Genomic DNA, 72,089 nt, shown 5'->3' with positions numbered 1-72,089 from the left:
GGACGGAGCACTAATTTCTTGCCAGTCCAGTATTAGGGCAATCCAACAAGGCCATGCCCACCACCTAGCCGACGCGTTGGAATGCCCTCTTCTGCTACCCAAGGATATGGAAACCTTGAAAAAAATGAGCCAACCTCAGCTATTCCTTTCTTTAAAAAGGGAATTAGCCCTTGTAAGTTTAACTTTTTATGAATATTTCATTTTTCATAATATCGGATTATTAATGAGTGTTCTGCTATATCTAATTCTCTAACACTTTGTCGTAGGCTGTTCAAGAAGTCTTTTTAGCCGAGAAGTTTGTAGAGGACTCTCGGAAGAAGGCCAGAATGGAGGCTGACATTCGGATGGAGACTAAGAAGTCCCTAGGCGAGGCCCTCGCAGAAAATGAGAAACTCACCTCTCAGCTGGCTGATCTGAAAAGAGAAAGAGACGGTGCCGAGGCCAGCCTGAGGACTATGAGGACCTAAGTAGAAGGGCAGCGCAAGCTTCTCCACCAAAAGAATGATGAGCTCTCCCAAGCCTAGAAGGAACGCTCGGACTTAGAGAAAGAGCTCACGCGAATGAAGGAGGAAGCCGGCACATTCAAGTGCTCCCTGGAGGCCGCCAAGCAGGCAAGTTATGAGGAAGGGGTAGCTGCAACAGAAGACCAGCTGACAGAGGCTTTCGTGGCCTTGTTAGCAGGTCTAGGGGGAAGCTCTAAACGTAGCAGGGGTTCCTTCAGCCTCCGAGCTGAGGAAGTCCGAGAACGTTTGGCTTCCTCTTGACATACAGGAGATAGAAGAGGCTCCTGCTGTTGCTCCTGCCCCTGAGGCAGTTCCTCCTACTCTTCCTCCTATGGTCCCAGAGCTCGTTCCAGATCCTACAGAACCTTCAGGTTCCAATAAAGAGAAGGAAGGGGGTGGGGATGCCAAGAAGGGCCTAAGCCAACGTATGGAGCCTATCGTCACTCCAATCACTGCAACAGACAAAGGGAAAAAAGTCTTGTCTGCCTTTGAATTGGAACTGAAAAGCACCGAGGCTAGCAGTACTTCTCAGCAAGACCCCCCTCCACGAGCTTAGGGCTGAGCTTAGGGCTTCTTTTTCTCTATACTTGAAATTTTCCATGTAATGATATATATATTGACATGATTAATGGAAGACAATTTCATTTAATTTTCATTTGAGTTATGTTTATTTCATCTTTTCATCTTTATGTTTACCATAAAGTTCTTATTAGCACACAACGAACAGAAAGAACGAGATAAATAGGTCCATTTTCAGCAATTTGGAACAATTAAAACTTGTGAAATAAATAAGTTCACTTTCAGCAATTTGGGAACAATTAAAACTTGTGAAATAAATAAGTTCACTTTCAGCAGTTTGGGAACAATTAAAACTTGTGAAATAAATAAGTTCACTTTCAGCAGTCCGAGGACTCTGCCTTATCAAATTTCTGCCCAACACTTAAAGATATATAACTTAAGTCTCAATTTAACCAAAGTTCTGTTCGACAAAAAATCAAAAATCAAAAATCAAACTTAACAAGGCATGTGGTCAGAGGACCTTATAAAACCAAGTTTCTATTTGATACTTAGTAATAGTACCTTAAGATATTAATTTCCCCAAAATAGAAGACCCGAGGATCCGGCATAACTAAGGTTCCATTTAACAAATAATAAGACATCAATTTCCACAAGGTACGTAGCCCGAGAACCATGCATAACCAAGCTTCTGTTTGATACTTAGTAATAATAACTTAAGATGTTAATTTTCCCAAAGTAGAAGGCCCGAGGACCCGACATAACTAAGGTTCTGTTTAACAAATAATAAGATATCAATTTCCACAAGGTATGCAGTCTGAGGACCATGCATAACCAAGTTTTTGTTTGATACTTAGTAATAATAACTTAAGATGTTAATTTCCCCAAAGTAGAAGGCCCGAGGACCCGGCATAACTAAGGTTCTGTTTAACAAATAATAAGATATCAATTTCCACAAGGTATGCAGTCCGAGGACCATGCATAACCAAGTTTCTGTTTGATACTTAGTAATAATAACTTAAGATATTAATTTTTCCAAAGTAGAAGGCTCAAGGACCTGGTATAACTAAGGTTTTGTTTAACAAATAATAAGATATCAATTTCCATAAGGTATGCAGTCTGAGGACCATGCATAACCAAGTTTCTGTTTGATACTTAGTGAATTGTAATTGATAAGTTCATATACCTTTATAACTTAAACGACAGATGACAAAAGTACCTTTTATTAATAATAATACCTTCGAAGGTTATTTACATTCCATGGACGTTGTACAACTTTTTCATCTAAATCAGCTAGTCGATATGACCCTATGCCTGCTACAAAAATAATCCGATATGGTCTTTCCCAGTTCGGTCCTAATTTTCCCCAAGCTGGGTTTCTTGCAGTACCCACCACTTTTCTCAGAACCAGATCCCCCGGCGCTAGGGGCCTGAGCTTCACACGGGCATCATACCCCGTTTAAACTTCAGCTGACAATAAGCCATTTGGACCATAGCTGCCTCTCGCCGTTCCTCCACTAGATCTAATCCCTTCTCCAAGAGGCTGTTGTTATTTTCTGGGCTAAAAGTACTCATCCTTAATGTGGGAAAACCAGACTCTAAAGGGATCACTGCCTCGGCCCCATAAGTCATAGAGAATGGTGTTTCTCCTGTGGATCTACGCGGCGTAGTTCGATACGTCCATAAGACATACGGCAATTCCTCCACCCATCTGCCCTTCGCATTGTCCAGTCTTTTCTTGAGTCCATTAACTATAACCTTGTTGATGGCCTCGGCCTGCCCATTTCTCTGAGGATAAGCTGGAGTGGAGTACCTATTTGTGATGCCCATGTCACTACAATATTTCCTAAAAGCTCTACTGTCAAATTGAACCCCATTGTCGGAAATAAATGTATGTGGTACACCAAATCTAGTGACGATATTTTTCCAGATGAACCTCTTGGAATCGATGTCCCTAATATTTGCCAAGGGCTCAGCCTCTACCCATTTAGTGAAGTAGTCGGTCCCTACAAGCAACCACCTTTTGTTTCCTACAGCCCTCGGAAATGGTCCTACTATGTCCAATCCCTATTGAGCGAAAGGCCACGGACTGGAGAGAGGGTTAAGGGTTCCTCCAGGCTGATGAATGTTGGGAGCGAACCTTTGGCATTGATCACACTTCCTTGCATAATCCTGAGCTTCCTTCTGCATATTGGGCCACCAATACCCTTGAGTCAGGGCCCTATGGGCTAGGGACCTCCCACCAATGTGGCTTCCACAAATCCCCTCGTGTAGTTCTTCCAAAAGCGCCTCCGTTGACTCAAGATGCACGCATAACAGATATGGTCCGGAGAACGATCATTTATATAGCTTCTGATCCTCAGACAACCAGAAACGCGTTGCCTTTCGACGGATTTTGTCTGCTTCAGACTTGTCGTTGGGCAGAACGTCATTTTTCAAAAAAGATACCATAGGGTCAATCCAACTAGGTTCGGGCCTTATTAAGTGGATCCAAACTGTAGAAACAGTAGTAAGAGCTGGCTCCAGCAAATCCTCAACAAGGATAGTCCTAGGTAAATTTTGAACCGAGGATGTCGCTAAGGTAGCCAAGGAATTTGCATGTGTATTTCCATTTCTAGAAACGTGTGATAGGATAAAGGAATCGAAGTTAGATTGTAAACGTTTGACCTGGGCCAAGTATTCTTGCATTCTTGGGTCCCTAGCCTCCATGGTCCCAGTTACTTGACCGACCACTAACTGAGAATTCGAGCGCATATGAACTCCCTTTCCACCCATTTTATACACCATGTTCATACCGACCAGGACTGCTTCGTACTCGGCCTCATTATTGGTAGCCGAGAACGCCAACCTCAGAGATTTTTCAAAGATAATTCACTCGGGGGATACCAGGACAAGTCCGATACCGGACCCTTTCTGGTTAACAGCCCCATCAACATACACCTCCCAAGTCGGGGTTCCTATACCCTTGATCACACCTACTGATTTTTCATCCATCTGTAATTCTTTTACAGCTTCTTCCAACAACGGTTCAGCGAACTCCGCCGTCAAATCCGCAAGAACTTGGCCCTTTATTGAGGTGCGCGGCATGTATTTGATGTCAAAAGCTCCTAAGATAGTTCCCCATTTAGCCACCCTTCCAGAGTAGTTAACGCTACGCAAAACTGACTTGAGAGGCAGTTGGGTCAGAATTACAACGGTGTGGGACTGGAAATAATGAGGAAGCCTCCGTGTAGCATGAACTACGGCTAAAAGTGCTTTCTCCAAAAGTAGGTAACGCACCTCGGTCTCATTCAGAGTTTTACTGACGTAGTAGACCGGTCTTTGCACCCCACCGTCGTCCCTTATAAGGACTAGGCTGACCGCATGAACGGCTACTGCCAGATATGCAAACAGGACCTCATCTACTTTAGGCCGAGACATAATAGGTGGCCGGGAAAGATATTCCTTAAGTTGTTGGAAGGCTATAACGCACTCCTCAGACCATTGGAACCCCCTCCACTTATTCAGAAGTTGGAAGAAAGGCTTGCATCGGTCAGCTGACCGAGAGATGAACCTGCTGAGAGCAGCGATCATTCCGGTTAATTTCTGAACTTCTTTAGGATTTCGAGGTGGCTGTAAGGTCTGAATAGCTCTGACTTGTACTGGATTCACCTCTATACCTCTATGAGTAACCATATAACCCAAGAACTTCCCTGAACTCACGCCAAAAGAACACTTCGAAGCGTTAGATGCAACTTGTACTTTCTAAGTACTTGGAAGGTGTCATCTAAATCCTTCACGTGTGCAGATATCGTCTTACTCTTCACTACCATGTCATCCACGTATATCTCAATGGTCTTTCCAAGCTGCGACTCAAACATTCTAGTCATCATCCTTTGGTAAGTAGCCCCAGCATTCTTCAACCCGAACGGCATCACTTTATAGTGATAATTCCCTGTTGGAGTAATAAAGGCAGTTTTCTCTTGATCTTCTGCTGCCAGTGGAATTTGGTGATAACCCTAGAAGGCATCCAAAAAACTCATCCGAGGATGTCCGACGGTTGCATCCACTAGCTAATCAATGCGCGACATTGGGAATGAGTCCTTCGGGCAGGCTTTGTTTAAATCTGTGAAGTCTACACATACTCGTCATTTCCCACTTTTCTTCTTGACCACGACCGTGTGTGACAACCACTCCGAATAGAAAACTTCCTTAATAGCCCCAGCCCTCTTGAGCTTGAGCACCTCTTCCTTAACGGCTTCAGAATGTTCTCTGGAGGAACACCGAGGGGGCTGCCTTCTAGGAGGAATAGCAGGATTGACATTCAAATGATGACAAATGAAGCTTGGGTCAACCCCCGGAGCCTCATAAGGGTCCCAGGAAAAAATATCGACATTATTCTTTAGAAACTCCACCAATTCCATCTTCTCCTGGTGTGGTAAACATACCCCAACGTGGAAGAACCTTTCGAGATCATCCGATATCAAAAAATTCTCAAGGTCTTCGCATATGGCCTCCTCTGCTGTCACCACGTCGGGTGCATCCAGAGTCGTTAATTGCTATAAGTCTTTCACAGCTAAGGTCGAGGACTGCGTTTCGGTCTGATGCAGCACTGCGGCCGATATGCATTGCCGGGCCATCAACTGGCTGCCGAGAATCTCTTCGATGCACTCCCCCGAAGGGAACTTAACCTTAACATGCAAGGAGGAGGAAGCGGCTCCCAAAGCGTGCAGCCAGGGCCGGGCAAGGATGGCTGTGTATGGGGAATATGCATCAACCATGATAAAATCCACCTCGACCGTCTCGGAACCAGATTGCACGGGCAACCGAATCTGTCCCTTTGGTATAACGGTTTTCCCTTCAAAACTTATTAACGGCGAGTCATAAGGGGCGAGGTCCTCCAATTTCAACTTTAGCCCCTTAAATAAGTCAGGATACATGATATCCGCACCGTTGCCTTGATCAATCATTACCCTTCTCACATCATAATTTCCTATCCTGAGAGTAACCACTATGGCGTCGTCATGGGGTTGGATGGTCCCAACCTTATCCTCCTCTGAAAATCCCAAGACGGGCGCACTTAACTTCAGTCTCTTGGGCTTGGAGCCCCCCTCCTCGGCTTGGGAGTCCGAAACAGCCATCACCCTAGTAGGACATGAGCTAGTCCTGCCCGGCGCAGCAAAGATAACGTTGATCGTTCCCAAAGGAAGCTGAGATGAGTTATTCCTCTGATTATTCGAGCTAGACTGACTACCTTGCCTGCTAGGTTGGGACAGGTGCTGCTTTAACTTTCCTTCGCTAACGAGCTGCTCCAAGTGATTCCAGAGAGTCCGACAGTTCTCGGTAGTATGACCCACGTCTTGATGGTACTGACAAAAGAGATTTTGATTCCTCTTGGCAGGATCCCCCGCCATCTTATTGGGCCATCTGAAGTAGGGTTCCTTACGGACCTTCTCCAGTAGCTGGTGCACCGGCTCTCAAAATACAGTATTAACTGTCTGAGGTGCCACCGAGCCAGACTGCCCAGAGTAATCTCTTCTCGGCTTGTTGTTGTGATACTTGTCCGACCTGAAATCCCTTCTCTCCTGCGGGATAACCTTTGCCTTACCCTTCCCCTGCTGTTGGTCTTCCTCGACCCTTTAATATTCGTCAATACGGTCCATAAGGAGATGTACACTCCGTACGGGTTTTTGGGTCAAGGACTTTCTCAAGTCATGATCAGTTGGAAGGCCCATCTTAAAAGTATTGATCGCCACCTCATCAAAATCACCATCTATCTCGTTAAACATCTCCCAATACCTGTCGGAGTATGCTTTCAACGTCTCACCCTCCTTCATAGCCATAGACAACAGTGAGCCCAACGGTCGAGGAACTCTGCTGCATGTAATAAATCTTGACGCAAATGCTCTGGTCAGTTCCCTGAACGAACTTATAGATCCTGATTTAAGACTGTTGAACCACCTCATAGCGACAGGTCCCAAGCTAAAAGGGAAGACTTTGCACATCAAGGTCTCATTGTGAGAATGCACAGCCATTCTCTGGTTAAAGTGGCTCACGTGTTCCACCAGGTCAGTCTGGCCGTTATAAATGGTGAAGGTGGGCTGGGTGAACCTCCTGGGAGCTTCCCATTCTCAATCCTGCGTGAGAATGGCGATTTGGAGAGCTGGTGCAACGCCCGGCTCATGGCATCGTTCCCTAAGCCCCTGAAGGGGAGCTTCCTGCTCCTATGACCTGATAGGCTATCCTCTTCGCAAGAAAATGTTCTGCTGGGGGGCGACCATGACCTCGAACTGTAACTACTTCCCTCGGATTTCCCGGAAGAGGTACTGGATGAGGGTGAGGCACGCCTCCGCCTAACGCGACGTAGCTTCTTCTTAAGGTGATCAATCTCCTTCTGCATGGCTTTAGTACCATCTTCATGGGCGGTACTGGCCCCTCCACTGTGAGTATGACTTGCTCTAGGATACTCGGTATGAACGCTCCCCTCTCAATCCCTCTGACGCTCAAGACGCTCGAAAAGATTCTCAGGTTGCGATCCCTGAGATTTTGCATGGTGCGAGCCTAAGCCTGCCATGGTGTTCGAGTTCTTCCACCCTTCGATCCCCACAGACGGCGCCAATTGTAAGTGCACAATTGCACCCAGACCCAAAAATATACATGGGCTCAGGCCCAATGAGCCTTAAACGATTCAACTTGTAGAGTGTGGGTTCGCAATCTAATTCAATGGTGCTCGAAACTTGATGAACAGGCCAAAATATTACAATATTTATAAACAATGGACAAATAGAGAAAAATGAACCTCCTCGGACGTAGGCCGATGACCCTTTGTATATTATTTCTCTTTTTTGTTATAAATGTTACAGCTTCTCCTCCCTCTTAAGTTCCTCCTTCTTCCCCTTATATACTTCCTTTCCTTCTTTCTTTATCCACGTGTCACCCCAAAATTTTTCTTCTACCACCTTCTTGAAATCTTTAAATACTAGCCAGAAGGCTGAACTCCACTGTTCAGGGGTCACTTCCCCATTAATGCGGCCAGGGAGGCAGGTGCAGGGTCTTTAATGTGGAGGCAGCAGCCTTTTCCTGAGATATTTCTCTTACAACGAAATGTCTAGAGGGTATTTGGACTCCCTCCGTAACCTACAATCTTTCCAGAACTCTGCCCTGATCTTTCTAGTGAGCCTCCAAGCAGTCACTGATCTGTCCGAGGAGTGACTCTTCCTCAGATGAATTCTCGGACCCTTGGCTCATGAGCAAACTCATGGCCCTAAAGCCCTTTAGTCAAGAACGAACTAGCGCCCACTGATAAAGCCCAAGGTCCAAATACCCACTTAGGTTCTTTCACTCCCCACAGATAAAATACTTATTTAGTCTCTAAATTTTATCAAAAATTTGTTTTTTCATTTTTAGAAAGTTATTTTTTCATCCCTAGACTTTGTAAATAGGATTTTCAATAATTTAGAACAAAAATATGAATAAAGAAAATTTTTTAATAGTTTATTGATTTTTTTTAAAAAATTTTTAAGGATAAAAATAAGACATTTTTAATAGTTTAAGGAAAAAAAAAAAGTAACTTCCCAAAGTAATGAACTTCCTAGAGTTTACCGATAAAAAAACAAGTTTTTTTGTATCTGAAATACTATAGTAATGTTTGTACTTGGCAGTGAATTTCGACCATGATTACTTAAAAAACAAAAAAACAAAACAAAACGCTGTCAAAGTTGAAACGCGCGTATAGGTTCTATTTGGAATCAGCTTATTTTGTTGAAATTGAAAACTTTTTGCTGAAAGTACTATAAATAATAATAAAATTTAACTGAAATAATATGAGAACTATAAATAATACAAAAAAGTAAAGTGAAATTATAAACAGTAAAAAAATAAGTTAGATGGTAAAATAATTTATAATTTTTATCAAAATCCATCACTTTGTCAGTCCAAATGTGTAGACTCGGTCACAGACACAGAGAGAGATATGTTGGCCCGTTTGGTCATAGAGTTGAAAATTTGTTATTTAAAAAGATGTAAAAATTGTAGTTTAAAAAGTATTGTTGAAAAATATGTTTTTAGTGTTTATAAAATAAAAAAATGTGTTTGGTATCATAGTTTAAATAACATATTTTATTGTTAAAAAACATAAATATGTGTTTAGTATGTATGTTTAATTTTGTGAAAAAAGCTGAACGAAATAAATATTTTTTAATCAGAGGGAGTATACAGCAAGATGGATTTTTTAATCAGAGGGAGTATACAGCAAGATGGAGTTGGCGTGAATCTTCAGAAGAGAGGAGACAAAGATGGGAAAAAAGCTTACCAGGTGGACCCATTTTATTGTTCAAATAATTACTCAAATGCCACTCAAAGCTAGTATTTATTTTTTTAAAAGTGGCTGGAGGTGATTTCAAAACAGGCTTCTCAAAACATGGTTTTTGAACAACGAATTTTCAAACATATTTGACTTAGATGGTCCACCAAACAGAGTTTTCAATTTTTGGACACTAGTGTTCAGTGTTTAAACACTGAACACTAGTATTTAAACTCTATGACCAAACGTCCTCGTTATCGCTTAGACTTTGTTGTTCACATTCGCTTGTAATTTCGAAACCCCTTATCGGTTTCGTGAAGAAACTCTCGCTTTCTTCTCGAAGAAACGTTTCGCAGAGTAGCACCAGAAACCTTTGCCTCTGTGCGAAACGGCCCATTAAGCCGAATGGACTCACTTCTTCTCAAAATCATACTCCACATGATTCTCCTCTTTCTGGTACCCCTTTTCCCTCTTTCACTTCCTTCTGTGTTTTGTGATACTGTCTCTAATGGAGAAAAAATTTTCAAATATGACAAAAATGTTCATTTATTTATTATTATTATTTTTTTTTGTGTTTCAATTTTGTGCTAAAATTGGGTTGGCCATTTGGGTTTTGTGCTAAAATTCAATATTTGCTTCTATTTTGATGGATTTTTTCTTAAAACTGTAGTTATAAAATCTGGGTTTTGTAGTAAGTTTGGTAATTTTTTTGTAGAATAATGAGTAATTGTTATAAAACTGTAGGCATATAGTAATTATAATGTGAATGCTGTGATGTAGGAATGGAGGAAGTTCTTGGGAGCTATGTGTTTGGGAAGAAGGAGGCAACAGAAGTTGCTCACTTGTAAGTACTTATACACTGGATTCCTTGAAATATTGATTTTTACTTAGTTGTATATTTGGTTTTCTATTTTGATTCTTTACTCAAAATAAAAGCCCTTTTTAATTTGGATTAATTTGTACTTGATTTGATACTCATATGACATTTTTTTTTTCGGAAAATTGAAAATGGGTTCTTTCACTTCTTCTGTTTTTGTTCTCAATTGGCCGTGGTTTCGCTACTGCTTCATTGTAATGACTTTGACCACAACAATCAATGGTTAAAAGACTTTCTTTTGTGATGCTTAGACTGCAATTGTTCTGTTGGATATAAATAGTTGTGACATTCTTAATGGATGAGCTTATGTTAATATATTATCACTTCATGGGATATTATATGTCATAGTAATAGAATTACATTAACCAATGTGGTAAAGTTATATTTTTGATGTTCGAAATACCAAACCTTTATTGACTAAGTGCAGAATTGCGAATTGATTAATTATTAGCGTTATAGTGGAAACCCTATAGAAGACAACAAACTGAAATAAATATATAAGTGCACTATAAATACTGGAGAAAATAAAATTTTTACAATGTTAATTACCAACCTTCTGTAAGAATCTCTTTTCTGTACCAAATTGATTGCAAAGCACCTGATGTGAGTTTTAGCTTTTGGGGTTGTGTGTGCTTGCATGCGCATGTGTGTAAAAAGTTTTTAATGAATTTTTGTTTCATGTAAGCATAAATAGGAACATTAGGTTTGTTGGATTACTCTGTACAAGTTTCTTATCTTTCTGATAATCAACAATTCGTGGAAGCCATTTTTTAAGGTCCCAATATATCTTTTATTAAATAATTAATGGCATACTCAATGATGAGATGCTTGCCATGCTTAATTCACTTCCTATCTTGCAAGCGATTTGCTCATCCTTTACAAGGAGATTGAGTTGCACCTGATCATGCTGTCATTAATGACTAACTGCTCCTTTCTAGGAAATAATACCACATTCTAGATTTAGTGGTGAACTTTAAATGTCTTTTTGTACACTGGCACAGATAATTGCAGATCTCTTTTGCAATTTAAATATCTTTATACCTAAGTAGCAGGTTATTACTGGTTGTTATTATTGGGGCAAAATAGTAATCTTAGTGTTAAGTTTAAATTTGAACCAATAACAACTAACCACCTGTGATTTATTGTAAAAATATTGTAAAAATGTTGTGGACGTAGTATCTCTCAAATTTATTATTAATTTTACTACAAAGGTTTAATAATTGACATGGTAATGAATGTCATTGGTATTACTTCAATAACATAATAAACACACTAGTTTAAAAGCTCATGTAATAAAATTTGTAGTATTCTTAATATCACTTCTTCTTTTTTTAATAAGCTTACAAACAGTGTATCATAAATCACAAAAACTAATTTTGGCATTTAATTTTGTGCAATGCTAGCAATGCTACAACTATAGAAGTTTTACAAATTGATAATTTTGTAAGGCATATGTAGTAAAATTTATAGTAATTCCAACATTTTTTTTTTATTAACATGGCTAATCACATTTATTATTACATCAATTTGCGCGTTTTTTTTGTTATAATTTTTTTTTTTTGAAAAACACACACACACACACACACATATATATATATATATATATATATATAAGAAAATGTGATAAAATAAGGGAATATACTCAATTATAAAATTGATGGTAACTATGCTTCTTTTTTTTTTTAAATATTTTCTCTAATCAATTTACAAGGCCTACAGGGGACAGGGACCCAAGCAGCGTGGAAGCCTTTTTTTTATTATTATTTTATAAATTTGCTTTTTTATTGTTGGGTGCCAAATGCTTTATGTTTTTACCACATATCCGTGCAAAACGAATCCCATTCCATGATAGGAATTTTTCTCTAGAACTACCAAAACTTTCTTATCTACAGTTCGCCTCATGCCTTACAGAACAAACAAGATCTTTTGTGATATTACAAATAAAGACAGTATTTAAGCTTGCCTTTTTTTTCTTTTTTTTTTTGCTGAATAGTATTAGCTTGCCTTAAGCATAGAATATAAATCCTGCTAGTCTTTCTTTAAAAATAGGCAAAAAAAAAAAAATGCAGCAAGTGAAAAGGAAAAGGCAGTGCTTCAAGGGCCACAACATTCTGCAGGAAAATCAAAATATACCGCCAGCAAATTCCTTAAAACCTACGGGTGATTCATAGTTGTGGTGATTTAACAACATAAAACTGCATAAGCAATAAACTATACCCTTTTCATTTCTTTGAAAGTTTTACCAACTCTTGGTTTGAAATCTGAACATTCTATTAACAAATAGAAAGCACTCCAATAAAACTTTCATCAATAGATTCAAAACCAAACAGTAATCATTTATATTGACTTCTAAAAGTTCGACAACATGATGACGTTACAATAGTATCTAGTCTGTTCCTGAAAACATTGATATAAGAAATGCTAAGTACACTTCCAAAGAATAATCAAATATGAAGGTAATAGAAATACCTTGTGTTGATGTCCATTTTCGCAACACATTTTCTACAAGCCTAATTCAACCAAGCTCGACTTCCTTGTAGGCTCAATTCATGTATTATGTTATATTATTCTTTTAAGCATGGCTCATTCCATGCGACTTATTGAGGAAATTGAGGAAGTGTGGTTTAGAGGGTATGAGTCGGTTCCTTTTAGATCTTTTGCATGAGCCCAACACATGCATGCTACCAACTGGGTAAGGGACACTAGTAACATCTCAGGCTCATGGAGAAGTTTTTGTACCGAAATTTCCACCACAAAAGTGCTTTTATGCTCTAGCTGACTGTGGCCCAAAGTTTCTGCCTTAACCTAATTTTGCTACCATATTTTCTTTTCCACCAAAAAAAAATACAGTTGACCCTAAACTAATCAACTAGTCTATTGTAGCCACCAAATGTAGCTGTCAGAAGTCCACAATGACAAGGAAACAATAGCTAATGGAATCAGACACTTTTTTTTCAAAATCATGCTAAAAGCATGCCAAACTCTTCCCTAAACAAAAGCAACCCAAGCCAATACACAAAATTAGTATCATAGGGGATAAAAGTCTCTTCTACTATTCAAAAACTAGTCATTAGCAACATTCCAAACTCTATATAAAACTCTCTCTTCAGCTTAAAAATGAACCAACCACATTTTCCCCATAGAGCAGAAACTTGAGAGCAAAAACCCATTGAGCCAGGAAACATTCTCACAGTTCTGAACCTTAGAGGTGGAAATATGGGTACAGGGGAACTTTCCCTCTTTTCCTTACAATTTCTCTCAATTTCTTTTTCTCACTAACTGTGGGTCGAAATTTCGGACTTATATACTTTTTTAGCATTTTCTTGTATTTCAATTATGGCATTTTGATTTCTCTCTTGTTAAAGCACCATTAGCCTTATGTGCATTATACATTTGGAATTTTGGACTTGATTCTCCACAAATAAACATTTCTAAATAACCCATTGGGAAATTTGGGCTAATATCACATTTTTTTCCCTTGTCACAAAAAAGTCCCCGACATTTTGATGACTTCACTAGGGAGTCAAGCAGCTGAAACAAGAAAAATGGTGCCTCTAAAGATGGAACCAGCAAAGAGATGGTGTTTCTCACACCAACTTTCATTCCAAGAGAAACCATATGATGCTTTGCCATGCAAGAAGAGCATTGCGAAGTTGAGTTGAAAAAAGGTTCATCCTTAGCTCATTGAGCTGGTGGAGATGCTCCAAAATGTGCAGCAAAATCATTACAACCTCCGGAATCCATCCAAGAAGTGAAGGATTTTGAGGATGAAGGGAGAATCAACTATCTTATTTAAGGGAAAATTTTTCTTCCACATATTTATATTATTTTTTAGCTATTATTCTTATGGATGAATTATTCTACATTTCTTGCTTTATATAATATTTGTGAACATTTTTGTTATAGCTTGAAAATGCAAAAATGGTGAGCTGCAAGTCTGACCAAAAAGGGAAGGAAGGTAGCAACCAATAATTAACGAAGCGAAGTTTTAAACATCAATTTCAACCCAAGAACCCCCAACGACAATGCTAAGAGCTCATTGTCAACATCTCCTCAGCATATGTCTCATTTATTTTTGAGTTTGTATTGTTGTCGGGTTTAGTGCTAAAGCATATGGGGGCTGTCGCGGGTGATTAACTCGTTTTAGGATGAGTATAGTTAACGCTATGTGTGACCCTTCGCAGCTGAATATTTTTTGGCATCACCGCTAAAGTCTTCACTAAATAGCTAAAGGTCATAGCTAAATGGCCCATCACAAGTCGCCAGATATTCCATACACTAAGCCTTAAGGTAGCGACATACCATATGCTAAGTCTTGAAGTAGCAACGTTTCATAAGCCAAGTCTTGAAGTCATATGAGCGATATATTATCGTCAAAGCATGCTTAAGCTAAGACTCTTAAGCATTCTCTTCTCTAATTCATCTTTTTTATATATCGCTTAAACCATTTCAATCCTTCAAATTTTTAATCAAAATATTCTCTATTAGTCGCTTGTGCTAAAGCTTAGCCATGACTATCGTTTACTAATACAAATCATAATTGCTCTAAGGGACGAAATGGAAACCTTCTCGCACTATCCGACAAAGAGGGAAAGTTGGACTCGATTCCCTTCACCGAAGCTATGACACGCTCATGCACTCTAAGTCATGACAATCTCACGCATCCAAAGTCATGGTCGATCTGCACACGCCAAGCCATGGCATGTTCATATATCTCAAGCCATGCCAACGCCTTAATCATTCTTGAATTCAAGATTATGCTTGAAAAGGGAAGCGTCAATGTTGCCATCCTCAAGAAAATTATTATTGTCACTCAACTCTTGCAAATGAAATCTGTAACTAAGCCAACTAATAAGAAGGGTTTGTGCGCGCGCCTTTGAAGAATTATTTACTAGACCTCGCTCTAGATATTGAAGTCAAAAAGCTAAAAAATCAAATGCTAGTTGCTGGAAATCCATTCCAAAGATCTTCAAGTTGAATCTTAGTATAATGTGGGAGCTTGGAATAAGCTGTATGAAGGTAAACGAGAGAAATTGTTGTGCTAGGGATGCAAGAACCCTACATCGATGTCTTCAATGCTTAGCCCACCATTATCCCAAAGTTAGAAGTCAAGCAAGCCAAGTATGAAGCCGTTGTCTATGGTACCATTTGTCTTCGACAAAGAGTTTAACTGAAGTGCGAGAGAGAAGCTATTGTGCTGGGATGAAACAACCCTACACCAACGTCTTTGATGCTTAGCCTATCATTATCTCAAAATTAAAAGTCAAGTCGGCGAAGTATGGAGTTACTGTTTGCGGCACAAAAAATCTTTGACAAAGAGGAATCGTATTTTGCCCTCTATATAGCATATGGGAGAACCCCTATTTTCAGAAGTTATCTTTGAGTCATATGGAGAATGCTAAGGGAGGAAGAAATCCCACCAACAAATCTTGCCATATCCTATAATTATTCAAGACATGAATGTCCTTAAGCGTTCCACACTTGGGGGCTTGATCTTGCCGGACCTATCCATTCACCTTTGAATGGGTACATTCGGGTCTTTGCTGCCACTAAGTAATTCATTAAGTGAGCGGAAGCAATTCTACTCAAGAAAGCAATGGGAATGGCTATAGCTAACTCCATCAAAGAGCATATCATTCGTCGCTTCGACATCTTGCACAAGATCATAAGTAACAACAATATATCTCACTCATACCAATTTTTGGAGGCAAACCCTATGAAATATTAGAAAGCCGACAAACTATCATATTATCCAAGCATAGTAAGACCCCTACATGCGGAGGTGCAATGCCTTCAATTAGGTAGGGAAAACCAATACTTTCTCCTAATAGAGAAAGCCTATAAATTACTCTTACGACGAAGTCTTTACATGTGAGGGTGAAAATACTCTCAATAAGGCAGGGAAAGCCAAGCACATACTCTCTCAATGGTAAGCCTTATCAAACAGTTGGAAAGCCAATGTGACATTTCATTATGGCAATACCCTTACTTGCAAAGGCATAACTAGTTCTCAACAAAGTAGGAAAGTTAATATATTCTCAAAGGTATGCCCTACCGAATGATTAGGGAGCCAGCGAGATGTTATATTATTCATATGTGGCAAGACCCCTACCTGCAGGGATGCAACGCCTTCAACAAGGTAGGAAAATCCAACATAATATCTTAAAATTTAAGCATGGTGATCCACTACATGCAAAGACGTAGCCAGCCTTCAAAATGGTGAGAAAGTCGATGCATAAACCTTGTAAAGCAGCAAGGAAGTTAATGAACTATTACTCCATTGCCATATGGTAATTCGCTATATGCAAGGATAAAACTCCTCAAGAAAATAGCAAACTTGTCATTCTATAAGTCGTTTTATGCAAGAATGTGATATCCTCAAAAGATGACAGCGATACAAGTTTTATTCAAGCCACTGTCTGTGAGAATACAATCAACCTCAATGAAATCTTTACAAACAAGTGCACCATGTCCTACAATGTGCGTAAACACAACCCATATGTGGGGACTTCTTGAAACTAATGAGATAGCAACTTAACACATGTCGAGTATAAGTCGATTACCAAGCAACAATCCAAGTTTCAACATATATGAGTTGTTGTTTACGAAACCACAATCTACCCATCAATAGAGCGCTAAAAAATGGTGAACAGACAGCAAAAGGTACGTTGCATCAATAGCTACCCGCAACAGCATAGCAACCAAACCATATGTCTACTAACTTGCCCAAGCAAAGGCAAAGACATATTCACGAGTTATCAAGTCAAACACGAGTTACTTCCGAGCCACCAAGTATACAAAAGTAGTCAGGGCAAGATATCTAAATAGACAAGTATTCACATCTTGTCAACACGAGTTGTTCTCGAAAGGACGAAGTACACAACTCATCGATACATAGGCGAGCCATTCTCATGTGGTGATACAATCACAACTTGTCAAAGCTACGCTACTTAATCATAAGCAAAACATGCTCATAGCCTATTAAATAAAAGTGCAAACCTATTTACAAGGCACACTATGCAAACTATTCACATTTTTTAGGTGCAAATTATTCTTTTCATTCCAAAATTTAAACTTACATGTTAAAACTTCATATATGTGTTTCTTTGTACAACATACAAATTGTATCTACTAACCATGACAACATAAGCTCAAAATTTCAACAAAATACTAGTACAAAGGAGCTGCTCTATACACATAAATGGGCTGTCTGCACAAGCGAAATACAAAGAATATGTTTCCAAGGCAGCAGTCCCTATTACACATTACAACCAAATCACATTTCCAAAATTTCAATGAATACAAAAGGAAAACAAGCAAAAAAGAAAGGGAAGACTTAAAGAAGATCAAGACTTGCAACAATATCTGAAACCTTCACATTCAGAACACTAGCCTGCGATTTCTCTCTATGAATTTGTTGCTGCTAGTTTTTGCCTCTTCCCAACAATTCAGTTGCCAAGATATGCAAGTTGAACTTTCAAGCCTCACTTTAACCATGTATCGACAATGCAGCAAAGGTGGTAGAGAATAAACTCTATAATTGGCCTATCCTCAATCAAGTTCTTGGCGACACTCTTTCATTCAAATAGTCGCTTCTCAACCAAAGGACCAATTGAGTCCTATGCATTTTCATTACCACAGCCACTCTCAAGTCATTAAAAAGGGAAGCTTTATGTTTGTTGATATTTCCCTAACCAAACTCAACCAAAGAAGCCTTGCAATCCTCTTGAGGTGAGCTAGGAGTGATGAGACTAGACAAAAGAGACTCAATTTCAACTTAAGCACTCAATTTTACAGCAACTTATGATGTTGTCTCTTAACATCGAAACTTAAAACAACCTGACCCTATGCACAGATAGCAAGACGACAAGTTCATCAAATGTCCAAGGCTAGTAAGAAATAGACCAAAAAGGGTTCAAAGTTATGAACAGCAGCCATGGTACCATTTGTAATGAGATTGGTAATGAGATTGGCCTCGTGGATGCAAGTCCCAACAACGACACCAAAATTGCCTAAGCCAAGATCATCCTACAAGAAACCATAGTATGATGTGCTCAATATACTATTATATGAAACCAAGAAAAGAAAACGAAGAAGGTATGCAACTTACTAGGTGAGTTACAAGTTCTTACTCAACAATGGTGTAATATGCCAAAGTACATTTATTCTATGTAGAATGGAGAAGCATCGCACTTAGCAACTCCTATTGGCATGAAAAGAAGGGGTGGCAGTGAGTTTTGCCTTGCCATAGCAGATTTGGACTTGCCAAAAAAAAAATGATGGCTTTGTTCTCAAACAAATGAAGCTGCTGCATGTGCACCATCTTCAATATGTGAATAATGATAGCTACGACATCGCCACAAGCAAAAGCATGTAGGCACAACGATGTTTCATTGAGCAACATTTTTTTATAGCCACACAGCAAAGAAGAACCTCCCACTTGCTTACAAGTTCCTCCCTGATCACTTTTAATATACACAACAACTATCTTACAAGGCGTCATCGCATGCCATTATGGTCTATTTTACCTTATCACGGCCCAAGATGCAAGGGCTGTTATGAATGGGCAGCACCCTAATCAAAGATTAAACACTCTATGGAATCATTAATCTCGGCTTCACCAACAATTTCTAGTTACAAAGCCGTGGAATGCATTGCTTACTCAATAACGTCAACACTTGATGCATTACAATGATCAAATGGCTAAACAAGTAACTTAACAGTGCTTTAGCTAGGCCAACCACATCTCAATCTACTTGGGCTAAAACAAGTGTTAGGGATGTGGGCTGATCTCATCACTCTTTAGAACCAAGAAACAATGGTACTCTAAACATGATATTTTTTGCATAGGGGAAAGTTTCTAAGCTTTTTCAACACTCAATTACCTTCGTTAGCTTTAAAAAGGACACGTTATAATGCATAATGCTTTGAGTGAAGAGAGGGAAAGCCGCTATGATAACCTTATCTTCAACGTTGCACATTCAACAACACCTTCAAGTGTCCTATGGTTAACACCTATCCCAATGGTGTCTCAACCTACTGCCTCCTTACCATTACAACAATTTGAAAGCGACAACAACTTTTGATTCTCACTTTTATTGGCATTCACCACGAGAACACACTACTGGGGGCTACCGGCACATATAGCAGCTATGTCACACCCCTATACTACATTGCTAGGTGATATTTCTGCTCCATTCCATCTCAAATACGATGTCCCAAGTTGGCCAGCAGTATCGCTCATGACTACAACTCCATCAAAATTAATCTTGGCAAACACAATCTCACCAAATTGGCCAACAATAAAGTAAATAAAAATTGAAGCATTTCCAATTTGCTCATCCAAATTTACAGCAAACAATGTGGACAATTCACTTCCAACGCAAAGACCAACTCAAGGTCGAGCCCAACTGTACCACAAATTGATCTTCATGTTTTGCTACCATTGAAATCAATGGAGAGTCAACTTCGATATGAAATTCAGCCTCAATTACAATGACTCAACCTTATGGGTCGAAACCTCACGGCATTTTTGTGATCTCCTAAGGAAAAGCCAACCTACACAAGCAATGATACTATTCATTCAACATGTCATCAAATGCATTCGAGAGATCGGCAAAAAAAAATATTAGCTCACCAAGGTGAGCGTTGCATCCAACTTTATCGAACTTGCACAAAGAACAAATTCAACATCTTGTCGCTACATTCAACATCAATCTCTTACAACAAAAACCTCGCTCCTTATGGCCTGTTTGGATGTTAAAAAAAGGAGGGGGAGTAGAGTAGGCGGGAAAGTAATCCAATTACCTTGTTTGGAAGTTTTTTAAGGATGGAGGGGGAGGGATTTGGAGGGGTTTGGAGGAGTTTCTACTACCTCTAACCCCTCATTTTTAATTCCCCCAAATTGGAGAGATTTGGAGGGAGAGTAGAGTAGATAAATTATTTATCAAATGAATTCTTCAATTTACCCTTTCTAAATTAACAAAATTACAAACCGATTATATAAATAATATTTGTTTGTTTCCAAAGAAAATTTAACACTACAAATGACAAATCTTCCCAGTGCTTTCTTACAAACCAAACACAATTTCTACTAAATTTAGTATTTCTATCCAATATTTTCTCAGCAACCAAAGAAATGAGAAACCCAACCCGATTGGAAACCCATTGGTTGTTTTGAGAGAAATTCAATCCCCAGAGATCATTAATCCGGGTCGGGATCCAAATACTGCAAAGTAGTGATCGTGTTAAGAAACGGCTCGACTCGGCCGGTGAAGTTGTTTTCGGCGAGGCTGAGGTTTCTGAGTGCTTTGAGTTCATTGAGGGTGTGAAACTTCAATTCGCCGGCGAGTGCGAGACCTTCAAGGACGATAGCGGCGACATTGCCGGAGGCTACGCCATTGCCGCCTTTGCAGGAGACGCCGTGCCAGGCTGAGGGACATTCATTGGCGTCCAACGATGCGACGGTAGCCGAGTCCCAAGACGAAACGGCTCTGTTGGGTCAAGCTGGATCCCAACGGTTGTTTGGGGAGTGAGAAACTGTGTGATGATGTTTTATATAATCGGTTTGCTATTCCACAATTAGAAACATGATTTGAATGTCTAGTAAGGATAGGAGCTCCAAGTTGTTTGGGGAGTGAGAAACTGAGTGAAGTGTTTGTTTCTCGGGAAAGTTGAGGAAATTGGAGGAGGTTTTTGATTTTTTATTATAATTTTTTTTTGAGGTAATAAAAATTATTTTATAATAGTTGATAGTAGTTTTATACTCTTTTTTTTTTAGTGGTATTTGATGGAATGAAAATGTTGATTAAATAATTATTTAATATAACAAATTAATCATAGACCAATGTTGCAATTTATTTTCAAATAAGGGTAAATTTGTCTATTTAATCATTTTCTCTCCTCTCCATCCTAATTTTTAAAACATCCAAACAAAGAGGAAGGACTAATTACTCCCTTCTCCCTTACTAATTTTAAAAACATCCAAACAAGGTAAAGGGTAATCATTTCCCTCTACTCTACTCTCCTCTCCACTACTCTCCTCTACTCTCCTCCCTCTCTAAACTTCCAAACAGGCCATTAGAGATGAAGGTTCCTTCCTTTTCGTCGATAACATTGCTTAGCCAAAATTGGTACAGATTGTCCAGCGGCCATGGCGGCAATCTATCGCAAACCTCCACCAACATCATCAATGTAACAACTATACTCTTTGTCGATGGGTTTCCTCTCTTCTTCGGCAGCAGCACTTTGTCCCAACTAAATCCCAACATTTGGAATGGTGGATGATGCTAAGCTCTTCAAATTTATGCTCTCCACCAACAACAATCTCCTCCATTTCACCACCATCATCTCACCTCCTTGGAGGATTGAGTGGTTGTCGCAAGATTTGAAGATGCTTGAAGGGTTTGATTTAAATAAATAAATCTTTGCTTCCCCTACCTCCACGCTGAAGAGGTTTATGTATTCTCTACATCCATGAAGAATTCTCCTTTCTATTTCCAAAAGACCGATGTGGCGTTAGAAGAAAAGAAAATAAATTAAGAAAGAAGAGAGCAAAGCAGTGTGAGAAGCCACCGAAGCAAAAAGAAAAAAGAAAAAAAAAAGGGGCCAAAGTTAAGACTAAGAGGGCGTTTGGATTCAGCGGCTGCGTTTCCACGTTTCAGTTTTCACGTTTTGCTTTTTTTTTTTTGTTTTTTTTTTGCTGCAGAGGGGGACATGTGCGCAGTGCGTGCACTGTGCGCGTACTGTGCGCGCACTGTTCATGTACTTTTTTATCAATTTTTTATTAAAAATAGGTCTCGCATCATTATTTACACATTTAAAAATTATTTTACTACAGTGTTTTCAGTTTTCAGCAATAAGTTCTATCCAAACGGACCCTAAGTGGCATGTGATATCAGATATGCTAAGAAGAAAAAGGTTGGAGAAAAGTCAAAGCCAAATGAGGGGATTTATAGCCATGTACCATCCAAATGAAGGGAGCTATGATCACCTACATGGTCATGAAAAGCAGGCTATGGCATTTTATTTAAGTGCTATTGTACATATAGTGCTATATAGGGACATGGGCTAGTATTGATTGAGTGATGTTCCCTGGTGGAACCCTTAACCATCAAGTGCCTGAGTCCACTCATCCAATTTATGTTGGGAATGCTATTCCTAAAATACAATCATAGAAAGCCAAAAAGAAGTGAGAAGACACTGGAATTAAAGGCGCTTAACCATCATACAAAGAAATTGAAGCTACGTATGGGCGTGAAAGGCAAGGAGTATTCTAGGTTGGACCTATCATTTGGTTACAACTTGAATTCTTAAGGCTTCAATATTGCAACATATCTACAAATGAGCTCCATCGACTCGTATTTTCTCAAAAAAAAATAGAGCGTTTGGGTATGCTAATTCCCAAATCCGCAACATCTACAAGTAATGGGAAACATCAACTACTACTCACATGCATGCCACAAGCGCCATGCGTGCTCGGGGGCTAATGTTGATGCCCATTTTTGCGATACATTTTTACAAGTCTGATTCAACCAAGCCTGACTTTCTTGTGAGCTCAATTCATGTTTTATATGTTATTTTATTCTTCTAAGCATGGCCCAAGCCTATGCAACTTATTGGAGAAATTGAGGAAGTGTGGTTTGGAGAATATGAGTCGGTTCCTTTGAAACCTTTTGCATGAGCCCAACACATGTGTGTTACCAAGTGGGTAAGGGACACAGGTAGCACCTCAGGCTCATGGAAGAGGTCTTGTACCTGAAATTTTCACCCCAAAAGACCTTTTATGCTCTGGCTGACTATGACCCAAAGTTTCTGCCCTAACTTAATTTTGCTATCATATCTTCTTTTTCACCCAAAAAAACACAGCTGACCTTAAACTAATCTGCTAGCCTATTGTAGCCATCAAATGCAGCTGTCAAAAGCCTACAATGACAAGGAAACAATAGTTAATGGAATCAACCACTTTATTTTCAAAGTCATGCTAAAAGCATGCCAAACCCTTCCCTAAACAAAAGCAACTCAAGCCAAAACACCAAATTAGTATCATAAGGGATAAAAGCCTCTTCCACTACTCAAAAAATAGTCATTAGCATCACTCCAAACTCTATATGAAACTCTCTCTTCAACTCAAAAATGAACCAACCACGTTTTCCCCATAGAGCAAAAACTTGAGAGCAAAAACCCACTGAGCTAGGAAACATTCTCACAACCTCTCTCAATTTCCTTTTTTCACTAATTGTGGATTGAAATTTCGGACCTGTATATTTTTTCAGCATTTTCTTGTGTTTTAATTATGCCATTTTGATTTCTCTCTTGTTAAGGCTTCATTAGCCTTTTGTTCATTATACATTTAGAATTTTAGGCTTGATTCTCCACAAATAAACTTTTCTAAAGAACCCAAGGGGAGATTTGGGCTAATATCACATTTTTGGCCCTTGTCGCAAAAACATCCCCGACAACTTGCAAAGAATATGTTTGGCTCTTTAAATTTTGTTCTTTTGATGTCATATCTCTATGCTCACTTGCTCAGTAGAATTTAGCAGTTTGTAGTTTAAATCAAGAATCAAGTAAAACTTCTTATGGTGTAATAAATTTTTAATGCCTTCATTTGTCAATCTGTCAATTCTATTATTCTGAAGCATGACTCCCTGTAAATAATGTTCAAACTTAAATGGATTACCATCTGAAACCAAAAATAAAAATAAAAAATCACTATACTTATGCTACTATTATTCTTGAATAAGAATGGATTAATTTATAAGTTAAAAGTTGGTTTACATCTCTCCATTTCTGATTTTAAAATTTATTTCTTATTAGGAGATCATTATTACTTCATGAATGACAAGTCACAGTTCATTGGAAGTGGATGATACCTTGAAAATTGAAATTTTTAGAAGTATTGATATTGTCTTCCATTATATATGCAGCTAAAATAGTAATCTCAAAGAAGATTACCTTGTGAATGTGCCCAAATGTCACACCAGATTCCGCTTGCAACCTTTGCCTACAAAGTATACATGTGTACATTCATCCTTCATTATGGATGCATCTACAAAAAGATAACATGTTACATAGAATTCAATTCAGCCGCAATAATGCACATCCAATTGATAAAATATTTTGTAGGTTCTAACTAACTCAACTGATAAAATACTTTGTTATTGAATAAGAGATATATGGTTCAATCATCACCTACACTAAAATTCAATTGATGTCTTGGCTTAACGATAAAAATTAATTGTTATAGAATGGATGCAATAGATTTGAAATTCTATCCTATCTTAAAAATTAGTTTATGGAATTTTAAAATGTTTATAACCTTAATCTTGTTTCCATTTACCCTTTGAAACCCTACAAATTGAAATTTTGAAACTTCAGATTTTTTGAATTGGAAAACGTATAAACACTATGCCATAAAATTCGTCACAATCAAATCAAACTGTAGGTTGAAAGTTGAAACATTTGATTTCAAAACTTTTTATAGAAATCACTCGTATCTCTAAAAGAATGTGAGCGATGTCTCTAATATTAGGCACAAAATATTGGTTTATAACAATTAAGTTGGTAAATTATTATTGAATATTATGTGAACTCATTGGCACTAGTTTATTGTTTGCTATTAAAAACTTTTATCACATCGACAACTATGAAACATACTATGAGCCATGTATTCACTCAAATATTTGTGCCTATGTTAGAACCTCATTTCATCTTCTTCGCGTGTGAGCACGTGCTTTTTGTATTAAAAAATACATTAAAAAAAAATTTAAAGATAGTTTCAATTTATTAGGAATGCGTGATGAGTTTGTCAAATATACCGTGGACAATTACTTTCATATAAAATAAAATATTATTACAGTCCTTAAATTTTACCAAAAATTTGTTTTTCGTCTATAAATTTTAGAAAGTTTATTTTTCATTCCTAAGTTTTGTAAATAGATTTTTTATAGTTTAGGGCCAAAAATATAAATGAAAAAAAAAACTTTTTTTTTTAATAGTTTTGTGATAAATTTTTTTTTTTTTTTTTTAAATTTTGAGTATAGAAATAAAACATTTTCAGAGCCAAAAAAAAACATTTTTAAGCTTCAAATTATCACTCTTTCAGTCCAAATTTGTAGACTCTGTCACACACAGAGAGAGAGAGAGAGAGAGAGAGATGTTATCGCTTAGACTTTGTTGTTCACATTCGCTTGTAACTTCGAAACCCCTTATTGGTTTCGTGGAGAAACTCTCGCTTTCTTCTCGAAGAAACGTTTCGCATAGTAGCAGCAGAAACCTCTGCTTCTGTGTGAAGCGGCCCATTGAGCCGAATGGATACGCTTCTTATCAAAATCGTACTCCACATGATTCTGCTCTTTCTGGTACTCCTTTTTCTGTATTTTGTGATAGCGACTTCAATGGAGAAAATTTTTAAAATATGACAAAAATGGTTTTTTTTTTTTGGTGTGTTTCAATTTTTCGAGGACAAAACAGAATATTAATGGTGGTTGGCCATTTGGGTTTTGTGCTAAAATTCAATATTTGCTTCTATTTTGATGGATTTTTGCATGAAACTGTAGTTATAAAATCTGGGTTTTGTAGTAAGTTTGATAAATTTTTTGTAAAATGATGAGCAATCGTTATAAAATATTAGGCATATAGTAATTGTAATGTGAATGCTGTGATGTAGGAATGGAGGAAGTTCTTGGGAGCTATGTGTTTGGGAAGAAGAAGGCAACAGAAGTTGCTCACTTGTAAGTACTTATACACTGGATTCCCTGAAATATTGGTTTTATTTTGTTGTATATTTGGTTTTCTGTTTGATTCTTTACTTAAAGTAAAAACCCTTTTTAGTTTGGATTAATTTGTACTTGTTTTGAAACTTATATGACAATTTTTTCTTTTGGAAAATTGAAAATGGGTTCTTTGACCTTTTTGTTCTTGTTCTCAAGTGGCTGTGGTTTCGCTACTGCTTCAGTGCAATGACTTTGGCCACAAAAATCTATGGTTAAAAGACTTTCTTTTGTGATGCTTAGTCTGCAATTGTTCTGTTGGATATAAATAGTGGTGACATTCTTAATGGATGAGCTTATGTTAATATATTATCACTTGATGGGATATTATATGTAATGGTAAGAGTTACATTGATCAATGTGGTAAAGTTTGATTTTTTATGTTCAAAATACCAAACCTTTATTGACTAAGTGCAAAATTTTGATTAATTATTAGCATCATAGTGGAAACCCTATAGAAGACAACAAACTGAAATAAATATATAAGTGCACTATAAATACTGGAGAAAATAAAATTTTTACAATGATAAATACCAACCTTCTGTAAGAATATCTTTTCTGTACCAAATTGAATGCAAAGCACCTGATGTGAGTTTTAGCTTTTGGGGTTGTGTGTGCTTGCATGTGCATGTGTGTATAAAGTTTTTTATGAATTTTTGTTTCATGTAAGCATAAATAGGAACATTAGGTTTGTTGGCTTACTCTCTACAAGTTTCTTATCTTTCTGTTAATCAACAATTCGTGGAAGCCATTTTTTAAGGTCCCGATATATCTTTTGTTGAATAATTAATGGCATACTCAATGATGAGATTCTTCCCATGCATATTCCATGCTTACTTCACTTCCTATCTTGCAAGTGATTTGCTCATCCTTTACAAGGAGATTAAGTTGCACCTGATCATGCTGTCATTTATGACTAACTGCTCCTTTCTAGGAAATAATTTCGCATTCTAGATTTAGTGGTGAACTTTAAAATGTCTTTTTGTAAACTGGCACAGATGATTGCAGAGCTCTTTTGCAATTAAAATGTCTTTATGCTTATGTTTATGAGCTGAATGCTGCTTGTGCTTTGGTGGGCCCATGAAATGAGCTTGTTTTATGGACTTTCTTTGACTCTGTTTACAATGAGCTTCTACAGGCTCCTGATGAGCCATTTTCAAGTTGGGCTCGGGCTTGAGCTATTAAAAAACCCCATTGATATTTAGTCTCTGAGCAATATTTGTTTGTGAATTATTGGGCCAATTTGTTCTGTGCCATTTCTAGATTGGGGCATTTACATTTGTATTTTGCATATTATTTCAGGCAACTGTGACCAGGCATCAAATATTTTCTATTGCCTATGTTTACCAGGGTTTGGAAACATGTTGTCCAGAAAGGGGATACGGTCATTGATGCCACTTGTGGCAATGGTTATGATACTTTAGCAATGGTCAAAATGGTCGCTGATGAATCAGCCAGGGGATGTGTTTATGCAATGGATATTCAGAATGGTGCTTTAGAAAATGCTTCTTCTTTGCTAGAAGAATCACTTAATCCAAACGAGGTGCCATTATCTCATAACATCTTTTACTTTTTGGAAGTAATCCATTTTCAGTTAACATATATGGAACTTCAGTTCTAACTACATTACTACCACTGTCTAATGTTAATCCACAGACCGTAGTGCATGAGTGCCACAGCTGGAATTTATCTGATTCCATAGCACATAAGAATCTTTTAGTGTGCTAAGTATATATGTATGCAGCTTGTTATTGGTGAATAATCTCAGAAGTCAAATTTATTACCTTTACCTGAAGGGGACACCAAATGTAATAATGCCCTGATGGGCCACTAAACTTACTTTCAGTGCTTTTAGAAATGTCAATTGTCTTGTTGATGAGGCATTCTGCATTCAGTATATTTAGTAATGAAGGAGATTACCAAGATTTGTTCTCTTACGTGTTCAACCTCAGTTCACATGTTGGAAGACTGCATGTTCAGTTACAAGGCCTGATGTAGTATGCTGACTAGATATATTATTCTACCAAATATTGATTGGATATATTAAAATTCTTTATTTGTTTAATTTCATTTGTCAATAGCCATTTGGTGGGAAGTAAATTCTCTGATAAAAGGATAAAATTGCCTGTCTTGGGAGCACTAAGAATTCTTTAACAGCCTCCTGACTCCTGCAACTGTTGTACTTGAGTTTAATCAGAGATGTGGAACTTAGCAAACACACCCCCCTTCCCTCCCCCACCCCAATTCCTGTCTGGTTCTGTTATATTTGATGTGGACTTTGTGGTGGGAACTAAATTGTCATACATTTGAGGATATAAATGATTTCATGGATACAATCAATAGAGCTATTTGCTAGATTGTTGTTTGATTGGTCTCATGTGTGGGGCTTTACTCATAGCAACTCCATTCTTGAGTTTTTAGAATAACTTTCTTTCTATGCATGACCTTTCTAATTCTTTAGACTTCTTTGTGTTCACTTTCATGTACACAAATTAGTCTTGTTTAATAAAATACTTATTTACTTATATAAAAAAAGATAGTTTCACAACAGTACTCGTTGGCCTTGATCTACCTTTTGTTTTTAATTGTGGAGTTCACTGGAGAACAAGAATAGAATTTGATCTTTGTGTGTTATCCTTTTTTATTTTCACTTGTCATCTCCCTCAATATCAGATCAGGTAAGAGTTGTGAAAAGGGGAAACAGAGAATAAGGTTTTTAGATATCCAAAAAGAGAAAAGGGGAAAAAATGAATTGCTCATATAGATGCAAACATGGTGAAATGCCCATTAAATATTTGTAATTATGAACAACAAAGCTTACATACATATTGTTGATCAAACTGTTTAACCGTTGCTAAATGTATCATAATTGCACCATTTATACCATATGATATAGTTTACTGGTCTTTAGGAATTGGAGACATGTTGTATATTTTTAGGACTTATCAAAAAGTAATTGCATTTGTAATTTCATAAGTTGTAGTGCAATTGCTTATGAGTTGCAAACATGTGCAGAAAGGGCTTGTTAAATTCTTGCCCATGTGCCACAGTAAAATGGACAAAGTTGTTCCAGAGGCCTCTGTGAGGTACTTACTATGACTCAAGTTTCTTACAATCTTTATTTAAATGTTCTATGTTTATAAGCGATGACATGATGAATATTATTAAGTTTTTCAATTGATTAAATACAAATTTACTTTCTATTTGCTTTTACCTTTTCCAACTGAAACTTTGTTACAATCTTTACCTTCATAAGGACCTCAAAAAAATACTCAATTATTTGAAAATTTGAGATGCTCCAACTTTAGTACACACATTTATTGAAACAATATGAGGGTGAAGAATTTAGTTATGGTTTCAAGCTTCAGGCCATCTCACTTGCATCATTAGGCTTTAGAGGTTGCTTCTTAAAATTGAAGAGTTATGATGGAGTTATTAAAGGGAAATTAATTGTTGGTGCTACAATACACACACACACGCATATACACGCACATACTTATCAAAATATTTTTATACACGCACACACACCATGTGTTTGCAGTCCATAGCACTTTCACTTTGTTTTAAAGGCAGTTTTCCAATATAGGTATTTTTATATTAGCGAGTAAACATGCTAGTTCCTTTTTTTTTTCCCTCTCCTTTTCCCCGGCACATCTTCTTGGCTTTCCTTTTTTATTCTTTTCTGATCCAACTTATAGTGGAGGTCAGTAAGATACTTTTATGCTTCAGTAAATAAACTTTTCATATCCAAGCTCTTAAGACAGTGCTTAGAACCAAGATTTGTAGGGAACACATAAAAATGCAATAACATGGTATAAATATTGATACAACTAGCACATGAGTAGCTGCCACAAATAGCATCCCTAATATATATATATATATATATAGGTACAGCATGTTCACTTGGTCATTTAATTTCATGTTTGCAGTGGAAATTTTTACATCAGCTGGGAAATATTAAATAAATAAATAGTGACTGCATTTATGATCATATAGTTAAACAATTATCTAGAAAGAAGACATCCAATCATCTATAGCAATTAACTGTGGTATCTATTCTACAAGCAAGGAGACAATAAAATTGGTTCCATTTTTGTATTTATATTATATCTAATTTTAGTTATTATAATTATTTTGTTACCTTTTATGGATTCATATAAGATGGCAATATTGTAAATCATATTGCTGTATTTTATGAAGAACAACAACACATGCATCCTGATTAGGCAAAAATTGATGACCTGTGTGCTTTTAGGCTTGTTGCATTCAATTTAGGTTACCTTCCTGGTGGTGACAAAACAATAATTACAAAGCCTGAAACAACACTCCCTGCACTAGAAGCTGCAAAGGGAATCCTAATGCCAGGAGGGCTTATCAGCTTGGTGGTTTATGTGGGGCATCCTGGCGGCTGGTGATACTTCTTCTCTTGTTGATTCTTATGGTTATTAATTTTCTTTTGCTCACTATGCTAGTTTCCAATGAATGATCTGTGCTATATCTGGCTCACCTATCATAACCTGGTTGACTGAAGCTTGTAACATGCTAATGTGGTCAGTCAAGGCCAAATTTTAAAGCTCATGCGTAATTCTGCTCCCAATTAGCAGAATGAACAATTCAAAGTTACTTTGTTAAGACATAAACAGTCATCTGAGTAACAAACCATACTTGAAAGGTTTGCTTTGTTGTTTACATGGACAATTTGATATGATCAAATATTAGATATTATTTTAGGGTGATATAATTGAATTTGCACAGGCTGTATGTTCAGATAATTTCCTTTATGGTTGATTTTTTTTTTATTAGCCAAATTAAGTATTAAGTTTAAGCATGAATTCCAAAGAAACAAATTTCTGGCACTCCGTCTGCAACCTTCCAACTTAGTGGCTTTCCTTTCTATTTAAGGTCCCTTAGATCAGTATGATTTTGGTGAAAGTTTCATTGTTATAAACTTTCATCAATATATAGGTAAATTGAGTGAGGTTCCATGAAGAATGATTCAATATTATCCTATCATAGGTTCTCTCCATTAATTAATGATTAATATTTAATGTTGTTTATTATTTAGGAAATTTTTCCTTCTTCTCTTTCCCCTTCAATAAGGGACTTTGGTGCTTATGAACTTCGTAGAATTTTAATGGTTGAATATTCATTAATAGATATATATTGGGTTTTGCTATCCAGGGCAGAATCTGAGACTGTGCACACTTTTGCTTCTGAATTGCCAGTTAACAATTGGGTCTGCTGCAAGTTCCAGATGTTAAACCGACCATGGGCTCCCATACTTGTTCTCTTATTCAAAAGATGAGTCATTTTGTTTTCCCAATTGTAAGGATTTTTGTACTGTAACCATTTCCTAAAGACTCATTCTTATTTTATGTAAATATTGTACAATCAGTTGAATCACAATGCTTCTCTCATCCCTGATATATATATATATATATATATATATATATATATATATATATTCAGTTTATAATAACTTCATATCAACTTGAAATATTGGTCAACATGTAAATCTTTCTTAGTCTATGGATGTTAAGTGCACTTGGAATGCATTTAAAAACTAAGGGATTTGAAAAACAATTTCTCGTTAAATAGCTAGATATGTCAAAAGTCTTATAACTCAACTGGTTGGCATCTCTCGTGTTTTCAAGGGAGACATTTATGTTCAAATCCCTCTCCCAATTATCGAATTATCCACACACAAAAAAAGAGTTAAATAGCTAGATATAAATTTAATGACACATAACAATTTGAGTTTTGGAGATTTTTTTTTTTCAAATAAAGACTTGTAACAATAATGTTTTGAAATAATATATTACATCTACTCATTTCAAATCCATTTATTTACAATGCTCAAATTTATTCATAAAATCAACAAGAAAGAGTTATCATTTCATATTCTATTCAAGTCATTTAATAGAATATAGTTTTTTTCTTTAAGTCAATTCAAAGGTTTGACTTATATTCAATGCATTAGAGCATTAGATGTGACATGGACATGACATGTATCGATCTCATATCTTATCCAATGCACTTGACAGAAGTCTTGCCCTTTATCTAAAAAAATTATTGAAGTGAAAAACTACTTCTTGAAATAAGAAACTAAAATTGTCACGACCCAAACAGTGATACCAACTCCTAGTTGGCCAGTCAGGACCTTGGTTAAGTAGTAAACTCTTATTAATCATGATAACATCCTGATTAAGACTAATCAACTCCAGGAAAATTACCAACAGTGTACCAAAATTTTCTTATGTTTTGTTTTGGATTATGCACACAACGTTTTCGATGTTATGAAATTTATTGCGTAGGATTTGAGATGAAATACTCTATGTGGTACTTTGTAAGGCTAGCAAAATTATTTTATATAATAACTTATTTATAGAGACTGGTTATGAATAATAATAATAAAATAATGACTCTAATACTACATGACAATAGCTTCAAATAGATATTGTTACCCATTTCTTTTCTCCACAAATATTTGAATCTTTGACATCTGGAGAGATAATATTTGATAAAAATGTGAATGGCAATTATGAAATCAATAGTAAACTATTTTACCAAATAAGAACAAAACCAATCTTATGATTTAATTAAGTTATTATGGGTGTGCATACTTAGTACTGCTAGAATTATATTCAACGAATATGCAATACATATATTTAATTTTGGTATAAAAAAAAATATAAAACAATTATAAAGAATCAGTGGTTGGGTTGGGCTTTCCTGGATAGAAAAGGAGTCCGTAATTGACACTGAACAAAAGACGAAAGGTGGAAAACAAAAAATACGATCGCGATGGGACTCGAACCCACAATCTCCCGCTCCGGAGGCGAGCGCCTTATCCATTAGGCCACGCGATCCTATGGTCAGGAACTGCAATGTTAATTATATATTCGGAACCATAAAGCATCTATATCTATATATATATATATATATATATATATATATATATATATATATGACAGGTGCTATATCCACAACATTTTCACAACAAATCATAAGTGGATACTTGTTATTGGTTCAAATTTGAACTTAACACTAAGATTACTTTTTTACTCCAACAATAACAACCAGTAACAACTTGCCACTTAAGATTTGTTGTGAAAATGTTTAGTAGAGAAAGCTTAAGGGTTGATTTGGTTGTGTGGATTTTACGTTTTAGTTGGGAGAGATAGAGAGGAGAAAATAATAGTTTGGGGTGTTTGGTTGGGTTGATTTTAAAAATGTGTATTTTTTTTTTCCTAGTGTATTTAAGTCTTAATGAATAATTACAAAAACCATACCAAACCACCTGTTAGAATGTGAACCAAAGCATTCTTTGGAATGATTCGGTATAAAATACCGAATATGCAAGAACCCATTATCAAACCCGGTAAAACTGACAGATTACACGGGTTAATCTTTTTAACCCATGGATAAACCAAAAAAAATACCTGTATTTACCAAACTACTGAAGATTAAAAAGATAATTTGATAAAGACATAAAATGATAAACATTAAAGACTAAAATACTAATGAGATAAAGTAAAAGTCAATATCGCCATGAGATGAGAGTTGAGATTGGAGACAATAAGAGATAGTGATGAGAGTTTGAGACCTAAAGAGATAAAGAGATATTGATAAAATTATATATGCAAGTGATAAAGTGATGAACTTTATAAAAAAAAAAATTTAAGAGAGACAAAAATAGAAGAACTTCTACACTAAAAAAGTCAAAATTTATCATACTAAAAAGTTAGATGATTAAGCTAAAAGAGTCCAACATCTCACAAACATGTAATCTCTAGGGTTTAATGATTAAGCTAAAAATTTATTTTGATTTTCTATGAGATATGTTATTTCAAGACTTTTGAACTATATAACTTGGTTATTGGATGATTTATGTGAATGATATGTTTATTTTTTATTCTCTAACTTTATGTCATATGATGTAATAATATATTTTATGTGAATAATATTTTTTTTTATTTCTTTTTATAATTATAAAATATATTATTTAATTAATTAATAAACCTACAATTCAAAAAATGATGATTGAACTAGTAAACCAATTCTTCAACCAGTCAACCTCCGATACGGTTTTTATTATGATTTTGTTATGAATTGCTAAAAGAGGAGATTGTAAAATTTGTACTTTTAGGTTAACAACCATGTTTTAAGGAAAATTGGTGGGGCTCAGTGTTTTCTGCTTGAACTTACTAGAATGCTATCCTCCAACTTTTCTATCCCCAACTAAACAAAGCCTAAATTTGTCTTGTTTGGATGGTATTTGGAAAACCTAAACATAATTGTTGGTTTATCAATACTACTATTTGAGGGGCTTTTCTTATTTGGGATCTTTATTTTTTTTTTTCAAAAATGCCCCTACACCCCTATGCTTAAGTGAAGACAAAACTAAAGGACAGTTCGGTAAAAATAAAATTTTAACTCTCACTAAAACATTGCCTAAAAATAGGGTTACTCTCTTGTTAATTTTCAAATTGCTTTATCTACTTATAAATTCTAAATACGTAATATTAATGAGAAAATGTTTAAACCTTAAATTGAAATGAATGAAAAACTATAACACAGAAAAAAAGGGAAAAAAAAAAAAAAAAAACCTCATTGCACGCAAAAAGCACATGTGATGAGGCTAATTACCATAATAGGTCTTATAATAGCTAAATTAGTAGAGATGTAGTCAATTGAACTTCCCATTATAGATTATAGACGTAAGCTGTTAAAACCCAATCAGAATAAGGGCTTATATTATATTTTTTCCCTCTCTCATCTTAATTTACTTCTTAATATTTTCATACATTATAGCTAGGGTCTTGGAATTCTTTTTTGTAGTGTCCTATCTTACGAGAATTCCTCTCCTTTATTAGTGATTTTTACCATCGTTCTACTTCTTTGAACAATATTTTCTGTCACAAGTCACATGTTCAATCTACCAGTCTCTTAAATAGGATAGAGGCCTTATATATATTTTTAAAAAAAAAAATCAAAATGCTCATTTACAAGACTTTTTTTTTATTATAAAAAAAAAAACACGTGTAAAATTCTCAACTAGTAGATCTATCACAGAGGTATATTAGTGATCTAAGATGGTTAAATCTAGAGAAAGAGCGTCCCTTTCATCACATCATAATATATATTTTATACATGTAAAATAGTATACAAGAGTCGCAATATCAAGCCTCAAACATAATACCAAATATTCTTATCTCATCTTTGAGAAATATACTAAACGAAGCAAAATAATAATAATAATAATAATGATAATACAGTATGTAGTATTTTCACTTTAACTTCATCAAGCATAGTTAGATCAAGAGGAGATATTCTTGGTCTTGTATCGGTAGAGAACACGTTTTTTCTTGAGTGACGAATTCTCAACAATGATCACAACTTTTCCTGGTTCGTTGTTCTTAAAAGAGTTGCGAATCGAACCCTCTTGTACACCTAGCTTCCTGTCTCTTTGAATGATAAGGCCATATGATCCCTCATCGCTTGGTAAAAATTCCTCCCTGTAATTCACTTCCCAACCCAAGATTATCACGTCCCAGATTAAAGTAGTTCCAGCCTGTTAATACCACCAAACGAAAACCTTTATCAAAGTTGGACAATTGCTTGCTAAGTCATAGAATTGATCTTATGAAAAAACTAACAAAGCTGTTTCTAATGCTTTGTCTAACTTGAGCAAAAGTATGTTGTAGAGTTGAGAATCTGGGTGCATTTACAGGTAGTTCTTTCATAATTTTAAAATCTCACTTGTTTTTTTATACACCCTTATACTTAAATTAACTTTTAGCGAAAAGTTGTATTTAATGGAGGTAGAGTAGGATAAATATTGTTGCACAATTATGATTTCAAGTCAGAATTTCAATTTCTTTTTCAGTTGTGTGTAAAAGTGTATGCATTAAGGTGTATGTAATAAACACGACTCCACCTAGTAATATACTAGGTTCAGGCATTCATATATCACGATTTCCAAATAGAAAAGAGAAATGTCTCGGTGTGTACCTCTAATACTGGGATCTCAATATTTTCTTTTGATCCTGCCTTGACGGAAACTTCCCTAACGGGATCTTCAGCTGAGAACTCAGACTCATTTTCCTGCTTAAGCCCACCATTATGGACAAAAACTTCCTCAGCAGCAATGTACCTGCAATGAAGCATTTAGTTAATTCCAATATTTCTAAATAGACTCATCAATAAGTCAGCTTAGATATTAGAGACCTTGTAGGGTTCTTACTTGAATAAGGTTTCTGAAACCCTAGCCGGGCGAGCGAAGACAAACTTGCTCTTGGTTCTTTGGGTTAAGAAAGGTAAGAGGAGGGCACCAAAGGCGTAATACCAGAAAGGGACATTGATGAATACCTATGACAAAGATAAGTGGTTCATCATTAGTAGCATTGACAGTAAATTGAGATATGCAAATTCAGCTTTGTAAAAGAATTATAAGCTATCTAGATGCAACTCAGCAGAATTAATATGAGGATAAACTTAACTGGTTAGGATAAATGTAACGGGTTTGTTAGAATTTGGAAGTCAAACAAAAAGATGAAAATTCTTGGAAAACTTTTAGAAAATGTGTATGTTTGATATAAGACCATATAGTTGGCAAGGAAAATTTTGTGATGTTATACATTAATAAACAAGTTTCAGCAAAATCCAAAGAATTGGGCATATCTATCTTCAGACATAAGGCCAAAGAAGAATGAAATATTCATACATGGATACATAAGTGTATATATTAGAAAGTGCTAAACTTAGTTATCAAAAAAAGAAAGTGCTAAACTTATTAATAATTTTACTAGAATAAATCTTACAAAATGAAGTGACAATGAATTTTATTGGTGTCATATCAATAACATAATAAATAATTTTTTTTTTTTGGTTAAGTGTTTAAAAATTGACATATTGATTTGAAAAATCTACATAATAGAATTTGTAAGATTAATAGCATCACTCATATGTATTTATTAAAAACAAAATTATGAAGAATGCATGCAAATTGTTAGGTCTTCACAAGCATTTAGTTCAGAAAATTGCGAAACATAAATCACCATCAATGAAACTAATGATTGAGAAGAAAACCTTACATTTTTTGCAGCAAATTCAGGATAGTTGTCTTGGAGGGTCACAATCACTTGTCTGGCAGCAATCCTAAATTCCTTCTTTGAGGGTCCTGGAGAGTCCTTAAGATCAATGATTTGGAGCATTGAGCACACACCCCCAGGTTTGAAATCAAGCTTTTGAATCCCCTTCTCCATCAGCTGAATCCTCCACCTCAAAAACTTTTCACGATTTTCTTGGGTCCCAAGTATCTTGTTGTATATCTCATGATCTCCAAGCAACCCAAAATTGTTGTAGCATACTGGGTGGCCTTGGCGATCCACACCATTCATGTAAGCAAGAGATTCAAAATCAGCATCAAAATTCTCATTCAAGATCGAATCGATATTGTTTTCCTTCCTCCATTGAAGTGTATTCCTTAACATTTCAAATGCTTCATTGACCTTGAACTCTCTAGCCCTCAAGAACTTCAAAAGCACTACATCAGTGGCAATGTCTGCTTTGCTAGGCAATAATGGTACACCCCAAAGAGCAATATCCTTATCAATAATATCCTTTTCTTCCTCAACAGCCACATGGGTGCTTTCCTTTGCGGCCTCTTCTGTGAGTTTCTTCTTTTCTTCAGTTTCTTGCTTTGACTCTTTGCTCTCTTTGGCATCATTGTTCTCAGCTTTTTCTTCTTTAACATTATTGCCACTCTCTTCTTCTTGTTTCTCTTTATCTTTGCTCTCTTTTTCCAATGATGTTGCATTTGCTTGTGATTCAATTTTCTTTTTCTTCCCCTTCAATAAAGTATTCCCATGAATTGCTTCCTCAACCTTCATCCTCAGCTGAGACAATGCATTCTTCTCACTCTCTTTCAAATCAGAAGAGAAGTTGCTCTCTTCTCTGAATGAAGAACTCTTCTCAACTGTAGGAGGTGGTGATGAAACAGCTTTTTTTTCAGCTTCATCTGTCTTCTCCAATCTTTCATAATCTTTCTTTGTATTCTCAGTCCCTGCCTTCCCACGAATAACTTCCTCAATCTTCATTCTCAGCTTGACCAAAGCCTTCTTCTCATGCACTTTCAAATGAGAGAGGAAGTTGCTCTCTTTCTTAGAAGAACTCCTCTCAACATTAGGAGATGGTGAAACATCCCCTTTTTCAGCTCCATTTTCCTTCTTCACCGTCTCTTTCACTTCTTCAGCTACATTCTTTGTATTCTCAGTCACCAACCCATCGTTTTCACGCACATCCTCTTTCTTTGGTTCTCCATTTTCTTCAACTTTCACATTTGCCACTGTGACATCTTTGTTTTCAACATCCTTGGATAAATTTTGCTCTACATGTTTTCCATCGATCTCAGTAGTTGTTGCCATTTTGAAGTTTGTTTGATTGAATTCAAGAGTTTAATTCCTAGTAAATATGGCAATGAAATGAGAAAAAGAAGAAAGTACTTGGAATATATATATGGGATAGATAAATGTAGAGACGATAGAGTGGAAGAACACGGACCTCAAAACTCTCCGTTTTTGCCTCCTATGTTTTCTCTCTTCCTTTGTTTCGTATAAAAAGAGAGACCTAGTTAATGGTTATATTTTTGAGTTTGAAAAAATCATCAATACCTTTACAACAATATAACTTTTGCAACCTAATATTGTTATTTACCTACTATCTAGAATCCGTGATTATTTATAATTCTTACATTTTCTATAATAAAAAAATGTCTTACTTGTACAAATTTTAGATTTCATAATTTTAATGATATTGATATCAAATTTGATGCCCTCTATTAAGAAAAAAATAAATGTGATGCCAAAAAAAATTAGAATTTGGACATATAAAGGGGAAATCCTCAGAGTTCTAAGAATTCGGGAACATATAATGTAAGGTTTCTTTTTGTTAATTATTATTATAATTTGCAAATAATGTGGACTGAAAATTCAGGTTTGGACACCATAAATGCATCCTCGCTCAAATGAAAACAGAAAATCTTCCATACCAAGGACAATATATATTTTTAACGAACATGGCTAGAAATTAATTGGCATAATACAATTTTTTTTTTTTTAAAAAAACCTTGTCTAAAATATTTGCAATTTTGAAAACTTCAACACAAACGGAAATAAAATGGACAAATCACTAATTATAACATTGAGATTATAGTCTAAGATAAATGAATTTGCTTGTATTCCTAACTATATAGATTTCATTAGTTAGCTTTTTGTTATTTAATTTTACTATTTTTGCTTAACTTCTGTAAACCATAGATTTAACCAAAAACATTTGTTTGTATGAGTTTTAGATGTTAGAAAAATTCCATGGTGTTATTTGTTAGGGTATGCCTCCTAATTGAATCGTTCGAACAAATGAAAAAAAATTAAAAATTTGATAAAAAAATATAAAAAAATAAATAAAGACCATCCTGCAAGTTTGGGATTTAATAAAAATGTTTCTTTTTTTAAAAAAAAAATTCTAAAATTAGGACTTGCCAAAAATGCCAAAAGAAGAACAATTAATCCTGAATAATCAACTCAAATAAGTAAAAACAATGTAAGATCAAGAATGTCAAATCACAAAAAGTTTGACTAAAAATTTGGTTGAATGTGAATTTTACAACTCCATTCAATATATTTTTTTATTTAATGTGAATTTTGACAAATTCATGGTTGGATTCTATTTTCTTTTTATATCCAAGAATTTTAGATTTTAGATTTATATCAAAGTAATGCCTAATTGTCTATATTTATACAGAGAATCTTTTCTTTTAAAAAAAATAGAGAATATTTTTAAAAGCATTAAAATTAAAAATAATAATTAATTATTATAAAAAAATAAAAACACCTAGGATACCAAGGTGAAAACTAAGCACATGGCGGTTTTTGAGGAAGTAGCTAAGGCCTAGCTTTCCTCGCAAGTAGTTAACCGCTCCAAACCTCAACTTCCGGATTTATCTCAACCCACCCACAACCCAACCCATTACCGACTTCTCTCTCTCTCTCTCTCTCTCTCTCTCTCTCAGAGTACAAATGTACAATAATTAACACACTTAGGCAGTGAAGTTGATGTCAGTTACTCAGTTTATCCAGTTTTGTACTTGCAAAATAAATTAAGGTCTTCTGAGTTCTGCTCTTGTCTGCTTCAACAAACAGCATCTACTTCCCTACACAGTATCTCTCTCTCTCTCACTAGCTATGTTTCAGTTTTTTCACTTATAGTACCTACTCGGTCATGCTTATTTCTTAACTTTTATATCTAAGTTCTTCTTAATATACAACATATTACACAACCCTTTTGCTACTATTTTCTTCTGCTACCACTTTTGTTCTCTCTTGCTAAGCTTATAAAGACTCTTATTTTTTTGCACTTCGCAAATTATTTTGAACAGAGAGGAATTGCACCCACTAAGCACTAAAATTGTTCACTTTGTGTTAATTAGCTTGCTATGTAATTGTTCAAAGTTTAAATGATAATATATACTTTGTTTCTCTTCTGCAGGTTTTACCATCATGGCCTTGAGTACATATACAGAGTTGGGAACACTTCAACACCTTAACACTCAGATTAGTTTCCAACAAAGACAAGCAGAGCTAGCAGGAGAGCTCCTAAGCTATTCCAACAACTTTGAACTTCAAAACACATTGCTTCATCCACTATATGACCAAGAAAGTTTCCTACACCCTGAAGAATGTTACACCCATTTGCTTCCATACTTATCATCTTCTTGTGAACCTTACATTTCCCTCTCTGAAATGTTGACACCTCCACAGAATTTTGAACCCTACTCATTCCCAAAACGCCAAAGATGCCATGAAAATCAATTTAGCTTGGATTTTACACCAACTTTCTTTGATGGGCTTGTTCCAAATCCTTGTCTGGTGGCCGAGGTTTTGCCTGAACTCTTCTCTCAACCGCCTGAGTATGGTATTCCACAGGTTGATTGCACTCAAAATGTTGAGAGTTCAAAGAAAATGAATGAAAGAAGTGTGTCGGCACAGAGCATTGCGGCTCGAGAAAGGAGAAGGAAGATCACTGAGAAGACTCAAGAGCTAGGGAGGCTGATTCCGGGTTGCTCTAAAATGAACACAGCTGAGATGCTTCAAGCTGCTTCCAAGTATGTCAAGTACTTGCAGGCACAAGTTGGGATTCTTGAACTCATGGGTTCATTTCAGGTAATTTTCATTAGAGATATTATAAATTTCATTACAATTTTATATATAACTTGATGTGTTAATTTTTTAACACAAAATAAAATATAATTAAAAAAAATTATTTAGTATATCATTCCATGAGGCTGGTTATATTAATTGACATGTCAATTTTTAAGCTTTTTTTTTTTTATAGTACATTTAATAATTTCTTTGACATTTTCCATTTAATTAGCTTCTGCTAAGCGATTTTTTTGGTGTCTAATTTGAGTTCACTTCATATTGGCTAATTTGTGTGACCTTTCTAGAAATGAATGCATTAATTTTTGTCATATTATCCACGGTCTTAATTTTTGAGATCTCCACGGTCTTAAAATCATTTCCATCTATTTTTAAAATGAATGTATTAATTTTTGTCATATTATCAATAATTTAAACAGTGTTTGTCAATATACGTTATTTAAATTAAATTATAAAAAAATCTAATCATTTATATTCCAAAATAAATGGAATAGATTTTAAGAGTACAAAGTATATTTAACTTCTCGTCAAAAGAAAAAGAAAGAAAAAAGTATATCTAACTTGAGAATTTAAGTGGATTTTTATAATCTTTTAATGATAAATGCATGGCCAAAGTTTCAATACATGCTGCACTAATTGGTTTGCTGTCTATGACTATAACAAGGAAAAATAGTGGGTTAAAAATACTTAGTATTCTCAAAAGAATAAATAGTGGATTAATTCCACATTAAAAATTAAAAAATGTATGAGTTAAAGAGGTTTAAAGTCTGTGTTGTGTATCCATCACTGTAAGTTTCTTTAAGACCTTCTCCCCTCTTCCTATGTGTGTGTGTTAAAAATATTTAGTATTTAAAAAAAAAAAAGATTAAAACTCCCAACTATATATGTACTAAAGTTTCTTCTCCTTTGCCTTTTCCTTTATTATTTTAATGTCTTATTGGTATATAATATTTACTTTTTTACTTATCAGATTTAATGATAAGAACCTAATAGCATCACAGCAATGCTTTTAAAGTAGCTTTTTAGTCATTATATAGCTTCAAACAAACAAAAACACCCCCACAACGATATTGCTAAACTTAAAATATTTTATCAGCTTACTACAGTGAGCTGTTAGTAGCAGCTTATTGTAGCAAGTTGCTACAAATATTAAATTATTTTCTCTTTCTTCTCTTATTATTAAATTAGTTCCTCTCTCTCTCTCTCTCTCTAGAGTCTATCCATGTGTAGTGTTTATTATATTTGTTTGTTTATGTTATTTTAATGTTATGTTTATTAAAATAAAATCTTTAATGTTGGGTGTATTATAAAGTAAGTTGTTAAAAAAGATAAAGTAGATTTTTGAGTTGCTAAAAGCTATATTTTTTTGAGAACCTTGCTGTAAATGCTCTAACTTATACAATTGAGAAAGTCTATGACTAGAATGACATTGCTCTCGGCATGTAATTTAATTAACCCAATAAGAGCTAATAATAGTATTACTACGATCCAGAAGATACCAAGAAGTAGAAAACAATCCTCATAAGGATGATTCACGAGAGAGTTTAGGAGACAGTTAGAAGATAAAGAAGAACGTAAGAAGTTAAAGCGATATACATGCATGAGAGACTTTAGGAGGAAGTTGAGAGACGTGCATGAAAGTAGGAGAGACTCAGAGAGCTAATGATCATCCAATGATACACATGCTTTCATTAGCCAATTATTCTTTTATTTTAATTTTTTATAACGAAACCTTAACCCACTATTTTTGAGAGGTTTAACCCGCTAATATTAAAATTAAGAGGTACTACGTCCACAACATTTTTATAACATTTTTACAACAAATCATAGGTGGTTAGTTGTTATTGGTTCAAATTTGAACCTAACACTAAGATTACTTTTTTGCCCCAACAATAACAACCAGTAACATCCTGCCACTTAGGATTTGTTGTAAAAATATTGTGGACATATCATTTCTCATTAAAATTAGAGAAAAATGTATGCACTTAAAGAAATATAGCTTCGCTTCATCACTTGTGTTTTCATTTCTGTTTTTGTTTTACCTTGAAATGGAGAAACTCTTTGAGATCTATGCAGTAATAGATTTAATTTTTCATGTTACTCATTCAAAAATTACTAATTTCTCTTTTCTCAACCAACTTCAAACCTATGATTCCAAACCCATTTTTTAAAATATTTGTCCATACTATGTTAGGCCATAATTTTCATATTAACATTGTCAGACATTATTAGGAGAGCTGCTTAATGATCTGGTCATATTCCTGGTGAATGACTAATACAGTTGTGCGAGTAATTTTTTTTTTTTTCTCTCTATATGAGATTAAACGTAGGTTCCTTATTTAATGATAATAAACTATACTAGTTGTGACCTACAACTAATACTTAGTTGTATCACTTTTATCTATCAAAATTCAGCCTATTTTTCTCTATTCCTCTTTTTAATATCAAATATCGGCCCAAAATAGTTCGCACAAAAAAGTGGCCCATAAATTTCAGTTCGAGAATCTATATCCAACCTCAAATCATACCAAATTTTAAACTATTGGTGAATATCAAAACTATTCAAACATTATTCGACAAGGCTTAGTTTGTTTTATTTTTATTTTTTACTGTCATTACCACCAAGTTATTTACATGGTTTTGAAAAAAGTGAAAATTATTCTGTACAGGAAACATATGCAGCCAGTCCCACAGAAATGCAAGTCATCCTTGCATCTCCAAGAGTTCAAGAGAAGCTATATTTGGAGGATAAGTGCTTGGTCCCAAAGGAGCTTTCCAAATTGTGTGTGAAAGAGCATGACATTCCATCTAAACCTTCAATTTCTAATGATCTCAATCGCCTGGTCAATCAGATGGTTGACAGAAGGCCTAGCAAGTGAAAAATATGTTACTCTTATGTGATTTAGTTGTATATAGTGTCGCTTTTTTGTAAATAATTTTCGTGCAAACTACTTTTCCATTTCATCTGATGGCTAATATTTTTCCACCTGAAAGTTTCTCATCCAAAAAATTGGTGCAGTATATATGTTTGTTCAGCTGGAAAATGCAGTGGTATATATAATAAGAAGCCTCACTTTCTTTCCTTCAGCATATTATATTTGGGACTTTATACAGTACTGCAATGAGCACAGGATAAAATAATGGAACGAAATGGAAATGAATATGTTGTATTTTCTCTATTTTGTTTGCAAGTTTATTAAGGAATGGATGGAATTTAAAACAATAATAAAGGCTTTTTTTTTTTTAGAATAAGATACTTTTTGATAAATAATAAGTTTTATTGATATAAAAAAATGATCACCCTAATATACAGGGAGTGTACAAGGGGTCAACAACTCAAAGACAAAAATTACAAGAATCAAGGAAATCAAAATAAGAAGGAAATGATTGGTTTTGCATAGCAACCAACCAATCCAAAATATGATACTAATAATAATAATAATACTATATTTCCTTTTACATTTGTCTTTTCTCAGGATAAGGATAGAATTGAGGAATTGAGATTTCACCTCCATTTCATGAATGTAATAAATGTTCTCAGTTATGAGGGAATGGAATGGAATATTTCTTGACAATACCTTTATATTCATTCCATCCCATTCCTTCCTCCCAAAGGAGCTTTTCTTTGACAATCATCTCCAAAGAGGAATAACTGAAAACCATAGTAATTCCTCCATTTCAATCTTCTTTCATACTGTCTTCCCAAACACAATATCTTATATCTTAGATACAAAATCGAGCTCAAAAATTAAATTCCTATAAGTCTATCTGTCTATAACTTCACCAACTTTTCTCAGAAAGTAATAAGAGAAAGAATGTGACTTTCAAAACATTATGTATGCCTTATCAACATTACATATACAAAGCAATTTGGCAGAAGCTCATTACAGGAAATCAATTTATCAACTCTAGTCAAACATATAACTGACTTTCATCAAAATCCATCGAACACTAAGAGGATAATATCATGTGTGAGGGTGACAAATCACATGTAGTCAATGCTGCCATGTCATATCATAGCAATGTCTCACTACCAAGGGCAGTAAGACTTTTTCCTTTTTCTTTTTCTTTTTCTTTTTTTACAAAGGGGGAGCTGTTTATATGGGAGGTGTGAATTCATCTTTACAATAGCAACTAGATAAGTTAAAGAGACTTAGAGAAGAATCATGCTGCTAATTATTTATTTTTCATCATCAACAAAATGTGAAACCTTAGATCCCAACCCACTACCCCGTATCCCTGATGCTCTCTTCCACCTGCTTTGTTTGCGCAATGAGAGTTTAATAACAAACACAAACTGTAATTCAATATTTATTGGAGTTATAAGGCTTGGTGATATTTAACCGTTTTAGATACAACCTCCTTTGTCACAACTGACTGACAAACCTCATGCTGCACATGTTGCCGGAACGCTTCCAATAATGATGCATGAACATTTATGAAGTCTCAACAGGTGTGTCAGGATGTGCTCCCCATTCAGTCCAAGATCCATCATAGACTACAACATCGGGCTTCCCAAGTCGGTGGAGACCCTGAAAAAACAGAAGCATGAGACCTTTCTTTCAAGATTGTTCTTTTTTTTATATATAAATATCTTCAGAACTTTTTATTAAAAATTAGCTAACCCAAGTACACAGGATGTACTGCAGTGGCAAAAAATTAAGAACCCAAATTACAAAGATCAACTGGAACAAGGAGAGACAAGGAAGAATATGAAGGCAAAACTAAACTCCATTCAAGGAGAGTGGAAGAAAAATGACTTTAATCAAGTATCAACTGTTCAGAGTCCTCAAAGCATCTACCATTCTGTTCCCGCCAAAAACACCAAAACAAACAATGTGGGACAAACCTCCAGAAATCTATATTTCTGTCTTTCAAACTTTCCCTACCAAAAATCTAACAACTCAATAAATTTATACAGAATAACCCAATGAATACCATATAGACAGAATACCATAGACCACAACGCATATGCTATTTGACAATTAAGAGAAAGATGCTCCGCTGATTCCCCACATCTTTTGCACCAATCAAGCGCTACAATATGCCTATTCTGAAAATTATCTGTAGTTAAAATCTTACCTAAAGCAGCAGCCCAAGGAAAGAACGCTACTCTAGGAGGAACCTTTGAGTGCCACACTTTTTCCAAGGAAATGAGATGACAAAAGAAGGAGATGGAGAGTGATAAAAACCTTGAACCCCGAAACCTTTTTCTCATTGCTAGCTTCCAACAAACCTTGTTAGCACCATAGCCCTGTACATCCATGGAATAAAGCATATCCAAAAACATAGCCAAAGCTACCACCTCCCAATCCAGCACTGGACGATAGAACTGGATGTCCCAATGAATCCCCCCACCAGAGAAACACATGACCTCCGACACAAAAGACTCCCTTGCCCGACTAATCCTATACAACTCTGGAAATACTTCTTTAAGAGAGCAATCCCCACACCATACATCCTCCCAAAACTTTCTTTCAAAGTTGTTCTACTGCCAATATTATCATTTCCCAGCAGAAAACTAGCTTTATAGGCATGTGATCATCTTTGTGGAATGTAATGATTCATTCTAAAGTATAATGATTCATTTTGAACTGTTTTCTACTATTGGAATGTAAAACACGATGATAATTAGATATTATCTATCCCAATGCCCAAAAAGGGACCTCTTCCCCTTTTCCTCTTCTCTATTTCTGTCCAACCAAACAAGAAATATGCCAATCCCTCCATTTCCCTTCCAACTACCCACCCATCTATATATCAAGACAATACAAAATGTGAGAGAGAGAGAGAGAGAGAGAGAGAGGTACCAATGCAAGGACACATGCAGTTACACCAGTGCCACACGAAGTTACAACAGGCTTTTCCAAAGATATGCCTGCAGAAGAATTTGGGATTAAGATTGTAAGTAACAAGATCAAGTTCAGTATAAGATAGCAATGGCAAAAGGGTAAAACCCAACATACTGCAACAAAGGAACTGTACCTAAGTTCTGCTCATAGCAAAATTACCCACATGCTATCATGAAAACAAATACAGGGAATGCAGACCTTTAAACTCTCTGGCCTAAAACAATAAGATAGCAATGACCAAGCATGACTTGACTTGACTTTCCTATTAGTGTTTCAATAAAACAACACACAACCTCCTACATTGACCTTTTTTAAACCTCTGCTATAATTTATATCTGCATATATTATAGCCTCACTTATGATGCAGTCATGGAACATCAATCAATCTGCTACAGTGCACTTTTATCATTCAAGATATATCTCTTATGGGGTCCATGTGTAATGTCCAATTGAAGCAAAGTCCCATATGAACATATGAAAAAGCCATAAGGAAACGATTTTATACTTGCTTCATGACAGCGTCTTCTCTCTTTTACACTTTTTGATTGACATCATAACATTAGTTATTTTCATCAGTTATTTTTATCCCTTATTGGAATCCAAGTAATGGTAGAAATGTGTGTGTCAGAGAGAGAGAGAGAGAGAGAGAGAGAGAGGAGGGAAGGAGGGAGGGATAGGGAGTCATTGCCAAGGCTGCCATTAATAAACTTACTTTTTCTTCCTTCTATGTTATCTTGCCAAAAGGTACTAACTTTTTAATTAAAAATTTGTGCATGATAAACATTTTCTTTTTCATTTAATTGTTAACTTGACATAGGATAGATTTAGAGAGAACTGTTTACATATTAGTTCACTATTAACTAATAAAGTTACAAAGACTAATTTGGAGACTGCAAAGAGTCTTGTAGCTCTATTGGTTGGCACCTCCTAATGTTTCCGACAGAGATATCCAATGTTCAAATTCCCTCTCCTCTGTTGTAACTATTGAATTATCAAAGACTAATTTGGACACTTGAGAAAATACAATGAAAACTTCCAGAAAGTTCAAGAATTGACTATGTTTTCAAAATAGCCTTAATTTGTAGGAGTTTCTGAAAATTGCAGATCTGACCCTCACCACAAAACTAACCATAACTTGCAAAATAAACACAAACTATTTTAACCCTAAACTCCTATATGACTTGACTTTAAAAACTATGGGTTAAAACTGTGTCACATGACTAATGCTGACAATTTCATATTTATTTGTATTTGTATTGATCCAAAAATTTTCAGATCAGATCCACATAGTATTAATATATAAATAACAATTAGTTCTCAACTGCCATAGTTCAACAAGATATTAACAAACCCAATACTGAAGGAATAGAATGTTTAATATGACCAATATTAAGATAGAATCAGGGAAGGGGGGGGGGGGGGGGTTCCTTACCTTCTTCTTCAAATCGTTTCTTTAGTTCATCTGCAGGCAAAAGTGACTGTGAAGCATCCAACACCTGCAAAGACACACCACACGTTGATAAATAAATTGTTTATGAGGCATAGCTTTCAAAGGATTTTTTGTATCCTCATCCACTACTTCCACAACACTATAGAAACAACTAAGATGACTCTCGGTCATAAATCAAATTTTTTGTTTCCTCATCCACTGCTTCCACAACACTGTAGAAACAACTAAGATGACTCCCAGTCATAAATCAAAAAACATTGTCATGTCGAACTCTTGAAATTTAAAAGATCCCTGAAATGAAATCATGCAAGAACCAGCTTTAGACTCTCCTGTCCTTACATATTAAAGATAACCATATCACTACTTTTATCGCCAAAAAAACCCAAATCGCGACTATACCATAAACTAGACTCTTCTTCAGAAGTTAAATAGCTTTTAAGCACTTTTATCCCCCCCCCCCCTTTTGTTTTGCTGATCACATCACCATAATAAGGTACTTTCAAGATTTTTTAGTGCAAATAATAAAGAGTTCAAGGAAAACCATGTTCAAATACCAAATGATTCAAGAATTGTGGTCTAATTTTGATGTGGGGTCTTCTTGGCAACCTTAGTAGGCTAATTTAGTTTTTTTTTTTTTTTATAGGTAATAAGAATATTATTAAATCAAACTGAAAACATATGAAAGCCAATACAAGATGTTCATGCTGGTGAACACAAGGAAAAGCAACAAATAAACAAACAGCAACAAAGAACAAGAAAAAACTTAAAGTGCAATACTAAGAGAAGAAATAAACTCGACGATAGTGGAGCAATTCGAGAAGCCCCAACACCTAGACCAATCAAATAAAGTCTTCTGGCATAGAGCTTGTAATTGAACCAAGGATTTCTCAGTATCCTCAAAAGAGCGCCGATTTCTTTCCATCCAAACAATCCACATCAAACAACCAGGAACCATATTCCATATGTCTGAATTACATTTTCCCAGCCAAAAACTCCAACAATACACCAAGCTTTCCACATTGCCTGGCACGACCCATTGTGTCCCAAAGATTTGAAACATATAAACCCACAGAGAGTGAGCTACCAGACAATGGAGGAGAAGATGATCCACAGATTCCTCATTCCGATGACACATACAACACATATTCACCAAAATACGCCATCTAACATAAGATTATCCAATGTAAGGATCTGCCCATGAACCACTGTCCACACAAAAAATGCCACCCTCCTAGGGATCTTAGCTTTCCAAACACCCTTCCAAGGAAAGTTGGAGGCAGGTGCACCCCTAATGATATTGTAATAGGACCGGGTATCAAACTTGTCATTCCCTTTGAGGCACCAATGAGAAGTGTCACTCCCACCACCTCTAGGGATCCAGGATTGAAGGAACTCAAGGAAAGAGAAGGCAGCCCCTAATTCCCTTTCATGAAAATCCCTATGAAATCTCAAATTCCAGATTCTATCAATACCACCCTCCTAGTAGCATAAAACATCAGAAATGCAAGCTCCCTTGTCATTAGAACACACATACAACTGAGGATAGAGCATTTTAAGTGAGTTATCTCCAACCCACTTATCATGCCAAAAAAGAATACGAGTGTCATCCCCACCACTAAGGCCACACGGTTGGAGAAACTCTCCCAACCATCATGAATACCACGCCATGGACCACATCCGTGGGCCCTTCTACATATTTTAGTAGTCCACCCTCCTTGACCCTCACCATATTTAGATGCAATAACCCTCCTCCAAAGATGAGTGCCTTCTCGCCCAAACCTCCATTACCATTTCCCTAACAAGGCTTTATTAAAATGCACTAACTTCTTGATCCCTAAACAACCCAAATCTATCAGTAAACACACCTTCTCCCAAGCCACCAAATGATATTTGAAACACTCCTCTGAAGATCCCCATAAAAACTTCCTCTAAATACACTTCAATTTCTCAGCCACAGCAACAGGAATGACAAATAATGATAGATAGTACGTAGGAAGGCTAGAAAGAGTACTCTTCACCAGGATAAATCTACCCCCCTTTGATAAATAAAGACGCTTCTAACCTGAGAGTTTCTTCTCCATCCTCTCCAAAATGGGATTCCACACAGATGTTGTTTTGTAAGGGGTACCCAACGGCATACCCAAGTATTTCATAGGCAGACTACCCACCCTACATTGAAGAATGGTAGCCAACGCGTCTATATTTCCAACCTCCCCTACCGGAACAATCTCACTCTTCCCCGCATTAACTTTCAAACCAGTAAACGCTTGGAAGAAGTCAATGTCAGCCTAATGGACAACAACTGATCTCTAGACGCATCACAAAACAATATGGTATCATATGCAAACAACAAGTGTGAAATGCGTACCCCTATAGGGTTAGTAGGCCCCACAAGCAAAGCACGAAGCAGACCACAATCCTCAATTTTCTTTAGCATCCTACTTAGGACTTCCATAATAAGAAGGAAAAGAAGAGGGGACAGCGGATCACCTTGTATCAACCCACGAGAGCTTCCAAAAAGGCCTACCAGAGATCCATTCACAATAATAGAGAAGCGAACAATAGTTATACAAGCCTTAATCCACCCCCTCCATCTCACCCCAAAACCCATCCGATCCAAAAGATAAAACAATGCATCCCAATTCACATGATTATAGGCTTTCTCAATGTCTAATTTGCAAACCACCCCAGGAACATGACTCTTCAATCTATTGTCTAGGCACTCATTAGCAATAAGCACTGAATCCAAAATTTGTCTCCCACCAACAAAAGCATTTTGAGACTCAGAGATGAGACTATCTAGCACAACCCTCAATCTATTTGCCAACACCTTAGACAGCGACTTGTACACACTCCCTACCAAACTAATAGGCCGAAAATCCTTAACATCAATAGCATTATTTTTCTTGGGAATTAGAGTGAGAAACGAGGCATTTAAAGACCTTTCAAACACTGAATACCTGTGAAAGTGCACAAAAACAGCCATGACATTTTCACCTCCACCACACTCCAACAATTTTGAAAAAAAGCCATGGTGAAGCCAGCTGGACCGGGTGCTTTATCCCCCTCCATCTCCATCAAAACTTGGGTCACCTCTTCTTTAGAGAACTCCCTCTCCAAGGCCAACCTTTCAACCTCTCCAATGCAAGCAAAATCCAGTCCACCCATAGTTGGACGCCACATATCTGTCTCTGTGTAGAGATTTTGATAGAACATAACCGCTTGAGATTGTACAGTAGGTCCATCCTCATATAAGACACCATCAACCTCGATGCTTCTAATGTGATTAGCTCTTCTATGAGAGTTCGCTAGTCTATGAAAGAACCGAGTGTTGTTATCTCCCTCCTTCACATACAAAGCAAGAGACTTTTGTCTCCAAAAAGTCTCTTCTAAAGCGGCTAAAGCTGCAATATCACCTTTAACCTGAGTTCGGCGGGAATCTTCCTCATTAGAGAGGCCCAACGGTTCTTCCTTAGCATCTAAACCTGTTAATTCAGACAGCAAACACTTCTTCCTAAATGCCAAATCACCAAATTCCTCCTTATTCCACTTCTTAAGGTCTTCTTTCAGAGCCTTTAATTTCTGAGCTAGAACAAAACTAGGGGAGCCCAAAAAGCAATACCCCTCCCACCATTGTTTAACTCTCTCGAGAAAACCCTCAACTTTAAGCCACATATTCTCAAACTTAAAAGCACAGGGACCCCTACCCACTCCACCAGCTTCCACCAAGAGTGGACAATGATCAGAAATAACACAAGGGAGCACCTTTTGAGACACATTCCCGAAATGATCCACCCAATCCACAGAAACTAGGGTCCTATCAAAACGGGACATAGCTTGCGGCTCAACATCTCTAAACCAGGTGAAAGCAGCCCCGTCCAATGGTAAATCCACTAGACAATTATTCTCCATGAAGTCCGAGAATGCAAACATGGCTGGGCTAAAAGACTCACAACCAAGCCTCTCGCAAGGGTATCTAATAATATTAAAATCACCAAATAAAAACCAAGCTGTGTTCCACCTGACACGAACCCTGGACAGCTCCTCCCACAAAGCAGCCCTGTGCTGATCAGCATTGGGACCATAAAGACCAGTGCAGACCCATTCAAAACCGTCCAAAACTCCCCTAAGAAGGACACTAACAGAGAATTGACCAACAGATACATCAATTTTCTCAACCGCCCGTTTATCCCAAATCAGCAAAACCCCCCCAGCTGTTATTGAGTCATTTTACAAGTTGTTGATTCAGTTTTAATTAAGTTTTACCAAAATCAGGGAAATCTGGTAATTTCAAAATTTTCCGGAAGGGGCTGTAAAGGGCTTGTTCTCATTTTATGTTTTAAGTTCTTTTTCTATATGGTTTAGAAATTCTTAAGTACTTTTTCTTTGTTATTAGTAGTCTAAGACTCCTAGTCTTTCTAGGAAAAAAGTTATTTAGGAGCCCTAGTCCTTGGAAAGGATTTAGCAATAGTTTATATACAAAGGCTTGATTATAAATATATTTTTTTTGATAGGTAATAGATATCTTCATTAAAAAAAGTACGTCATGTTTACATGATGATGAACAGAATGTACTTGAAACAAATACAGAGGCTTTATTATAAATATGTTTATAAGCTTTCTCCAGGTCTAGCTTATACAGAACTCCAGGAATGCAATCACTTTTACATTGCTAAATCCAATCCACTGTTTCTACTAAGAGTTGGAGAAATTAATTTAGACATTTAAGGCAGGCCAAATTTGCAGACAGAAATTACTACACAAAAACCATGAATCTAAGAGCATCTAAAATGATGCTTAGCACTTAGAACTTAAATTTGACATCAAAATCCAACCAGGGAAAGAAGTGGATTCAATATAACAGATGGAAAAGCTATCAGGTCATCAAAACACAACAGAAACCGTATAACATTTGATCATTCACCTGGGGAAAAGGAATGCACTTGCTGCCAGGTACATGACCACTTTTAATACCCTTTCGAGGCTCCGCTGCAGTTCCATCAAACCTGAAAAAGTATTCAATCTCCATCAACTCCAAGAATTTGCCACTAAAAAGGCACTCTGGAAAACAATCAAAATTACTAAATAAAAGCGACCTTTTGACCTGGACCATTCTTTCTCATCCCCCTACATTCGCTTAAGGAAAAACAATATAGACTACAAAGATCATGGGCTAGTGAGTTGGACATATCCAATCATATCCAGAATTCTAGATGTTCCTCGGGTTTAGCAATTAGAATCAACCAAGCTATGTCAAGGAAAATTAAACAGATGCAGGCAAGCTTACATTCTATCATGTTTGTAAACTTCCTGATCTAAAATCATGCAATAATTCACCTGGTCATTTCTGTGGTCATTCAACCTGGCCCAACAACCAACTTCATTAAGCAGAACGTTTATGAGAAACATCCAAGGTCTGGATTGCACAGACCATAAACTGGAACTATTGGTGATATAATTACTGCATGTTAGAAGAACAAAATGTTCACATATATTTTTGTTAGTTGACACTCCCAATTATATGCTATACCGATTTAAGGCATGTTGGACCTCTCTACACAATTTTATTTGTTATATTCTATTTGCATAGAGATCAGGCCACGGGGTGATGCCTTCCACCAAAAGCTATAGGTCATGGGTTCAAGTATAGGTATCAGCCTCTCTAAGAAAAAAAATGTGAGCAGGACTGCCTATCAATCACCTCTCCAAGGCTCCACAAAAAAGTGGGAGCTTTGTGGAGTGAGTATGACTTTGTCTATTCTGTTTTACATAGAACTTGATTTTTTTTTGGATAGGTATAGAACTTGATAAGTTTAGCAGAGCAAGATCTTCTAATCAATTTGTTATCAAGCTTATTGTCATTTTAGTGGTAACAAATATGAAATTACTAAAAGAAAACATGAGGACAAGGATGGGTAATTTGTAAGATAAAAGAAAGGAAACAATGAACAAACTGAACTGAGAACATTTGAGCAACAACAAAAAAAACTTAGGGGTGGGCTATGGTTCCTCAACAAATTAGCTGGGTTGCACCGACACGCCGTTTTTGGCAACGTGTCGGTGTCCGACACATGTCGGACACCGGAACCGCTGCAATTCGCCGGACTCCAGTGTCCGAGAAGTGTCCCCTTTTTTTTTTTTTCGTTTTTCCGACACGGAGCCGACACGGCGCCGACGCGGCTCCGACACGGCGCCGACGCGGCTCCGACAGTCCGACACGCCAAAGAAGAAAAAAGAGAAAATCAGCGCATTTTTTTGACATATGGACTTACCCCCACCGTTGATCTCATGATATACCTAAAACAAAATGATGAAACCCACATCTTCATTCGGCTCATTTGCCCCGAAACCCACAAGCTCTCGCCCTCTCGCTAAGAACCACCGACCCTTCCTTCCGATCTCCGCCGCCGACTCCGTCTCTCGCCGGAGCTAAATCGGGCCGATCGGTGAGCTCCATACGTCGACGCCATCCCTGTCCGCCTGTCCCTTCCGATCTCTCTCTCTCTCGGCGAGCTCCAGGTCCGACGCTTCTCTCTTTTTTTTTTTTTTTTTTTTGTTGTGCTCTTTCAGATATTTGAGTTGTTTAGCTGGTTGGGTGAATGAGAATATGAGATGGGTAGTTTATTTATCTTAACTCTTATCACGTTTTTTTTTTTTTTTTTTTAAACCCACTCACACGGTCACACAGTGACCATGTGTGACTGTGAGATTATTTGCCATATTGTGATTATGTTACATTATTTGCCATATTGTTACTTGATAATTGTTACTGTCATAAGTTTAATTTATTTATTAAAGTTGAATTACTTAAATATTGTAGGTGATTTACTAAAATGAATATTGAAAGTGAAAAATCAACTGAGGCAGTTGCTCCTTTATGGAAATATGTTACTAAGTTAGAAAAAGCTGCTGCTGGTGGTGGGAATGTTACTTTCAAATGTAACTATTGTGAAAAAACTTTTAAGGGGTCTTATTCAAGGGTGAAGGCACATTTGTTAAAATTGTCTAATTGTGGAATACAACCATGTGGAAAGGTTGGAGATGAGTATCTAAATGAAATGCAAAAATTAGAAGATGCGTATGAGGAATCTACGCGTAGATTGAAGAAGCCTAAGCTAGTGTCTTTACCGTCTGATTCTCCTAGTAGTCCTCATTTGGGTCCTACTCTCGCAGTACAAACCTTTACAAGTCATCCTTTTTTTCAAAGAAAAAAAGGGGTTCGGGAATCCTACTTTGGAGATGTGTTTTAACAATCAATGTCGAGAGCAATTAGATTCTCTTATTGCTAGGACATTTTATTCCGCCGGTTTACCCTTTCACTTTGCTAAGAACCCTTATTGGATCGAGATGATCAAATTTGCATGTAATAATAATTTGGTGGGCTATATTCCTCCGGTTACAATAAATTGAGAACAACTTTGTTGCATAAAGAGAAGGTACATATTGAGAAGTTGTTGAAGTCAATTAAAGACACTTGGAAAGAAAGGGGTTTAAGCATAGTAAGTGATGGGTGGACAGTATCCACAAAAGAGGCCACTTATCAATTTTATGGCTACATCGTAGAAAGGGCCACTTTTTATCAAATCCATTGATGGTACCAAAGAGTACAAAGACAAGCACTTCATTTCTCGATTTGTTTCTAAAGGTCATTGGTGAGGTTGGGCATACTAATGTTGTTCAAATTATTACCGATAATGCATCCGTTATGAAAGCCGGCAGGATCTCTTGTTGAAGCCGAATATCCTCATATATTTTGGTCACCTTGTGTTGTGCATACCCTCAATTTGGCCTTGAAGAATATATGTGCACCTAAGAATTCTTTGCGTAATGAGGTTGCATATAATGAATGTAATTGGATTGCACAAGTTTCGCATGAGGCAACTTTCATTCGTATTTTTATCACAAATCATTCTATGAGATTAGCAATTTTTAATTCATTTTCCCCTTTGAAGTTACTTCGTCGTTGCCGAAACACGATTTGCTTCAATAATCATCATGCTTAAAAGATTGTTTCAAGTAAAGCAAAGATCTTCGAAGTATGGTCATTAGTGAGGAATGGATGTCATATAGAGAAGATGATGTAGGAAAAGCTCAAACTGTGAGGGATTATGTTTTGAATGATTTGTGGTGGGACAAGGTTGCATATATTCTGAGATTCACAGAACCTATTTATGAGATGCTTCGAGTGGCTGACACGGATGCACCCATTCTCCATAAGGTGTATGAAATGTGGGATTCCATGATAGAAAATGTGAAGAAAGAAATATACAAGCAAGAAGGCAAGGAAGAATATGAGGAGTCTCCATTCTATGATGTGGTACATGCTATACTTATTGAACGGTGGACTAAAAATTGCACACCACTTCATTGCTTAGCCCATTCCTTGAATCCGAAGTAATTTTTCTATCTCTTCAATCTTTCTTTCTTTTTTTAAATATTCTTTAGGCATTTCTAATTTGCTTTTAACTAGGTATTATACTAATCAATGGATTGAGGAAGGCAGAGGTCGTGTTGCGCTACACAAGGATGCTGAACTTTCTACGGAGAGAAACAAGTGCCTCAAAAGATTCTTTCCTGATATTGATGATAGGAAGAATGTCACTATGGAGTTTGGTTTGTTTTCAGGAATTGGAGCTTATGATGATGATAACATGGATGATAGGTGGGTCTTGGATCCAATACTTTGGTGGTCAAATTATGGGTCCAAGTTGCCAATGCTTCAAACTTTAGCTCTAAAGCTTCTTGGACAGCCTTGCTCATCATCATGTGCTGAGAGGAATTGGAGTACATATGGCTTCATCCATTGTATGAGGAGGAATAGAATTACTCCTAAACGTGCTGAAGATTTAGTATTTGTTCATTCTAATCTTCGGCTTCTTTCAAGGAGGAGAGAAGAGTACACTAAAGGAAACTCTAAGAAGTGGGACATTAGTGGAGATACTTGGAATGAGCCATTTGGAGGACTCCGGGTTGCTTGAGATTGCTTATCTCACACTAGATGAGCCGTAGATGGAGATAAGTCTTGTCGAGAATGATGACTATATTGATGACGATGATGATGTTGTTGTTCTCGTGATCCTTTTATGTTTTTAGTTATCCTTTTATGTTTTTAGTTTGATATTGAACTTCTTGTTCTATGGTAATCTTTGATGCTTAAAGTTTGGTTTCCTTTTATGTTTGTAGTTTGATCTTTGATGTTGAATACTTGAATGTAGCTTATTTAAACTTTTGTAGTTTGGTTTGTACTCTAAACACTTTATGTATATTATTGTATTACTTTGGGTATTAATTTGCTTATTTGTAGTTGTTACATAATTTAATTTTTAGACATAAATGTATTTTATGTCTAAAAATATTTTAAAAAATGCCTAAATATAAATTTTAATTAATTATTTAATTGCCGTGTCCATGCCGTGTCGTGTCCTTATTTTTCAAAAATTGCCGTATCGGAGTGTCCGTGTCCGTGTCCGTGTCCGTGCATCGTAGCAAATTAGTCCCAAGTTTTTTGGGTTTGGGTATTGATTAGATCCTCGACAAATTCGTTAGGATTGGCCACACGTTTTCTTGTTTGCTATACAATTTTATTCAAAGTCATTTTTTGATAAGTAATAAAAAAAAAATTTATTCAAACATTAAAAAAGAGAGACAGCCAAGTATACCTGACATATACAGCTGGAGATCAATATAATCAAGAACACAAATATTTTATTTTATTTTATTTAAAGATCATACTTTCTATTACTTCCTTAATTGAAGTATTGTCTTCCTCAGCTTTTTTCATTCCCTCAACTTAAATCAATTCACTATTTTAGGTGCATTAATTGCTCTCCTCTCTCCTCTAAACACAACCAAACAATCTCAAACAACTCTCTCATCTTTCATCAACAAGGGACAACCTTTAACATTCCCCATTTTTTTTTTTTTGATAAGTAACAAAAAATATATATAAGAGAAGAACACGGCCCCGTGCATAGGAAATGTACTAAAGAGGCAAAAACATCAAGAAACCAAATTACAATGATCAAGCAAAACAGGAAGGGAAAAATGAGAAAAAGAAGGTAAAACTAAACACCAATCGACAAGAGTAAAAAAGAAAAAAGACAAACTCAAGAATGGACCCTCGCGGCCCTCAAAGCTTCTAGAATTCTGTTCCCGCCAGATACACCACATCAAACAGTGCGGCACCATCCTCCAAATCACTATATTGTGATGACGCCTGAAATTGCAAGCCCAACAATCTAACAGATCCACTACCCTTTGCGACATCACCCAACAAATACCAAACAAGCAAAAGACCATGCTCCACATCTCATAAGCTATAGGACAGTGAAGGAGGAAATGATCAACAGATTCCCCACACCTTTTGCACATATAACACCACTCAAGGACAAAAAAAGTGCCTTTTCTGAAGATTATCAATAGTAAGAATCTTGCCTAGAGCAGCAGTCCCAAAGATAAAAGCTACTCGGGGGGAACCTTCGATTGCCAAATCATTTTCCAAGGGAAGGTAGTGGCAGTTGGGGGGGGGGGGGGGAAGGTAGTGGCCGTTGGGGGGGGGGAGAAAGGGAGTGATAATACCCACTCACCTCAAAGCCTCGCCTGCTGGCTAGCTTCCAACAAAGCTTGTCAGAACCTACACCCCGCACCTTAGTGGAATAGATCAAAGCCATACACAAATCCAACGAGTGTGACTCTTGATCATTCACTAAACGGCGAAATTGTAGGTTCCAAAAAATTCTCCCATTTGCATAGCACATAACCTCAGAGACCGAAGCATCCCTTGTCCTACTAATATTGTATAAATTTGGAAACGCCTCCTTAAGAGGACTATCCCCACACCACACATCAACCCAAAACTTCCCCATTTTGAACCCTATCTTTCTGTGTATTTTGATTAATCCATCTTAGCCTTCTCGTTTTATCTACACTCATTTTATGAATATCTTACCTATTAATAGCCCAACATTCGTGTCATAGAGAAAAATAGAATTTATAGCAGTCTTAAAAAAAATTAAGTTAATAGGAATTATACGATCACACAATGCTCCTAATATGCTTCTCTATGAATTATTGATCCAATATATCGAAAGCTCTCACTCTCTAGTATCTCTTGACCATCAAATCTTACAACCCTTTCATCTCTACTTCTACTTTTGCTGAACTTAGAGCACTTGCAGCAGTAGAGCTAAATAGCTATATAGCTATTTTAACTCTACCAAAACACCAAAAAGAAGCATGCAGCAGTGGAGCTAAATCTATATTTTTTTAGCTCATTGCTACAGTGCACATCTATAGATAGATGTGCACTGTTCATGAGAGCTAAAAAAAAAATTAATTTTTTATTTTGTGTTCACATTACCTTTTTTTTGTGGTGTTTTTATTGTAGTAAGATGTATTATTTTATTGTGATATTTATATTATTTTATTGTGTTGAAAGCTAAAATAGATCCACTGCTGCAGCATGTGTGTAGGTAAAATAGATAAAGTAACTTTTGGTGGAGCTAAATTGCTAAATTTTTAGCTCCACTGCTATGGATGCTCTTACATTCACATTAACTCTACCTGCCTCTCTATATTTTTCCATTAGGCATCTAAGCAAGAAAATAGTTTCTGTGATAAATCGCCCTAGCATAAAACCAAAGGTGATGCAAGAATGCTGAAAACTAAACACAAGTTTTTCAAACCCTTTGCCTATAAGAACACCTTTCAGTGGATACTACTTGTGCTTAATCAAGATAGCAACAATAACTAAACGCTGAAAACTAAACACGAGGTTTTTAAACCAACAGTACAAGAATCACTGGCAATATTCTGTAAATTTTCAACTATATTACCATATCTAGGTGAAGATATCACATTCATTTATTCAGCAGAAATACAGAAAAAGAAAAAAAATGGATACCTGGCCTTGGATCGGGCATCTATTTGTTGATGAGTCCTGTCCTCAATGTTCTTTTTAACCTGGAAAATACACAGAAAAGATATATAATTAGAATACTCAAATCATAGCCTAAGTTACATGGGAAACTTTTGCCCATACTTGCACTAGAAAAAAAGTAACTAACTTGTATGCTCGTAAAACCTCTATTTACTCGAATAAAACACATATAATGTCAATCAGAAATAATTTTGCTATTTAATATTCTCATTATGGGAAGGATGGGCTTTGGGGCAAGGTGGAGTAGGTGGATTAAGGCGTGCATCTCTACAGTTAAATTCTCAGTTATGGTTAATGGATCTCCTGCGGGTTTTTTTGGTAGTTCTCGTGGTCTTCGCCAAGGGGATCCTTTGTCTCCGCTTTTATTTCTTATGGTTATGGAAGTGTTAAGTAGATTGTTGAGGAGGACAGAAAATGGTGGTTTTCTTTGTGGATTTCAAGTGGGGTCTCATAGACAGGGGGGTATACATATCTCTCACCTTTTTTTTGCTGATGATACTATTTTGTTTTGTAATGCTTCTAGGGAACAGTTATTATACTTGCGGATGGTGCTGATCTTCTTTGAAGCTATTACAGGCTTGAAAGTTAATGTTGGCAAGAATGAGATTGTTCCTGTTGGTGATGTTGAAAATTTGAATGGTTTGGCTTGTATCCTTTGCTGCAAGGTGGGCACACTGCCTAACAGATATTTGGGCATGCCCCTCAGGGCATATTATAAGGATTCATCAATTTGGAATCCCATTATAGAAAAGATGGAGAAATGGCTGGCTGGATGGAAAAGACTCTATTTGTCGAAAGGTGGTAGGCTTACTTTGTTAAAGAGTACCCTATCGAGTCTTCCCACCTACTTTTTATCGTTGTTTACTATCCCTCAAGCTGTGGCAGCAAGAATAGAAAGGATTCAAAGGAATTTCCTTTGGGGGGCCTCAGAGGATGTGTTTAAGTATCCTTTAGTTGCTTGGGACAAGGTTTGCTTGCCAATTGATTGTGGTGGATTGGGAATCCGAAGGGTTGGGCTGTTTAACAAGGCTTTGCTTTGGAAGTGGTTGTTGCATTTTGGGAAAGAAAAACATAGACTATAGCATCAGGTTATAGTAGATAAATATGGGGAGGCAAGAAGAGGCTGGTGTACTAGAGGGGTAAGTGGTGCCCACAGGTGTGGGATGTGGAGGAGTATTAAATTAGGAACAGAGAAGTTCTTTAGCCAGATTCTGTATAATGTGGAGGAGGGTAGCTGTCTTTGTTTTTGGCATAACCCATGGTGTGGGCCTACTCCTTTGAAGGAACTATTTCCTTCTATGTATGATTGCTCTGTCTCTAAAGAAGCATGGGTCTCTGACTTGGTTGTATCAAATTCAGAAGGAGAGAGGAGCTGGAATTTATTGTTCCGTCATGGTCCTCAAGATTGGCAGGTAACCACTATCTATTCATTCTTTGAGTTTATTTATTCCTCTATGCCGAGGGGTGAGGGGATGATTAGCTGGTCTAGAGATTGACTACATCGGGTGTTTTTGATGTGCACTCTTTTTATAAGCTATTATCTAGTCCTACCACTGATGCCTTTCCTTGGGAGTGTATCTGGCGTGTTAAGGTGCCTAAACAGGTGTCTTTCTTCTTATGGACAGCAGCTAATGATGGGATACTCACCATTGACAACCTTATTAAGAAAGGTCAGTTTTTGGTTAATAGGTGTTGCTTATGTTGCTGCAATGGGGAACCAGTGAATCACCTTCTTCTTCATTGTAAGTTCTCTCATGCCTTATGGTGTGAAGCTTTGCAGTGTTTGGGATTCAACGAGTAATGCCAAGGTCAGTGAATTCTTTTTTCTTTATTTGGAGAAACTGGTTTGGAAAGCATCGTCCAACCATTTGGAATATGGTCCCGGCATGTGTAATGTGGTTAGTCTGGCAGGAACGTAATGCCCAGATTTTTGAAGATAAGGCGAGAACTTTGGAACATCTAAAAAGTCTACTTTTTCGTACTTTGTTTCTTTGGGCTCGTGTTTGGGAGTGTACGAACTGTACTGCTTTATCTGATTTTTTAGTTTCTATTTCCTTTAGTTCTTGATTTGCTTGTATTTGGTTCATTGTTCAAAGTGTTCACCATCGTGAACATGATGTTCAATTTTTTTCAAAAAAAGTCTTATTACTTATCCAAAAAAAATATTCTCATTATTTTAGAAAGTATATATTGTACATTCTTTTTTTTTTATTGATAAATACTAAGTATACATTGTATATTCTAGTCAGGCTTAAAGGAATTTTTACTACCAGAAGCAACTGACCCACTAGAACACATTAATTTGTACATCACATACAAAAAATTCACAAGCAAGCACATTACAGGTCCACGCTCATGTATCATCAGTACTAAACCACAGATATACATTGCGTTATTTATCATAATATGTCCACTTGGAAAATTTAATGATAATCTGGTTACCACTTCAGAACTGAAAAATGAGGCATAGATATTAATTTTATTACTATAAGCATGGATTAAGATAAGCGTATTTATCAAGAAAAAAAAAATGATTAAGATGAGAGCAACCCAACCTGATCAAGGGTCCAGACAAGATGTGGCTGAAATTTGGTCTGAAATGTGATTGGCCCAACCTGCAGAAGAATAGTGCATGTGATTGGAACTAATCATAAGTTTTCAAAAGTAAAATTCAAACAGCAATATGGAGGGGGAGGTGGGGAGAGAATAATCAAATTACTGGGCACATAGTTTGGTGTATGTCAAAGCCAGAAAAAGGCATAGAAAAACAACATTGTTTAAGGTCTGAACCTTAGATGAATATATCAAACTCTATATCAAATTTCCAATATATTTCTTACTAAAATATATTAACTGCATTAAGCTATGAAACAGAAATGCACAAACATTATATCATTTCTTTTTTCTCCTTTGATCCGTGCTATAAAAGTACGCAAAAGAAAGAGATGTTCAGATCCCTTTGGCGTGACCAATTGAAAACAAAATGCCATAACAGGCCTACCATTTTAGCAAAGTGACAATGCAATAGTACCATACTTTAGCCCCTAATTTCCTCCAACATTTGACTTTGAAATCCTAACCTTTATATTTTCCCCAGTTCAGGTGATCAAATAATAAAAGTCTTCTCCAAAAGCAAATCTCAATTGAAGATGATATTATCTTAAAGACAACTTTAGCTCAATTGTCAAAAGCATGAACTTAAGAAGCTGATAGATGTATAAAGTAGCTCCTGAGAACTCAATGTCAATATGAAACCCTATGGCATATAGAGAATTTGTTTCTTCAATATTTAGGTTAAATATTTTATTATAAGAATATATGATTTACAAAGCAAACCAATGCACTGAGCATGGTGAATAAAAAACCTAAAATACTGCAGATTTCAATATTTAATTTTCTATCCCACAAAAAGGAACCAGAAAGAGGAAAATTAAAAACTAGCTGAATGAATAATGAACTTACTGCCTGTCCCTGATATACTTTCTCAATCGCCTCACTGGCAGCACTAGCTTTCAAAATAGCATCACCAGAAGCACTAGATTCAACATCATATCCAGATGCACGCCATCTTGGCAGGCCTCCATCTAATACCCAAACTCTGTCATGCCCAAATACTCGAAACATCCTTATTATTTGAATAAGGAATGAACTATATTAGCTTATGCTTCAAACATGAATTCTAGTGAATAAGAACATTTATTATCAACACAACTCACCACCAGACACGAGCTGCACTAAAAATCCCCTTCCCATCATAAACAACCAACCCATCTTTGTTATCTATTCCAAGAGCGGAAGCAGCAGCAGCAAAAGCATCCTCTGACGGCAACATGTGCGGCAACTGAAACAAGTCATCAATTCTATATTATAAATAAAGGGCCAAAAAAATGCATAAAATACATATAAAAAAAGGTAGTGCATGATCCTAACCCAAATGTGTGTGTGTGTGTACATGTACGTATATATGTACTTGTGTGTGTGTGTGTGTGTGTGTGCGTGTGTGTGTGTATATAGCAAATGAAGAAACCATCTCACATTTGAAGTTCGGTCAGATATTCCATCTACATCAAAAAACAAGGCACCAGGGATGTGAGCAACCTGTTGGAGGGAATAATAGATGAAAATGGATCAGAGCTGAAAATCTTACAAAACACACTTGCAGAGCATATCTCAAGGATACCATATACCCAAACCGTTCTGAATTTAGGATAAAGAAAATTTATGAAAGAAAATCGAGAATGAGATTTCAACATAATCATAGTAATTACCTGATACTCTTGAATTGGATTCCTCTGCTCATCTGGCATGTACCAGGATGCATCCAACACCTGAATATAAAAAATATAATATTAACCAACTGTTAGGATCTTAAGGGAGTAACATGAGTGCAGTACTTGACTCATTTCTGGGGCTTGTATGTGGGTGTGTCAAGGTTAATGAGCTGTAAATGCAGAGCTTAATGCTCGCAGGAAATATACACACAAAATGCTACTAATATCTGACTGGTTTCAGAGATCAACAAATGTCCACTATAACTAGTATTAGAGTAAGTGATTTGCACATGGAGCCTACTTAAAGAAATGTTATTTACATTAACATTTTATAAGTGAGGTAATAATTTATGTAAATAATAATTTCTTTTAGTCTTGCTGCCTTTAGAATCATTAAGGACAATAGTTGATCAATTTTCACCTTACAGAGTTCATGCTTAATTACACAGTATATATGACTGCTAACAAATTGATTCCAATAAACTTTAAGTATGTTCATGCTAATGACCTATTGGGCCAATAGCAACCAAGAAGCATTCAAAAATTTTCTCAAATGAATGTGGGACTATAATCACCTCAAAAGGTATTAAAAGGGATACAGGAGCCAACAGATTGGAAAAGGTGTGATGCACACTTGATATTTTCCTGAGTAACTAAAATATGGTCAAATATACATATACATAAATTATATCCAAAATTGATCTTGTGAGCAATAATCAGAACCCAATTTGAATCACAGATCAAACAGATCTGCTAAGTTGTGGATTTCTAATATTTACAACATGCATATTACTGGATATTATGGAACTACAAAAAATTTCTAAATTTGATCCCATAAAATATCAATGATTTCACAATAAAAAAGAAAAAGGAGCAACAATAGGTGCCAGTTGAACTACAAGGCTCTTGGCAATTAACATCACAAATTCCCAAAGTTGAGTGAGCATCTCACAGGATTGGGAACTAAGATCATCTCAAAGCAACTTCTAGTAATCCAATGGTTGTTGAAAAATGTATCAGTAGAGAAGAAATTGAGAGAAGTGTCTAAATCTGATGTCTGACAGAAAACTCTGCATTTAAGATGATAATAAACTCCACCTAAATCTTTTGTGCCTTCCTAGATATTTTTTGCATAATTTGGTTGGAAAAGAATGCAAAGGCACCAATGGTATGTATGCTTGTATATTACGCATTGTTATTCATCAACCCTAATCAAGATTTGTTGGAACTTTTTTATTATTGTATTTTCTCCAACGCCATAGACTTTGAGTCCCAATTAAAAATGGCACGAAGAGAAGTGAAATGATCAATTAACTATTTAGTTCCTAGTTAATTTATAATGGGGAAGCATAGTCAAAGAAATTGATTGGGCCATTTGTGTTTGAGAAAAAGAAAATTGTAATTCCTTGGATCCACATGCAGCGTATATAATAAATAATAGTTGGTTGAAAAAGAGAAAGGACCACTGTAAAGATATTGTCTCTTACTATAGTTGATCTCTTCTAATTGGGCCTACCTACTATAAAAACTTAAAAAGGATTAAATATGTATCTAACTAGCATATAGAGACCTAGGTTCAAAAATCTTACTGCAAAATTTAAAATAAGAATAATATTCATTTGATCAGACAGGAACTAAACAGGAGGTTCAGAGAACACGTCTAAATTTTTTTGTTACATGGAACAAATGGTGAGCTCATGAACAAAAGCGCCAAGTGCACTTAAGCACATAGGACTCTTGGAGCCTAGGTGCAAAGCACAAGCACGTGCCTGATTGAAGTAAAGCGCACTGTTTTCCAATATAATATATCATAACTTCTAATAGAAATATTAACATATAATAAAAAATAATAATAACTCAAAATTTGTATATTTTACCTATTGGGTAAGTACAATTGTATGTTTGTAAATTCAAATTTTACCTAAGTTATTTTGATTTTTTTTTAATTTTTATTTAGTAAATTGAAACAATTATCAATGGTCAATATCATATTAATCTAGTTATAGAAAGTTTAAACATAATATTTTATATAATTCTCTTGTGCTTTATAAAAGTACATAAGCATGATAGTTATGATCAAATAATGTATATGGTTCAATCAATATACATCTAAAACTAAAAGTCAAAGGCCAAAGAGCACAAGAATTGTTAATTAACCTTGTTTTTTTCTTATGACATGTAAATAAAATATAAAAAATCTGTGTAATACAACACCCTAAGGATAGTGGTTGTGTAGTAAATCACTGATCCATGTTCTTTCAAGACTAAGCAATTAATTTTGATGATCCATATCTTTTTTAGCAACAGAATAAAAAAGCATAACTAGGTGTGCTTTATGCTTCTTCAAAAAGCTCCTAAAAAGCGTGCCTAAAGAGCGCTTCATTAAATGAGATTTTTTTGGACTAGTGAAGCATTGAGATCTTGGGGCTTTGAGCCTTGAGCTTAAGCATACCTAAAGCGTGCTTTTAAATTTAACAACACTTCTCATGGATTACAGAGAGAGAGAGAGGGATTCTTGTGTATCTGCATGCAGAAGCATATATGCTGGAAAGCCTGGAATGGATGTGTGCTTACATACACATAAATAAGAACATGTGAAATGTAAAATAAATCAAAAGAACTCTCAAACAGATGACTAAATTAAAGAACACGAAGTATTACATAATTCCTAAATTCAGTTTTTGTCAATATTCAACCAAAGGCAAGAAAAGAGGGGCAGTAGGAACAAGCCCAAGCAGGTACCTTGAGATCAGGTTCCTTGAGGTTAGCATGAAGCCAATCGACAGAAACAACAGGCTCATTTGTAGATAAAGTTTGGGTTGAAAAAGTAGCTCTTCTTCCAACCACTGAGGATGCCATAACACAAGGAACCCGAGAAGATGCTTTATATGCTGTATAAAAGGGACTTGATTGAAAGTGAAACTGTCTCTTCTGCAAGTAACATGAATAACATATCATATGATCTTGTCTTAAAGAGAATAATACAGTTGGAGAGGTAGCTTCAAATCACTAAGAACACTTAAACAAATAGGTTTTCGGTATCCAACTAAAATCTTAAGAAAATATGCTAGAAGATACAACATCTATACAAATAATTGCTGAAAAATCCCACGATCAAAAATACTTTAAAGATTTCCCAATTCAGTTTAAGCCAAGGGATATATAGCAAAAGCATGAAAAACATACTTTTAATTATAGGATTTGTAATGATATCACTACATGAATGTGTACAGGAAAAGCTTTAAATGCACCCCAAAAGAACTACACAGCTGTTAATGCTTTCAGTGCATAGATTTTGTACATAACATACACCACTGGTTGAAATATTTTGAACTGACTCCATATCAGATGCTTCAACCATAACGACAATCAGAAAAAAGAGAGAAAATAACACAGTCATAGAGTCCAAAACAGTTCCTTTTCTGTTTTGTTTGAATACAAGAGTACAAAAAAAATTGGTACAAACTAAACAACACCACTTAAATTGAAGCACATAATCAAAATTAGAGATCACATACAAAAACCAACAATGAAAACTATATCAGAATTCAGAACAAAGTCCACGACTTTTACCAAAGAATCCCATGATCTGTAAAAAGCACTGATAAATGCAAAACCCATCTCTCACACTCAACGCCAATAACAAAATTCAAAGCCCCATTAAAGAAAGTTTCAATCTTTACATACCAAGGACAATAAATACGAAATACCCAGATGGCAAAACCGATCAAATCAAGCATTAGAACAAGAATTACACAAACACAATCACAAATTAGGCCAAGATAACCAAAACCCATCAATGTTTTGGACATTCAAAACAAACCCAGATAATATTTTCAACACAAAAAGCCATACTTACATTGAATAGGGAAGACAAAAGTCTGGGCTTGTGAGTACTGAGAGAGAAGGAAGAGTGAATAAAACGGTGAGTCAAGAGAGACCTTGTTAGAACGGTCGAAGCCATCTACTCAGAGACCATAAGAGTAAAAAAGAGTGGCTTTTGGACACCTTTGGAGTCAGTTTTCAGTGAGAGCGATTGTGTGATGTTAATAAAACTTGTGTGGGAAGCATCTACAGTAGCTGCTAGTTTGCAAGACTGCTGTTGTCTCGTACTGATAAATATTAAATTGTTTTTTATACCTTTCATTCAGGGGACTGTTTGGGTGGATTTGTTCAAGTTTAGAACAAAAATATATATATAGGTCAGAAATAATCACGAAAAGAAAGGACCTTCAATTTGTTGCCGGTTTGGCTTTAAAAAATTTAAAATTAAAATTAAAATTAAAACTAAAACTAAAATTAATGTACCAAAAATTGGAAGAAAGTTTTTGAAGAGAAACTCTTTAAACGCATTAGAATTTGTTTATATTGATTATAAATTTTGAAAGTCTAAACGGTTAGAATGAATGTTTTTATTATATCTTTCATACTTGAAATGTTAAAATTTTTATTATAATTTAAAATTGTATATAAAAAATAACTTTATTAATCGAATAGTATTTAACATTTGATTTAAACAAAATTTGATATGCATATTAACAGTATAAGAAATATGAAATTTAACAGTTAGATTTTCAAAATTCACACCCAAAAAAGATATATGAGAAGTTTAAAGAGTTTCTCTCCAAACTAGTTTAGAGAGAAACTTTATTCCAAAAATTGTTTCACAATTTTTTTTTTTTTTATTGTGCATGGCTATCTCTAAAATTCTTAGGGATAATTAAAAACAAAATAAAACAAAAACCTCTAATATTATATTTGAGACAAATTTAAACCCTATACTTTTCAATAATTGTTTATATATATATATATATTGTTATCCCAACCTTTAGTCATATTGTGATAAAAAAAAAAACCTTTAGTCATATTATTTTATTCGTTGCTTATGAAATTCCTTGAAAATCCCATAAATCGTTAGTATGATGGATGAAATTTGGGACTTTTGAGCTTATGTGAGAGTCGGTTTTCAACAAAATGTCCAGGGCCAAAATAGAAGTAAGGATTCTGGGCCTTGCTGTTATTGTATTAAGGGAATTGGGCTTGGTTCACCGTAGCTAAAAGAGCTGTTTACGAACCAAGTGGTGCACAAAGTAGGGATCCTACAATATATATATTCTAACAAGCAAGATTGTATATATACATGTATTGAACAGCAAGAAAATAGCAAAGGAACAGTACATAAAGAAATAATGCAGAATGTCTGTTAAGGATCCTTAGATCATTAAGGAATATTTCGTTACTTCTAATTGATGATTCACAAAGTGCTCACTAAGACTTATTACAAGGTCTAAATAAACTCAAAAGTTACAAACTTAGATGGCCCTCTAAGCCTTTAAGACTTGCAAAGTTTGAATCCCTTTGGATCCGAGTATGTTCTATAGTGGCTGCCTTGGTACACCGGGTAGTACTTCTTTTCTCTTTGCTACTTTTTTGAATTTTTTGACAGAGTTTGTTTCTCAATGATTCAATTTTGGTTCGCTGTTGCTGAATATCCTTCACTGTTGCTGCTTCCTCCTTTTATAGTGTCACCTTAGGGCTCCGAGGTACCACTGGTTCCCTCTCTTTGCTCCCTTAGGTAATAGAGCCCGTAGTGTGCCAGCCGCTTTTGTGGCTGGTCCATTCCTTGTTTTTCATAGTTCTTTTCTTTTGATGCCCATTCTCTAAAAGCCCCTTGCTGACCTTCCATTCTAAGGTGTCTTCGGGGGAGCTGACCTTCAATTTCTCTTCCTTCAAGGCTTCTCTATCTTCCTTTTCCAGACTCAGCTTTTTGGCTGCCCTTCCTTTTTGTCATTTTTCCTAAGTGGGCCGATTCTATCCCGGCCAGGTTAAAAGTCCCCCTAGCTACTTCCCTTCATAGTTCTTCTTCTTGGGTTCCTCGAGGTACTAGCCTCCTTGTTCATGAGTTGTCACTTTCCAATCCTTCTGGTTCCCTTCTACATCATTGGGTGATTGGGAAGGATGCTTTTGCTCTTCGTTTCTCGTGTTTCTTAGTACTCCTCTAGAGTTGTCTTAATTTCATTCTTTGCTGTTTTGCACGTTCCAAGGACCCCAAGCCCCTGACGACCTCTGGGTATCCCAGCTCAATACTTACTGCTAGGCTCTTTTGGTTTTCTGATCTTGATAAGCTGAGCCCTTTTTTCCTTTTCTTTTGATAGGCCTCATGTCCTATCCCTCCATGAATTTTGAGCTTAAAATCCATTTTTAATGGACTTGGGCTTACTCCCTTCCCTGCTATGGGGAGTTTTGACCATTTTATTGTTATTTTTCATGAGGTGCATTCACTGTGCTACTTTGGGCCTTAATGTCGTGACTTTTTGTGCCTTAACAGCTTACAACATGTCATTTAAGTCATTGAGACCACCACTCAAATTTCTTTAGAGGAACCCTAGCCTAACATTGTGTCATAAGGTCAATTTTTCTTTTAAATTTTCTACCTATGAAAGCACTAAGTTCCTCACTTAGTCTCAGCCTATACACCACTCACACACACTACAGGAACACTTAGAACAGAATTATTAAGGGAATTCACACACACACACACACATACACAGTACACATAGTATTTACAGGGCACCAACCCCAACCTTTATTACTTAATATTCAAGTACAAAGGAAGTCTAGAGAATACACACGAAATTCTCTATAACAATAATACACTCTCTGTTATTGACAACCCCAATAGCCTAGGCCATATGCACAGAAATAATTGTCACGGCAGTTACTGCCAAGTAATTGCCCCCTATCCAAGACTTGCTGCCACATGTGGTCTGACTTAGGACACCTACAATTGATGTTGTCTTAGCCTTCTCTCCACGTTTCCAGCCCCTACACAGCAGGTTTGAATATCCAGCAAGTTAGGAATTACTTGGTAACTGCTGGTAACTACTGCTGTACACTCTGCACATGCCAGCCCATCACTCAGCACATTATGAGGCCTTTGCCCATGCTCCAGCGGCCCACACATGATTATCTCATCATGTTTTAAAAGCTTGGCCCCTGCCTAAGCCATTTTTATCAACATCACAACCTATACAACATGTCCATATGCAGCCCACCAAGCAACTGTTATCAGCCCACTCATATAAGTCCATGCATTTTGTTAGCACCAACCAGCCCAATGCCTTGCACAGCCTAATATCATCACAACAGTCCAACACTGCCTTGCATACAAGCCACCAATCCCACACACAAAGCAAACCAACCAAGCCACCATGTCATGAACTATCACTTAGGGTCAGCACCATCTGCTACTGCCTATCATCACCGAACCATCTCTGCCCACCATGGCTCACCACTGCTATGGCCTTGGGCATCATGTGGAGCAAAGTGCCTCCACATACTGCCCCTCATCATGCTCATCAATCTGAATGCAACAGGGAGACCAAACTTGTCCCCCTCAAAGAGCACTTA

At 36.1% G+C, this 72,089-nt stretch overlaps 4 protein-coding genes and 1 non-coding gene across 6 annotated transcripts; 2 read left to right on the top strand and 3 right to left on the bottom strand.

Annotated features, from left to right (window-relative positions):
* Positions 1–25,311: 25,311 nt before the first annotated feature.
* LOC142615299 (tRNA (mnm(5)s(2)U34)-methyltransferase, chloroplastic) lies at positions 25,312–31,356 on the top strand. 2 transcript variants are annotated; one of them, XM_075788037.1, is made up of 6 exons: positions 25,312–25,539; positions 25,848–25,911; positions 27,301–27,493; positions 28,966–29,036; positions 30,206–30,361; positions 31,137–31,356. In XM_075788037.1, coding segments are annotated over exons 1-6 (690 nt in total). In that variant the 5' UTR covers positions 25,312–25,334; the 3' UTR covers positions 31,138–31,356. The 2 variants fall into 2 exon arrangements, with proteins under 2 accessions (XP_075644152.1, XP_075644151.1); XM_075788036.1 differs by having other exon boundaries at positions 31,132–31,356.
* Positions 31,357–32,746: 1,390 nt separating this feature from the next.
* Positions 32,747–32,819, bottom strand: TRNAR-CCG (transfer RNA arginine (anticodon CCG)). The gene has a single exon. It is a non-coding gene; the product is annotated as a tRNA-Arg (tRNA).
* Positions 32,820–35,269: 2,450 nt separating this feature from the next.
* LOC142615026 (patellin-4-like) lies at positions 35,270–38,378 on the bottom strand. Its single transcript, XM_075787682.1, has 4 exons — positions 37,047–38,378; positions 36,197–36,321; positions 35,965–36,106; positions 35,270–35,524 (listed from the first exon to the last, which is right to left on the bottom strand). Exons 1-4 carry the CDS (start codon positions 38,376–38,378, stop codon positions 35,270–35,272), a joined length of 1,854 nt encoding a protein of 617 aa, XP_075643797.1.
* Positions 38,379–40,508: 2,130 nt separating this feature from the next.
* On the top strand, positions 40,509–44,047 carry LOC142615936 (transcription factor bHLH52-like). The gene is made up of 2 exons (XM_075788840.1): positions 40,509–41,171; positions 43,838–44,047. Exons 1-2 carry the CDS (start codon positions 40,509–40,511, stop codon positions 44,045–44,047), a joined length of 873 nt encoding a protein of 290 aa, XP_075644955.1.
* Positions 44,048–45,323: 1,276 nt separating this feature from the next.
* LOC142615827 (thiosulfate/3-mercaptopyruvate sulfurtransferase 1, mitochondrial) lies at positions 45,324–68,840 on the bottom strand. Its single transcript, XM_075788682.1, has 12 exons — positions 68,539–68,840; positions 67,422–67,610; positions 64,677–64,736; positions 64,444–64,506; positions 64,125–64,249; positions 63,871–64,033; positions 62,964–63,023; positions 60,373–60,431; positions 53,395–53,476; positions 48,453–48,516; positions 46,979–47,046; positions 45,324–45,700 (listed from the first exon to the last, which is right to left on the bottom strand). Exons 1-12 carry the CDS (start codon positions 68,641–68,643, stop codon positions 45,605–45,607), a joined length of 1,134 nt encoding a protein of 377 aa, XP_075644797.1. The 5' UTR covers positions 68,644–68,840; the 3' UTR covers positions 45,324–45,604.
* Between the last annotated feature and the right edge of the window lie 3,249 nt (positions 68,841–72,089).

The sequence above is a fragment of the Castanea sativa genome, chromosome 11 (genome assembly GCF_040712315.1).
Source record: "Castanea sativa cultivar Marrone di Chiusa Pesio chromosome 11, ASM4071231v1".
Lineage (NCBI taxonomy): Eukaryota > Viridiplantae > Streptophyta > Magnoliopsida > Fagales > Fagaceae > Castanea > Castanea sativa.
This window is presented reverse-complemented; position numbering and strand designations above follow the sequence as displayed.

Coding starts and splice junctions, on each gene's coding strand:
- LOC142615827 (XM_075788682.1), bottom strand. CDS start 68,643: ATGGCTTCGACCGTTCTAACAAGGTCTCTCTTGACTCACCGTTTTATT. Junction 67,611..68,538: donor TTTTGTCTTCCCTATTCAAT/GTAAGTATGGCT, acceptor TGTTACTTGCAG/AAGAGACAGTTTCACTTTCA. Junction 64,507..64,676: donor ATCCAATTCAAGAGTATCAG/GTAATTACTATG, acceptor TCCCTCCAACAG/GTTGCTCACATCCCTGGTGC.
- LOC142615026 (XM_075787682.1), bottom strand. CDS start 38,378: ATGGCAACAACTACTGAGATCGATGGAAAACATGTAGAGCAAAATTTA. Junction 36,107..36,196: donor GTTTCAGAAACCTTATTCAA/GTAAGAACCCTA, acceptor GCTTCATTGCAG/GTACATTGCTGCTGAGGAAG. Junction 35,525..35,964: donor TTGAGATCCCAGTATTAGAG/GTACACACCGAG, acceptor TGGTATTAACAG/GCTGGAACTACTTTAATCTG.
- LOC142615936 (XM_075788840.1), top strand. CDS start 40,509: ATGGCCTTGAGTACATATACAGAGTTGGGAACACTTCAACACCTTAAC. Junction 41,172..43,837: donor AACTCATGGGTTCATTTCAG/GTAATTTTCATT, acceptor TATTCTGTACAG/GAAACATATGCAGCCAGTCC.
- LOC142615299 (XM_075788036.1), top strand. CDS start 25,335: ATGTTATCGCTTAGACTTTGTTGTTCACATTCGCTTGTAACTTCGAAA. Junction 27,494..28,965: donor AATCACTTAATCCAAACGAG/GTGCCATTATCT, acceptor AAACATGTGCAG/AAAGGGCTTGTTAAATTCTT. Junction 29,037..30,205: donor GTTCCAGAGGCCTCTGTGAG/GTACTTACTATG, acceptor GTGTGCTTTTAG/GCTTGTTGCATTCAATTTAG.